Genomic DNA, 72089 nt, shown 5'->3' on the forward strand with positions numbered 1-72089 from the left:
GTCGGTCTTTTTCTTCAAGATTAATTTGCACTCGACTACCTTGCGACCAAGCACATGATCAACCAAATTCCAAACTTGGTTATTATAGATGGACTTGATCTCGTTGTCTATTGCCTCTTTCCACTTTGTAGTCTCAGGGCCTACCATTGCTTCCTTGTAGTTAGTTGGTTCTTCCAAATTTACCAGTGTATAATCACTGATAAACATATCACCATCTATAGTTATATGGAAACCATAGAACTTAGGTGGCATGCTAACTCTACTGGAACGACGAAGTGGTAATGAATTTTCAATTGGCTCAACTAGAATTTCTTCCTATGGTTGAGTGCTAGTGTCTTCTAAGGTTCCTTCGTTGTTTGACTCTTGAATTTCTTCAAGGTCAATTGTGCTCACACTGTCCTCTTTGCATATGAGATATCTCTCGTGAAAGACTCATCTTCGTGCTAGAAAGATCACGTTTTCACTAGGCTTGTAGAACAAATATTGAAAAGACTTTTGTGGGTAACCAATGAAAATACACTTCTTATTTCTGGCTGCTAGCTGGTCATGAGTCACTCGTCTAACGAAAGCTTCACAACCCCATACCTTGATATGTGCTAACGAGTGAACCTTCCTTGTCCACATGTCGTGAGGTGTTTAGGCAACCTTTTTAGTAGGGACAAGATTTAGGATATGGATGATTGTATCTAAGGTATACCCCTAGAAGGAAAATAGGAAGAGTGGCTCGACTCATCATGGAACGAACCATATCTAACAATGTCCGATTGTGCCTCTTAGCCACACCATTAAGCTGTGGTGTCCTAGGATGAGTCAATTGTGAAACTATTCCACATTCCTTGAGGTAGTCGTGGAACTCGATACTAAGATACTCTCATCTTCTATCAGATCGGAGCATCTTTACTTACGGCCTAATTTATTCTTGACTTCATGTTTAAACTCTTTGAGCTTTTCAAAGGTTTTTGATTTATGTTTGATAAAGTAGATATAACCATACTTGCTATAATCATCCGTAAATGTTACATAAAACTGATTAACATCTATTGTGGTGGGTCTGAAGGGCCTACAAACATATGTGTGTATGAGGTCCAACAAACGTTCACCTCTTTCACAAGTTCCAATGAAAGGTGATTTTGTCATCTTGCCCAAAAGACAAGATTCACATTCATCATTTGGCCTTAGGTCAAATGACTCCAACACTCAATCCTTGTAGAGTTGGGCGATGTGTTTCTTGTTAATGTTACCAAGACAACAATGCCGTAAGCATGCTTTGTCTAAACCATTAGACGAATCAATGTGAAAAACATTATTGCCTAAGCTATCAACATAAGACATTCTTTCATAGACACCATTACAAGGTAAAGCTTCAAATATAAAACACCATTTTTATAAACTAAAATTGAACCATTCAAATCATCAAGAGTACTAAAAACCTTGTTTGAACAAGCATGAAATGAAATAATGTTTCATGTCATTTCTGATGAATAGCAACAATCAATTAAACTAATCCTTGATGGGTTTTGAGCATTCTAACACTCCTATGGTGTAGATGCAACCCTAGAAACCTTGGATCTATGTTTTCTATAATATTCATGCAAATAAGAATTTTCCAAGGTTTACATCCTAACTAGCATGGCATGGGGTACATGTAATATAAAACTAGTAGAACGACATACCTTTGTAGTTGTTTGGATTCCTTAAGACTATGTGAGCCTAGCACCTCAAGTGTGATGCCTCAAATGTTTCACACAACACCACAAATCTTGGAATAACTTGAGAGAAGAACACTTTGATCAGAAAATCGGCTAGCCCTCCTTGTCTTGTCTTAGTGGCTGATTTTGCTAGCTATGGAGCTCTTTATATAGTGTGCCACATGTAGGGTTACACCATGTAAACCCTAATGTGCATGGCTTTTCATTTTCCTCCATGATCCATGGGTTATAACCTCCATGGAGCATCCATGGAGCACCCAATGGGTCCTAGCCCAATATAGTGAATCATGAACTATAAGCCCACTATATACGAATGAATGATTACAAATCAATCCCCATATATTTAATTAGTCTCTTTTTTATCACAAAATAATTCTTGATCAATACTAATTAAATAATATGATTTCATATTAATATATTAGAACTTATAATATATTAACCAATCGTAAGTGTCCTTTTTCTCATTTTGTCTATCCAACAGTTGAGATGTCGATGCAACCCAAATGGACCATGCCAAGTCGGGTCAAGTACATACTAAATATCGTTATGGACTTAGACACCTTATCCAACAGTCTCCCACTTGGATAAGTCTAATAACTATAGTTACATGTATGACTTCAAGAACCGACCAACAATCGTAGCTCATTCAAAGTCTCGCAGAACTGAGATGATGATGCGCCATTTAAGATAAGTGATCATATAATCCTCTGTTCTAGATATCAGCCGGACAAATACATGGAACAATGTCGTACTTATTGTCTAGCAGTTTGTTTCCCGATTTCCGATTTGTTTGACATAGAACTAAACTGAACACATCAATTTGGTTCTGACCGGGCCCAGTACATAGGTCAAAACAAAATCATCGAGGGGCCCATATATCGCTTCTAATCCTCCAAGGAATAGAAGGAACAAATAAACTTCGACTCATATGCTTTTTCTACTACTTGTTGAATCATACACAAATGCACGTTTTATAACATCGAGTTACCAATGAATTTTAAAAAGGGCACAAACCCTAAAAATTAGGGTTTGCCCTTGGCCAGTGTACGCCCAACGTAACCTATGTACCCGCAACTTACGTGGTTCAAACCCACGATCAAACTCCAGCTAGTACGCCAAGCGTACTAGCTATAAGGACCTCAATGCAATGTTTTACGATAAAAAGGGTTAAATGGAAACATACCACATTCAAGTGTTAAAATTATCCCCCGCTTTAATCAGACTTCGTCCTCGAAGTCTGCTGCTCCAAATAATTTCGGATAGTGCTCCCTCATCTCATCTTCCGGCTCCCAAGTCTACTCTAAACCCTTGTGATGCCGCCATTGCACTTTCACTAACCCACCAACCTTGTTCCTCAAGGTTTTCGTCTTCAGACCAAGAATCGCCACCAGTCTCTCAATATAGTTCTGGCGGTCATCCACCTGAATATCCTCCAACGGTATCACTATAAAATCATCCACTAAACAACCACAACTGAGAGATATGGAACGTGTTATGAATCTGACTGAGCTCATCTAGAAGATCAAAGCGATATGCAACCCTGCCCACTCAAGCCAAAACCCTAAAAGGACCAATACACCTGGGGCCTAGCTGGACCCTCTTCTTGAATTGGATAACACCTTTCCAAGGTGACAACTTTAGGAGAACCATATCCCCACCTGGAACTCTAAGTGTGATCGGAGCCTATCAGCATAACTCTTCTAACGACTCTGAGCTATCTGGAGCCTACTTCGAACCTGCAAAAGTAGCTTAATGGACTTGAGTACCACCTCGTTACTCCCCATAACCCATTGATCGACCTCGCCCCAACAAATTGGGGTCCTACATTTCCTCCCGTAGAGCATCTCGAAAGGAGGTCGATCAATGCTGGCGTGATAACTGTTGTTATACGAAAATTCCACTAAGGGAATATACGTATCCCAACTCCCACCAAATCCAAACACACGCCCGCATCATATCCTCTAGGGACTCAATAGTCTGCTTGCTTTGACCATCAGTCTGCAAATGGAATGTTGTGCTGAAATGGAGACGATTACCCAAATCGTCATGGAACCTCATCCAAAACCTGGAAGTGAACTGTACATCTCTGTCAGAAACCACCAAAACCGGCGCCCCATGACGTTCCACAACCTCCCTGATATAAATCTTAGATAATTTCTTTGAAGAAATACTCTCCTGAATGAAATGTGCATTCTTGGTCAACTGATCCATGATGACTCAAATCGAATTCACTCCACACGAATTCTGTGGTAACTTCGTGATGAAGTCCATGGTAATATCCTCCCATTTCCATACAGGGATCTCCAACGGCTGCATCCTTCCATGAGGTCGCTGATGCTCGACCTTCACTTTCCTGCAAGTCAAGCACCGCTCCACATACCAAGCCACATCCCCCTTCATGCAAGGCCACCAATAATCAAGACGAAGATCCCTATACATCTTCGTTGCCCCATGATGAATAGAGAACCTAGACTTTTGCGCCTCCTTTATCAGAACCTGACCCACACCTCCCTAATACGGAACCCAAACCCGCCGATGCAGGGTCAACAATCCACGACTATCATAATCGAAGGAAGCCACCTGACCCACAATATTTTCACTCTTTCGGTGCTCTTCTTTCATAACCTCGACCCGAGCCTCACGAATCCGCTCCAAAAGTGGAGTAATCACGATAATCCTCAAACATATGTCTCTAATCGGAGCCGCGATTGCCTTGCGGTTGAGAGCATCGACCACCACATTGGCCTTCCCTGGGTGATAAAGGATCTCACAATTATAATCCTTCACCACCTCCAACCATCGGCGTTGTGTCATATTCAGATTCAGCTGATCCATTAGGGGTACCGGGCTCTTGTGATCCGTATAGATGGTACAACGGACCCCATAGAGGTAATGCCGCCAAATCTTGAGGGATAAAACCATAGCCCCTAGCTCCAAGTCATGCGTCAGATAATTCGCCTCATGAGGCTTTAGCTACCTCGAAGCGTAACCGATCAATCAACCCCTCTACATTAACACTGATCCCAAACCCATGAACGACGCATCATAATAAACTACAAAATCCTGAACACCTTCCGGCAGGGTGCATCTCGCACAACGACTGTCTCAAGATCTCAAAAGTTTCCTGCTGCTTAGGCCCTCAACGAAATGTAACTTTCTTCTTTGTCAACGAGTCAAAGGAACATCTATCTTGGAGAAATCTTGGATAAATATTCGATAGTAACCTGCAAGACCAAGGAAACTCCGAATCTCAGATGGAGACCTCAGAACCTCCCACTCATCACAACCTTGACCTTGGCCGAATCGGTTAGAATATAATTCTGGTTGTCAAGGTGCCCCAGAAACCGCACCTCGTGCAACCAGAACTCACACTTGGAGAACTTTACGTAAAGTCTCTCCCTCCTCAAAGTCTCTAATACTTCCCTCAAGTGCTCCTCGTGATGCTCCCGAGTCTTGGAATAGACCAAGATATCATCAATAAATACAATCAGAGACCGATTCAGCATTGGCCTGCATACGCGTTCATGAGATCCATGAACGCGGCTGGAGCATTGTTGAGCCAAAAAGGCATCACCACAAACTAGTAATGACCATAACGAGTCTGGAAAGTTGTCTTCTGCACATCCTCCTCGCTAACCCTCTTCTGATGATAACCAGATCACAAATCAATTTTGGAAAACCAAGATGCACCCTGAAGTTGGTCGAAAAGATCATCAATCCGTGGGAGTGGATAACAGTTCTTCATCGTTACCTTATTCAACCCCCGGTAGTCAATACACATACGATGAGACCCATCGTTCTTCTTCACAAACAAGAACGGTTCTCCCAATGGCAAACTGCTCGATCGAATGAATCCCTTGTCTAACAGCTCCTACAGCTGTGTAGACAAGTCCTGCATCTCGGGAGGAGCCAATCGATACGGTGCTTTGGCTATCGGAGTCGCACCTGGAACCAGATCAATCCTGAACTCAACCTACCTCTCTGGAGGCACCCCAGGAAAATCCTCTGGAAACACATCGGTATAATCACGTACAATCGGCATATATTCCATAGTTCACTTTACCTAATCCCAGTTATCCATAACATAGGCAACAAATCCTGAACAACCTTGCTGAAAATAGCGTCTGGCCCTCGTTGCTGAACAAAACATCGGTCCACTATGAGCTTTCTCCCCTGAACCACCAACTCTCCCCCACTTGGGGTTCGAATCCGAACTAACTGCTGCTCACAATCGATCACCGCCTCATTGGGGATCATCCAATCCATACCCATAATAACCTTGTTCACACGCAAAGGAACGGGAACAAAATCAATCGAATACTCATCACTAAACAACTAAAGAGTACAACCCTGATGAACCCTCGCAACCCGAACAGATCTATCATTTGCGATCTCGACATCTAATGGACAATCTAGCTCCACCGGAGCTCCGACGAACCTCTTGCTAAGCGCAAGGGATACAAAGGATAGGGTAGCTCCCGAATCAAACAACACCAAAGCAAAAATTCCGTTCATGAGGAATGATCCTAAAATAAAACACATAAAATATAAGCAGCAATTCAATATAAATAAATAGATAAGGAGAAGATACATACCCATCACCACATCTGGTGTCATGCGAGCCTCCTCGGCCGTCAACTGGAAAGACCTGCTCCTTACCACAGGAGCAACCCACCATCACCCCCATTATAGGGTTCGACATCCCTGTCGAACACATCGACGCATGCCCCAACTCTGATACCATTTGTAACACCCCCTCTGGCACGTATCACAATATTGTCCGCTTTGGGCTCCCAACATGAAAACTTCCCAGGGGGTCACCCATCATTGGATTGCTCTCGCCCAAGCACGCTTAACTACATAGTTCTTATGGGATCTGCTGCCCTCACAACTTTAAAACGTGTTGTGACAAGGAAGGAATTCCACAACCCTTATAACGAAATGTTTCGTTCTCCTTCTAAGCTGATGTGGGATCAGGTGTGATGTAGGCTGCAATATAGGAAAAAGCAAGACACCCAAAAGAGATCGTCGTCTATTGTAATATTAATATATTCATTCCAGAAAAAGTCCCCTAAACCAATTGTTCAAACTTGTCTTATAGAAACTATCATCCCATAGAAAACTAATTCAACAAATAAGTCAAAAAGAAGATAAGGACGTAATTCAAATAATAAAATAAACGAGATAAAACTTAAAGCAAAAAACTAGATAAAATTTAAAACAATTCCAAGGAGGGGTAAAGGCTTTCGAGCTACTTCCTGCCTTTTCTGTCCCAAGTTTCCATATAAGAAAGGCCCATAAGTTCTGCATCATTCTCCCCATGGGCAGGAAAATTCGCCCTCGAATTTTGTGCCACCTCATCGTCTGAGTTATCACCAGTATATGGAATAATATGTTTAACATTAAAAACATCTGCTGTGCGGATGTGGGATGGAAGCTTGAAACGATAAGCATTGGAGTTAATTTTCTCCAAAATCTCGACAGGCCCGATTGTCTTTGGTTTAAGCTTGTTGTATTCATTGGATGAAACACGTTCTTTAGTAAGGACAGTCCAAACAAAGTCTCCAACCTCGAAGTCGACTTGTCGCCATTTCTTATCGGCAACCTCCTTGTATTTGGCAGTAGTTGCCTCGAGATGAGCAACCGTTTCACGGTGGGTCGCCTGGAGCTGATCGATAAGTGCTGCTGCATCACCATGTACGCGAGTCTGATCAGGAATTGAAGTGAGATCCAAAGGGCAACATGGTACTACTCCGTAAACTATCTGAAATGGACTGAATCCGGTGCTGTGATTAGTGGCATGGTTGTGCGCAAACTCTGCTTGGCAAAGCTTCAAATCCCATGTTTTTAGAGCCTCCCCGACAAGACATCGGAGGAGATTACCAAGCGACCGGTTCACGACCTCGGTCTGGCTGTCAGTTTGAGGCAGGTACGCGCTACTGAAGTCGAGGCGAGTGCCTACCAACCGCCACAGTGTTCACCAAAAATGACTTAGGAATCTAGTGTCACGATCGGAGACGATCGATGTTGGAAGGCCATATAGTCTGTACACTTCACGGAAAAAAAGAGATGCAATGTTTACCGTATCTGTTGTCTTCCGGCACGGAATAAAATGGACCATTTTGGAGAATCTGTCGATGACTACAAATATGGAGTCATGGTCTCGCTGTGTGCATGGAAGACCAAGCACGAAATCCATGCTAATGTCTACCCACGAATGTGTCAGAATCGGTAAGGGCATATAGAGACCAACATTTGTAGCTTTGTCCTTGGCTAAGTGACATGTTCGACAACGATCGACAAAGCGAGCAACATCTTTCCTTAAAGAAGGCCAGAAATAAGAAGCCGCCACTAGCTGATGAGTACGATCACGCCCGGTATGGCCTTCATTATGTAAGTCGCAGATGATCTTGAGGCGTAAACTACTATCGGGAATGCATAATTGTGTGTTATGAAAAAGAAAGCCATCTGACCATGAAAATTCTATGTGGTTTCCTTCCTGGAGACGTTGTATGACAGTGGGGAAGAACGGATCAAGCGCATAGAGATCAGTCAGCATATTAAAACCAGGAATCTCCACACGCATCACAGTGAGTAAAGTATGTCGTCGACTCAATGCATCGTCCACACGGTTTAAAATTCCTGCTTTATGTTTGATTGAGAAGGTAAACTGTTGGAGAAAGGTAAACAAAGAGGCGTGACGTGATGATATCTTATCTTGATTGTTGAGATGTTTGAGCGCATCATGACCCGTATAAAGAACAAACTATTTTTGAAAGAGGTAGTGTCGCCAGTGTTGGATAGCGCGCACAATCACATAGAGCTCGATGTCGTATGTATTGTAACGGGTTTTTGGGCCTGTGAGTTTCTCACTAAAATAAGCAACTGGGCGACCTGATTGGATTAGGACAACACCGATACCGACCTTCGATGCATCACAGTGGAGGAGGAACGGTTGATTGATGTCAGGGAGCACGAGGACTGGTGCACTAGTGAGCTTGGTCTTAATTAATTCGAATCACTCCGCTGCTTGAGGTGTCCAATGAAAACGGCCTGTTTTGATGCACTTGGTAATGGGAGCCATGTTGGAGCTAAAATGTGGAATAAAACGTCGATAGAATGATGCAAGTCCATGAAAACTACGTACTTCTGTCACGGTAGTCGGTTGTGGCCAAGAAACCACAGCTTGTACTTTCGTTTCGTCGACACTAAGTCCTTCTGCAGAGACAACATAACCCAAAAACAATACACGATCGTTGATGAAAACACATTTTTTGATTGTAGCATAGAAAGAATGATTACAAAACACGTTTAGAACCTCACGAAGATGACGCATGTGGGTCTCTGGATTAGTGCTATAGATCAAAATATCATCAAAATATATGACGACGAACTTACCGATGAATGGGCGTAGGGATTGGTTCATCACACGCATAAACGTACTCGGTGCGTTCGAGAGCCCAAACGGCATGACCAGCCATTCACATAGGCCCTCACGAGTTTTGAGTGCAGTTTTCCACTCGTCGCTGGGTCGAATGCGGATTTGGTGGTACCCGCTCTTGAGATCCAATTTGCTAAAAACACAAGCACCGCTTAATTGGTCTAGAAGGTCGTCGAGCCGTGGAATGGGGAAACAGTAACGAACGGTAATTTTATTAATAGCACGACTATCAATGCACATGCGCCAGGTTCCATCCTTTTTGGGGGTAAGTAAGGCAGACACCGCGCACAGGCTAAGATTTTCACGGATCAAACCTTTTTTTAGGAGTTCTTCGACCTGTCGGCGAAGTTCTTCGTGTTCGGTTGGAATCATACGGTAATGAGCACGATTAGGAAGAGCCGCTTCAGGTATGAAGTCGATGTGATGTTGAATGTCACGGAGGGGTGGGAGTTCATCTGGGAGTTCTTGTGGAAAGACGTCGGCGAACTCGACGATTAGCGGTTGAACAGAATCTGGAATCGGGGTAATGTCGGAGATGGGTTTGCCAAATAGTGCATAAATGATGCCGGTTTCAGAAACCTCAACTTCGAATTCTGACCGTGACATAAGTGTTGTAGTTGGCCGTCGAGATGGGGTTGTTGCTGGGTTGGATGGGAGTAACATAATTTTTTTACCCCCGAAAAAAACTATATGTGTTAGTGAATCCGTCGTGTGTTGAGCGTCTATCAAATTGCCACGGTCGACCCAGAAGTAAGTGACACGCATTCATTGCAACAATATCACACATAATCTTGTCCCGATATGTAGTGCCAATGGAGAAACTCACTAGGGCCTGTTGGGAGACGGTTACATTTGTGCTAGTGTTGAGCTAAGCTAACTTATATGGTTTTGGGTGTTTTTCTAGTTCAAGACCCAACTTTTTAACTACATCTTCAGCAACGACATTCTCGTAACTGCCTGAATCGATGACAAAATGACAAACTTTATTGCCGATGGTACAGGTCGATTGGAAAATATTTTTGCGTAGCCAACTGTCGTCGTGATTGGTGGGGTGAGGAAGTTCCAGCGAAGAACGAGTGTCTGACCTACGTCACCTGTGACCTCTTTAATTTCCTCCACTACTTCTGTTTCGGTGTCATAAATCGGTCCTCCGAAGGTCTCATAGGGCTCATCGGTTAATAAACTGCGACGTTGGTTACGTGGGCAGTTGTTCCGCCGATGACCTGCTTCGCCATAATTGAAGCAACGAAGGCTCCCACTAACAGTAGAGGGTGGGGTTGGGTTTGCATTAAGTGGGGTCGGGATGGCTGTCGGGTTTGTGCGCGGTACACTGGCAGAAATGGGGCATGGCTGTTGTGTAACTGTAACAGTCGGGTTGAATAAACGACGTGTTTGTTGTTTCTCGATAGCTAAGGCTCGTTGATGCGCCTCAACTACTGTTGTAGGATCGAACATGTTTAACACGACCTGAATTTGAACGCGTAGTCCCCCGATGTATCGGGAGATTGTCTATTCCATTGTTTTTGTGATTTCATTACGGGCGAGGAGCATAAAGAATTCAGCTGAGTAATCTGTGACCGATTTTGTACTTTGAGGAAGGTTTTGCAGGCTCTGGTATAACGTTCTGGTATAGTTGTAAGGGAGGAAGGCAGCTTTCATATGTTTTTTCATTTTTTCCCAAGATGTAATTTTCGTTTTTCCGCTTTGTGCTCGTTGTGTCTTTGTTTGGGACCACCACGCAGCCGCACGGCCATGAAAGCGTGTAGCTACGAGAGAGACCCGATGATCCCCGGGAACTTCCTTGAAATCCAAAACTTCTTCTACCGCAACAAGCCAGTCAAGAAATTCGTCAGTGTTGATGTTGCCATGGAACTCAGGGATTTCCATTTTGAAAGCCGATTCCCAACGTGAGTTTCTCTCCTAGTTGATGTGATCTGATGCAAATGGGTTTTCATCATCAATATAAGATCCATTTTGGGAGGTTTTTGCAGGTGGCCTTTGCTCGAGAAGCGTGGCCACAGATCGGGTTAGGGCTTCTACCTGTTGACGAAGTCTGGTGAGATCCTCACGTCTATACACATCATCTAAATCAGCATCACGATCAACAAAGCCTCCGTGTCGGCCTCTGCGCGCCATGGTGGTGGGGGCGATTGGAAATGGCTCTGATACCAACTGATGTAGGTTGCAATATAGGAAAGAGAAAGAAACCCAAAAGAGATCGTCGTCTATTGTAATATTAATATATTCATTCCAGAAAAAGTCCCCTAAACCAATTGTTCAAACTTGTCTTATAGAAACTATCGCCCCATAGAAAAATAATTCAACAGATAAGTCAAAAAGAAGATAAGGACGTAATTCAAATAATAAAATATACGAGATAAAACTTAAAGCAAAAAACTAGATAAAATTTAAAACAATTCCAGGAGGGGTAAAGGCTTTCGAGCTACTTCCTGCCTTTTCTGTCCCAAGTTTCCATATAAGAAAGGCCCATAAGTTCTGCATCAAGGTGCAACCCACCGCTACATCGATTGGGAGGGGGGAACTAAACATTCCTTATAAGGGGTTTGAATACCTTCCTTGTCACAACGCGTTTTAAAGCCGTGAGCGCAACAGATCCTATAAGAACTCTATAGTTAAGCGTGCCCGGGCGAGAGCCATCTAAGGATGGGTGACCCCCTAAGAAGTTTTCGTGCCGGGAGCCTAAAACGGACAATATTGTGAATGTATATACATCATTTTTAATACCCACATGTAAATATATTTTTACCAAAAACATGCCAAAGCCAATATCTACACAAATATTAATATTACCTAGACATAAAAACACTATTAACTAGGACTTGGAATGCCATTTTTGAAGTGGTTAGATGTTACTTTTAATCGGTTGGATTCTATTATGAATTTATTTGACCAGGTGGATGCACTAAAGTGTAGCACACATAAGAAGAATGTTATTTGACGATGTTGTTGCTACTTCGACTTGGTACATATGGAGGTTTTGTAATAACAATGTTTGTGGAGATGGTAAGATGCGAAAAGATACATTTTTTATTCTATTAGAGAGTTTTCGTTTCTTTGGGTTAGCAATACATTTCCTAAGCATACTTTTAAATGGGTTGATTGGATGTACTACCCATTACACAATTTGTAATGTTTCCTTTTTTTCCTCTAGCTCTTTGCTAGAGTCTCGTTTTAATATATGGCTACTCTTAAAAAATAATACTATTTCCCCACATATTTTTAAGACACATGTAGTGCACATCATTCAACATTTCATCCATGCAGACCACGTCAACGACCACATCAGCGGCCATGTCAGCAACCATGTCATCGACATCCCAAACAAATCAAAATATCTCTACACACATAATACTTTCAACCACGCATACATATGTAGATATAGATTACTCGTTAGCTTCACGTAGACCATGTGACGGGTAACGATATGTTTCAACAGGCATGAGACATAGTGACACTTAAATTATATGCTAAGGCCGAACCAAGTGAATTCTTGTGTAGTATATTCATGCTTTTCTTGATTACGCTTGCTTAACAATACCTAACACTTTTGTTAGGCCTACATGTCTAGAATCAGTACCTAGCTTTTACATTTACGTGCTTATTTCACATAAAGTACAAATAATCCTCCTTAATAAATGAAGGTTTTTTTGCCACGTGTCAATCTCTTATGAGTTTTGATACTTGTCATTTTGTGGTATTTTTGAAATAAATATTATCCACTTGTCAATTTTTTATTTTTTTCAATTTTTAAAATTAAAGTCATATAATTATATATGTAAAGTATTAAATATCATATATATGATATTAAATTGCAATAAATACATTTTTCCTTTCTTATTTTAAAGTTGTACATTAAAAAATATTTTATGTTTACACTTTAATTTAATGTTTATTTTTTTTAAATCAACCCGTATAATCTCACACCTAATTAATAATATATACAAAAAAATGGTATTGAATTTAGAGGATCTTTTGGTAAATTAACAATTGAGAAAAGGACAAACTTGGAAATTTTGAAAAGCAATAGCAAGTTTTTGTTGTCTTCTTCAAAATTTCTTTTATAGTAATGAAACAAAGAGTCTGTTGAATCCAATTTCTCTATCCAAACACCAAAATTATTAAGCATTTTCTTCATTTTAAACACTGGGTTTCTTCCAAAGTTCATGGATATTGATATTTCACACATTTCTTTGGTGGTGCTGTTGCTTTTTAAGCTTCAAATTTCAGCTTTAATGGCGGATGTTATTAGCAGCAACCCAAAGCTCGTTCTTTTCATTGGTGTCCTCTTTTTTTTTCCTCTGTTTTCTCATCCTCTCGAGATTCCAGCGAGACACCTGTTGGATTATTCACCACCACCTACAACCACCGTCACCACCGGTGATATTGGATGGTTTCTTGCAGCTGCACATGAAGTTCCTAGTGGTGCAAACCCAGATTCCAACAGGTGAAAGAATAAGATTTTAGTGGCTAGTGGCGGTAGTAGAGTTGCTCCGGTGATGATTAAGTAATTGATGTGGGTTTAAAGAATGTAGATTAATTATGTGTTTCCGCCATTGTCAGCCATGGATGTGTATAACTTTATGCATGTATGTGTTCTTCCAACTGTGTGATGCATGATAATGAACACTGGGGAAAATTTGGTTTACTAATTGAATGTTGGTTTTCTTTCTGAAATCAAATTACACTATTGGATTGAACGCAAACCTTGAAAAATAAACATTTTTAAATAGAAAGGTGAAATTATAATGTCCGCTTTTTGCCTTCACATTCTTATATAATACAATGAAAATTGTAACAAAAAAAAGTGATATTATGATTGAGAAAATATTTACTCGTTATAATTAAAAATCTGTCATTGGACTTATTTTACTTTATGTAATTCTTGTGTCGTGTACTACAACCAAAGGTGACCATTAAAAATTTTAAATCATTACTCAATGGTTTTGAATTAAAAATTAACCTGTATTTAAGAAACATATTTTCAAAATATTGATTGGTTTTAGTTTTTACCACGTTCCATTGGATCGTGGATTTTGATTAATTAAACATATTTCTCTACTATGAAATATATGATGTTTTTTTGCTATAAATTATGTCATTCATTTGAGACAAAAAGATTTCTATCAACCGTAAAAACGAGCAAAGGGGTATGATTGAGGAATATGATGGGATTGGGGAAGGAACAATGTTCGTCAATTGGAGGAATTATTGGTTAGAAAACCATGTACTCTAGTAATTGTCTTGGTTCTCAATACTCATGAATTGTTGGTACAACAATGATTACTTTGAATTATTATTTTTCCAAAAAGAAGTGATCTATGATCCTACTTTTTATTCGAGACATACACGTACAATATGCATAAAAATGTTCTGTATAGATAAATTCTTTTTTTTCAAATACTAACAATGAGGAATATTGATGGGTCTGATCCGAGGAACCCTCCGGCATCTTCATATACTAAAATCCTAAACAAAACTAATCAAGAATAAACTTTTCACGTCTGTGAATGATAGTGTCGTCAAATGAAACAATAGGGCACCTATTAAAACAAATGCTTTTAATTGGTGAGTAACCTTTAGTCTCATACCTATCCTCATTTCTGTATAGTATAGAGATATTGATATATCTTACACAGTAATGTGCAAGACGTCTAATGAGGATCCGAATCACCTATGTGCCACGTATCCCATTATAAAACATATATGGAACTAGATTAATGATTGTTGTAACTTGGGAATATTGAGTTTTACATAGATTAGGAGGGTGTTTGACATTTCTTTTTAATTATCTTTTGGACTTTTAATTTTTCCAAAAAATTAAAAATTACTAAAAGTTGTTTGGCAATTTAAAAATATCTTTTAAAACCAACTTTTAGTAAGAAGGAAAAGTTGGCGGGAGAAAAGATAGGAATTCCTATCTTTTTGTGACTTTTAGTTTTTATCACTTAAAAGTTATAAAAGTCAAACCAAACATATTTTCAACACTATCTTTTCCACAAAGTTCTTTTACAGAAATTCCTTTTACAAAAAGGACTTTTATGCTCAAAAAGCCATCCCAAACACACTCTAGGTTGTTACTTGAGGGGTCAAAAGCCCTTAAGTTTGTTAGATTTTATTGGTTTTGTCCCTATAACGATTTTTTGTTCGTTAATATCCAAAATTTCCCAAGTTTTTTTTTTTCACTTGCTACCTATAATAATAGGTGTCTAGGGACAAAATCGACAAAATATAACATACTTAGGATAAAAACATTTAAGATTTATAAACTTGAGTATTTTTTTTGAGAATTTGAAAAATATACTTAGGGTAAAAACATCAAAAGGTTTTAAAAAGGACAAAAGTGAAAAAAAAAAACTTGGAAAATTTTGGACATTAACAAACAAAAAATCGTCACAGGGACAAAACCAATAAAACCTGACAAACTTAAGAACTTTTATGTCAAAAACCCTTACACGAGGCATTAAACAAAACAAGAATATGGATATTTGGCAATTTAGAAGGCTAGAACCATAACTACCTTACAAAACAAGAAGCCTAGTAATACTGATCTATTGGAATAAATCAAGGTGATGTCTTTTATTTGGATAAAGACCATGGAAAAAATATTTTACTGGAGAAGGTATCTTGGTGCAACCTTCATTCTCTAAGCCACAAATCAGATGACAAAAAGTAATCTAATCGCTTTAATCAACATAAAATATTGGGTTTTATTCGTAACATTTTTCCCAAAACGCTAAAAACGGCAACGGAATCTTTAAAATTAGATTAAACTTAAAACTATTTTAACCCACCAAGGATCATTTTGCAATCATGAAGAGATTAAATCAACTATATATAGAAAGGAAATATTACAATATTTGAAGTCTTTGATTCTCATAAGAGATTTGAACTTGATCAAGTGTGACAAGAAGCTCCAAAGAAGAAGCTCTCTATAATGTATCCGCCAAGCAAGTATCAAGCACTAAAACATGTTACTCTTCACTTGTATTAAGTTGTTCTTAAGCCTTAACAGTTTATAACAGATAAACCTTAAATAGAGAAACAAATTAATCATCTAAATCATGCATAAATTGCAAGATCAAGAGAAGGGAGAAGGAACTTCAAAATCTTGAAATTGGCAACCCAAAAAGAAAAGAAAATGATAGGAAAAACTAGCTCGTTTTTCACTGTTACTCTTCCTTTTATATTTAGACATAAGTCCCAAGTCACCATACCTCCCAAACATATCAAAGCATGGCCATAAAAGAAGCATGGGATGGAAGAGGAAAGACAACACACAATCTCTTCCACTAGGAAGAGATCTTCGGCCATATGGAGAAAGAAGTAATGGTGGTATGTGTTTTACTCCAACTCATTAACTAGCTAGTTACATATCTAACTAGGTGGTTACTCAAAGTGCTCAAATAATTTGTAAATAACATTTATATTTAAACCTTATGAATATAACTAGTTATGTTTTCTTTATTATTATTCCTTAAAAACAATAATTCTAAATATGTTGGTAAAATATTATTTTCATAAAATAATGATTTTCCAATTAAAACAAGTGTTAATAATATTTATTAATAATCAAATTACTCTAATAAATAATCGGTTAGTAGTAACTTTCTATAAGATGTTACCATATATGATCATATGTCATTAGCACATACCATTTTATAATGACTCTTGGGCATAAGATCTTTCAAACTCCCACTTACACAAGACTCATCATAGATTGTTATAAATAGTGTCGAACGTCTAGCGACATTTTCTGCCCCAAATAACACACGAAGAAGAATGAAATTCATCAACATACAATTCCCAAAAACTCAAAGGGACAATTGATGTACAAGGTAAGTTTATCAGTAATCCGTTTGTTATAAACATCCTATTAAACATGAGACTTGGATCACAATCAATCAAATTTGGTGTTCAACTATGGGTAATGCACATTAGATGTCTAGCTCACAACATACAATTGACTACATAAGCCTCTTGCATAGTTCATACCACACCTGATAATAACCTTTATAACCACATATTTAAAGATCAAAAGTTGACCACATCAAAATATAATACTACCTACACTTAAGTCACACTATGTATCTCAGGTATTAAGGATACAAAGATAGTACCTTTTATCAAGTATCACTCATGATACAGGTCTATGATGTGATCTTGATGCAAGGCTATCCAGTACCAGTTCTATGACAAGTACCCATGAATCTTGGTTACAACCACTTTCCTTCTTCCATCTTATGAGAGTCAACCAATCCAATTCATATTAGTCTTACTAATATTTGTTCCAATAATTATGACCGAATATGAACTTTTAGAATAATTAAATTATTCATGGATTAACCATGTTAATATAGAACATAACAAGTATTGATGTTATGATCATATCCCAGTATATCAAAACAATATAATAGTTTTTGTCTTTATGATTTAATATCCAAATAATAAATCCAAATCAAATCCCATTTCTAGAATAATTGTAACATCCTGTTTCTAGAAGTTTCTTATTTCATGATCGTGGGCAATAAATTGATCAAGTAAACGCCTTGGGCTTCAAGGGAATAAGGTTTAGACCGTATTGGATGTTGATAATATTGGTTATGTGATCCAAGCCCTTGTGTGTGTTGGAGTCAAATGGGCAAAACGCGAAAAGTGATGTTTCAGACTTCATGCATGAAGTATGGATTTTTTTCAAGATGTTTTTAGTCTAATATGTTTAGATAATATGGTAGAGCTCTTCAATACCTTTCTGTGGATATAAAGATCGTCGAAATCAGAGTTGAAACGAAAAAGTTAAGATCGTTTGAAGTTAGGAAGGTTTTCGGCTTAGTTTAGTACGTTGGGTATACAGGATGTACGTTGGGAGTACTAGGCATACCTTGATTAAGTTGGGCGTACAGGAGGTACACTAGGCGTACTAGGGCATTCCTGGAGTATTCCGGGGATACACAATTAGTGCCCAAACCCTATTTTCATGGTTTGAGCCCTATTTAAGCTCCTTAACTTCCCCAAATCCATTTAATTCTCAGCATCCACCTCTCCAACACCCTTCCTTGTAACCCTAACCCTAGTTTGAGCCTTATGAGCAAATAGAAGGTGTTTTTAAGTGCTTTGGAGTGTTATTGGTTGTGACACCCATCAACTTTGGTCAACAGAAGTCAACCATAATTAAGGTAAAAAATATATCCCCCACAATTACTATGATATATTAGAAAATCTTTCAATGAAATTACATTTCCCTTTCAAACTTTGAATCGCATGTAGGTTGGTACATTTAACACTACAATACATGCGTGACAAAATAGATGATCGGTGAATGATAATCGGGATATGGAAATACAACATACAAATGACCTTTACATTTTAAGGTCATAATCAGTATAAATGAACTATACTAAGTTTCATATCACCCACCACTAATTATCATACCCACCACTAATAATCATATGAAAAATGATTATGGTAACCAACTTGTAAGGTGTCGAAGTGTCTTACGTCTTTTTGTTAGTATCGAAGTCAACTTTGTTTATTTGCATAAGGGTATTTTGTAATGTCGAAGTGTGAATGTTAAAACCCTTATGTATTTTTTTGTTTGCTTTTGTCATCCCTATAAATAAGGGTTACATATTAGAGTTAGAGTATCTTTCGAAGTTACAACATCTTGTACTCTATTTTTCTCTATATTTCAAAAGCAATATATTGAGCCAAACAAAAATTATTTACGATTCTGTGTTCTCGTTTGATTCATACTCTGATTTCATTTCATACATTCGAATCATAACAACTACATTTGGTATCAGAGTAGGATTCATTTAGTTGATCTCTGATTTTCACCAGTTTTCAAAAGTTTTTGAATCTCGTTCTAGATTCAAAATTTTTGCACTTTTGATTATGAAAATCTATTCAGATCATCTAATTTGATTCGATTATGTTCTTAGTTTGTTAATCGAGTATTGCGAGTTTGATTTCTGCAAAATTCATCCATCAGATCTTAATTTCTAAAGCTTTTTCCAAAACTCATCCGTACAACAATGGCAAATTTCAATATGAACATCATGACTTCCTATTCACATCTTCTTGGTTCTTCAACCAAAATTCCTATGTTGATCCCTGAGTACTACGATCAATGGGCGGATAGGATGAAAGACTATCTGAATGGAATCGACGAGGAGAGAAACAAAAGAAAAACGAAAGAAAAATGAGAAGAGATGTATATGTGAACTCTGTAGTGCTCTTCCACCAGTGGTTTATAACTATGTGTGCAGTTGTAGGACGTCAAAGGAAATTTGGGACACGTTGAAAGAGAAGTAACGAGGAAGTGAGAAGACAAAGATAAGTTCTGTTGAGTAGTGTCTACTTGAATTAGGTGAATTCAAGCAGAAAGAAGGTGAATCAATTGAGCCCTATTATGATCGTCTGAATGAATTAATCTACAAATGCAACAAATATGGAGTCAACAGGTCAACAATGGAGTTCAACCAGACTTCCATCATGGGACTTCATAAGGAGTGGCGTAATGTCAGCTTGATGATAAAAACTCAACAAAGTTTCGACTACGTTTCTATAAGTGATCTTTACAATGTGTTGAAGGCACATGAAAATGAAGTAAATGAGATTGCAGAGGAAACGAGGAACGGTTTGGGTAGTCCTCTAGCACTGATGTTGAAGGTGGCGATTAGAGAAGTTGAGAAAGAAACAGCTAAAATGAGGGCTCGGAAGATGAAGGTTTGATCGTCAATTCTATAGACGAAGCAGTGGCTTTTTACTAGAACAACAGAGTGAAGAAATTATTCAAAAAGCCATTCAATTCGAAGTCAAGAACAAATGAAATGAGAGGAAATTCTTCCGGGAAGAATGTGAATGATGAGAAGAGAATTGAGAAAAAGGAAGTGAAGACTGAGCAAGCAAAGATAAAGAAGAAACTCAATGGAGATTCAGGGTTGATTGCCATTATTACAATGGTGTGAACCACATGGCGCGTGACTGCATGCTCAAGAAGAGATATGAGAAGGAGAGTAGAGTGGAGGACGAAGCCTACTATATGGAGACGCTTGAAGAGGTGAGAGTGAAAACTAAAGGAATGTCTTTGGTTACGAAGGGAATTGATGATGAGTAAGGGACATATCAAATTTGATCTTTAGGATCAGATGATTAGGAGATGCGGAACCCAAATCATGGAGCGATGTTCGCAAGGTTTGAAGAAGAGGATGGGGAGAATGTTACAGGAAGATGCTTTGTTTCGAAAAGTGCACATAACTCTCCTATGACTTCAGGTACGTTATCTTTTCAAATCCTTTAATATTACAAATAGTGCATATAATTCGATTTTATCTGAGTTTGATGAAACCGTTACATTTGTTAATGATCTGCTTATTTCTGCTAGTAGTGATGTTGAATGGTCTAAGAAAATACTGCTAGATACTCAGAGATGTTTGGATTCCAAGAAGTCTAAATTAGATAATTTAGATTTAAATTAAACAAATGTCATGTGTAACAGAGACAGTCATCGAACACAAAATAGTATTATGCTTAAACAAATAAATATATATTGTTATTCGACTAAACGTTTGTACGGGAAATTGATTGCATTGCATCATTTGTTAGAAATTAGCCAACAACAACATAGGAAGCTATTACCCTTTTTACATCCTGAAAGGCAAAAAACTGATTTGACATCCTATGACTATGAAAAAAAATATATGTGTTTGATAAGGTCCTAAATAACACATATGCATATGGAATTGTTAAGATTAATATTTTTTTAAATGCAAATGATCTTGTTAATACTGTGAATGAGACCTTGACCAAAAACGAACAAATAAAAAATTTAAAAAGAATTGAGAATTCGACATCTAACTCTCAAAATAATTTTTTTTGATATTGAAGATGATTCTGATAATGTTAGTGAAATTGAGGCGGAGGAAGTTGTTGACTGTTCAAAGTTATGTCATTAATGTCACTTCTATGGCTAAGGGTAAAGAAATCTGTAATGATTCTTCGGTTAAAGTTCACACTTACCAACCCTTAACTTCAAAAGTTCATGATCTTAATCATGTGACTTTCAAAGATAGTCAAACAAATAGTGATGATGAGAAAGATGATGATCCCACCGAAACGACTATACTCCGGGTTATAGTAGATCAGGTTTATGAGGAAACTGAGAAGTTCGACAAAGTAATAAAGGAAAAGGTTCTCATTACCTTGAACTAAATTCTGTCATTTATCCCAACTTCAAATGTATAGATGATGTTATCTTTCCAAATCAGGTGTTTGTTACTTCAGGAAATGGTAATGAAGTAAAACCTGAAATCAACAAAATTGTTGAGGAGGATAACTAGAGAGTTTCGAAAGGTTGAACAACAAACAAATGACAAAGTTTGAACAACAAACAAATGAAAAAGTTTCTCAAGTGACAAATTTTCTCAAAAACCAAATCAAAATGCTCAAAATTTGAAGGAAAAAATTGAAAAGATTTCAAAAGAAAATGGGATTTCGATGAACAAAGCTTGAAAGAAAGTTTATTGGCAAAATTTTAAGTCCAAAAAGAAACAACATATTCTATCACCAAAAACGTCTAAAAAAGAAAAGGCTCAACATGTTCCGACCAAGTCTCAAAATAAATCTTTCGTTGAAAACAAAACCTGCTATACAACAAAAAGATTTTTCAAAGTAAATTCAAAAGAATCAAAATCACCACCAAAATCAAGTGTTAAAAAACCAATAAGTGAAAATTTTGTGAAAAATCAACGATCAAAGAATTTTGTTTCGAATCATCATAACAATACATTTTCACAAAATCGTTTTCAAAGAAATGATTTTCAATCCAATGTACAAATGAATTGTACTCAATTTTCAAGTCAAAACCAATTTTCGAAATGCACCACAAGTTTTTCATCAATCAAATCTTGGTTATCAAAAATGTTTTCAAAATCATTTTCAAACACAAGCAAAGCTAGTGTTTTCAAAACAATATTTTGAAAAGTTGAATGAAAATGTAAAGAGAAAAGCGGCATTTAAATCCAAACAATCGAATTTTCCCAATCCACCTTTGAAACAAACATCTAAAGCTTCGTTTGTTAAAGGAAATACTGATGTGAAAAAATATTGTTATATATGGTTGGAGGGTAAAGGAAAGTCCTTTCAAAATGGAATATTCTCTCAAGAAGAAATCAAGTATGCTTATGAGAACTACTTGAATGCTTCGTCAAAATGAAGCTTTTCTTCAAAGGAGTCAAATCCTTCAGTTCGACAGTGGAGAGCGGTTTCTAAAGCTAAGGTTGATGAGAAACAAATTGAGGAGAAAAAGGCGAATGTTAGTGTTGATCCTAAACCAATTAAAGATTTCATTTCAATACCCTTGTCTAACGAAGTGGACTTAATTGATAATTTGAAATCATAAGGTCGTAATTGGGTGTTAGGATCTTCTTTTCACAATGCTTTTAAATCTAATCACCAAGGACCCAAAACGCCTTGGGGACCTAAAATTTTTCACTAATTGCAGGTTTTGTGTGACGAGCAATATGATGATAAATGGTGCATTGATAATGGTTGCTCTCATCACATGACTGGTAGGAAGGAAAACTTGCAAGAATATCGAAGTCTAGATAATGTTGGTGTGGTGAAATTTAGCGACAATCACAAATGTCAAATAAATGGTTTTGGCAAATTCATGGATGGCAAGTTCACAGTTAACAAGGTTGCATACGTCGAAAGTCTTTAACACAACTTGATAAGTGTTTTGCAACTTGTTGTAGGCATTGGTAATCAAGTTGTCTTCAATGAAGAAGGAAGTGTCATTTCAGAAAAATAAACTAAAGAAGTTCTTCTCAAGTCAAAAAGAAAAGGCGATATGTTTACCCTTGACATCAAACCCATTTTAGGTGTTACCGCGGTTTGCTTACTCTCAAAAGCATCATCAGACATAAGCTGGCTATGGCATCGACGTCTTTCACACTTAAAGTTAAAGAATTTGAATAAATTAGTGGTACATGATCTTGTCCGTGGTTTACCTGTCTTAAAGTTTGATAACGATACTTTATGTGTAACTTACAAATAGGGAAAACAACATCGACAAGCTCATTCGATTGTCATTGATTCGAAGATCATTGAACCTTTAGAACTTCTTCACATTGACCTTTGTGTTCCTTCGACTGTTGAAACTCTCAACAAGAAGAGGTACATCTTGGTTATTATTGATGATTTTTCCAGGTTTACTTGGGTGTATTTTCTACGACTAAAATTAGAAACAACTCATGTAATAACCGACTTCATCAAACAAATTGAATTGAGTCTACAGAAAAAGGTTTATAAGATCAAGAGTGATAATGGCTCAAAGTTCAAGAATATGATTCTTGATTCATTTTTAACTGATAAAGGAATTTCGCATAATTTTTCCTCTCCTTACACACCTCAACAAAATAGTGTTGTCGAAAGAAGGAACTGGTCTTTTTGCGAAGAGGCAAGAACAATGCTTACATATGTGAATCTTCCACAATATCTATGGGCTGAACCAATTTCGACAGCTTGTTTTACTCAAAATCGATCCTTCATTCATCGTCAATTTAATATAACCCCTTGTGAAATCATTAACAATAGGAAACCAAATGTCAAATTTTTCCATGTTTTTGGTTGTAGACGCTTTATCATGAATCTTAAGGAAAACCTTTCGAAATTTCAGTCAAAAGCTGATGAAGGGATATTCCCGGGATATTCTCACAATTCCATTGCATATAGGGTGTTAAACATGCAAACAAGGAAAATTTAAGAAACATGTAATCTTACCTCTGATGATTACTTTGTTAAAAGAGTTGAAAAGAGTTTTGAATAGAAGCCAATCATGAATGAATCAAATGATGAATCTCAAAGGTAGAATTCTTTAGATTTTGATTATGATTTAATTTTTGGTGTTCCTGATAGGGAAATCGATGCAGAAAGACATCAGATGATAATAAGATTCTTGAAGTATCAAAGCATTTTGATGATTCGACACTTACTCAGAATGCAACTGATTTAAATTCATCAACAAATTATCCATTACATAAAGAAAGTCAGCCAGTATTAACAAATGGTCTAGTGGAGAGGGAGCCCTTGAGTTTGACTACTAATGTTGAGGGGAGCATACTTTTGAGGGGGAGCATAGTCAGATGAATGTAAATGTCGACGGGAGCATCATAATATTGATCCAATTGTTGAGTGGGAGCAAAATGGATCATCATCAAATACTTCTAATATCCAAAATGAAGTATTTCAAGATGTAACTGATAATATGTTCAATACAGGAGAAGGTTTTGAAACTGATGAAGTGTTCAAAGATGCACCATTGGAGTGTTGACTAGAGCTCAGCTTTGTGCAAAGAATGAGGTACTTAATGTTCACCAAGAATTTTGTATGTTCAATGTTTTTCTTTCGAAAATCGAACCAAAATCGGTCAAGGTTGTAGTGGAAGATCCTGATTGGATTGTTTCTATGCAATCTGAATTGGTTGAGTTCAAAAGAAATAAAGCGTGGAGACTTGTTCTGAAACCTCAAGATGTATCAGTAGTAGGCTTAAAATTCATCTTCAAAAATAAAATTGATAAAGAAGGAAACATAGTGAGAAATAAAGCTAGGCTAGTTGTTAAAGGGTATTCGCAACAAGAAGGTATAGATTATGAAGAAACCTTTGCCCCTGTCGCAAGACTCGAGGTTGTTCGAATCTTTTTAGCATATGCAGCACACAAGGACTTTGATGTATATCAAATGAATGTTAAGTGTGCATTTCTCAATGGTGTTTTGGAGGAAATGGTGTATGTTGAACAACCACTAGGGTTCGTAGGTACTCAATACCTTGATCATTGTTTTGTTTTAGATAAGGTTGTTTATGGTCTTAAACAAGTACCACGAGCATGATATGTCACTCTTACTAATTTCTTGAAATCATTGAAATTTAAACAAGGATCTATTGATCCCACTTTCTTTCGAAAGAAAGTTGGGAATCATCTCATGATTGTTCAAATTTATGTTGATGATATTATTTTTGGCTCTATTGATCCTAACTTGTCAAATGAGTTTGAAAATATGATGAAGAGTCAGTTTGAGACGAGCATGATGGGGAAAATCAACAATTTTCTAGGGTTAAATATTCGTCAAAGCAGAGAAGGAATTTTTATCAATTAGGATAAGTATTCACGAAATCTACTTGAGGAGGTTGGAATGACGAATAACTCAAATTTGTGAGTACCAATGGCGGTTGGCACACGACTTGGTCCTTCGTTGGATAAGAAGTTGTTGATCTCACGTTGTACTAAAGCATGATTGGTTTGTTACTTTACTTAACTGCCAGTAGACCTGATATTATGTTTGTTGTGTTCAATTGTGCTAGGTATCAGTCGAACCCTAGAGAACCTCATCTTACTGTTGTCAAGAATATATTTCACTATCTAAAAGGCACAGTTTCGTTAGGCTTGTGGTATCCTTCGAAAATAGGGTTTTTCATACAAGCGTTTTCCGATGCGGATCTTGGAGGCTGTCAACTAGATCGTAAAAGCACAAGTGGTGTATGTCGACTTTTGGATGGGAAGCTTGTTAGCTGGAAATCAAAGAAACAAACTTGTGTTCCGATTTCTGCAGCAGAATCATAATATGTTGTTGATGCTGCTTGCACTTCTCAAATCATATGGATTCAAAGTTAACTGTGTGATTATGAAATCAACATGAAAAAAATTCCATTGTATTATGATTCACAAAGTGCTATTCGCATCTGCCATAATCCAGTGCAACGTTAAAAAACCAAACACATTGCACTTCGCTATCACTTTATTAAAGATCATGTTGAGGATGGCAACATTGAAGTTCATTTTGCAAAGACCACTGATCAACTTGCAGATATCTTTACAAAACCTCTGGATGAAAAGTATTTTCTAAGGATTATGTCGGGCTTAGGAATGCTTGATGGGAATGCTATTCCAAATGGGACTTCATCATAAGGTTCCTTGATGTCGAAATATCGATGAATAGTTTAGCTGTTAGTGTTCACGGTTAAGCGTTCAACACACTTCGATTTTGCAATTCCTTTGACCGAATCAGACTTCACTTCGTTACTCCTAACACATCCTCAAAACAATATGTGGTACATTAAATTTCGTTTGTCCAATGCATTTTTTCTTAGATTTTGTCTTTTCAAAAATCAAAAACCCTAAAAAGACTTTCTTATTTTGTTATTTCTTTTCAAAAATCAAAAACATCAAAAAGATTTTCTTATTTTGTTATTTTAGTTTAACAATAAAAAATACCAAAAAGATTTTCTTATTTTGTTATTTCTTTTCAAAATCAAAAACATCAAAAATATTTTCTTATTTTGTTATTTCGATATAACAATAAAAAATACCAAAAAGATTTTAATATTTTTGTTCATTTCATTTCAAAAACAAAAAGCCAAAAATATTTTTTCTGTTGGGTTAACGTGTTTTTTATAGATTGCCTTCAAACGTTTATTGGTGGCACTTGTATTTGCAACTTTAGGGAAAGGTATTACTGATGGGTTTTAGTATAATACATCCTATGGTGCACATACAACTCTAAATGCTTTGGATCTATGTTTTCTCTAATTATACATGCAATATTGTTTCCAAAGCATTAAGCCTACAACTATTATACAAAATGATATACACATCATAAAACTGAGTTATGGAGTTACCTCTTGGTTGTGTCTTGTAGAACTTGTTTTGTTTGGCCTTAAGAACTTAGTGCCCCAAGTGTTGCACCCCAAATGGAATTACAACACACCTTTGGACAAATGATGACTTTTGAGAGAATATCCTAACACCAAAATCGGCTCAATGATCTCCAAGAACCACTAGTGTGTCATTTTGGATGCTAAGGGGCTTCTTATATAGTGTGGCAAGATTAGGGTTACACCATGTAAACCCTAATGTGTATGACCTTCCATATTCCTTCGTTACCACAGAGGGACTCATCAGTCAAGTCGACTTTCGAGGCAACTGGTGGTCTTGATGGCAATGTGGAAACATTTGTTATGGACACAACCATCAATCTTGGTGATCGTTCGCAATTATCCATGCCTGAGTAGACTTTGATCATACCACCGGAAGTTTCACAAGCCAAGTCTAATATGGAGGAGGTGCGAACTTCAGGCATCATTGCGAACATATCTTATATGGATGCAAATTTCACTAAGGGTGATGGGGTGTCGACTTCTCAAGCCCAAGGTGTTGGGTTTTAGTATACTACAACATCCTATGGTGCACATACAACCCTAAAAGCTTTGGATCTATGTTTTCTCTAATTATACATGCGATATTGTTTCCAAAGCTTTAAGCCTACAACTAGCATACAAATGATATAAACAACATAAAATACTAGTTAGGAGTTTACCTCTTTGTGTAGCTTGTAGAACTTGTAGTATTTGGCCTTTAAGAACTTAGCACCAATAGTAGGAATGACTCAAATGGAATCACAACACACCATGAACAAAGGATGACATTTTGAGAGAGAATCCTAGCAACTAAAATCGTCCATAATCTCTAAGAATACCTAAGTCTTGATTTTGGCTATGGAGTAACATATTTATATGTGGGATTCCAAAGGTCATGGGTTAACCCTAATCCATTCCCATGGGTTTATGATCCATGGTTCATGTGGCCCAACTCTTTATGTATCCATACATAAACTTAGTCCAACATGGACCATAAGCCCAACATATAAATATAACTAATTTACACAATTAGTCCCCATTGATTTAATTAGTCTCTTTTGATCACTAAATTAATTCCAAAATAATTCTTGATCAATACTAATTAAATCATATGATTTTATACTAATATATTAGAACTTATAATATATTAATAAACCATAAATAATCTCTTCTCAAAAGTCCATCCTAACAAATTGTCCTTATGATATGCAACCCAAATGGACCATGCTACTCTCGGATCAAGTATATACCAATTATAGTTATTGGCTTAGACACCTAATCCAACAGTCTCCCACTTGGATAAGTATAATAACTATTATTGCAAGTACGACTCCAAAATCCCGACTAGCAATCGTAGCTCTTAAAAACCATTGTCGAACTCTGACCTAGTCGATAACGCGTCCATTAGATAAGGGATCATATATTCCTCCATTCTATATATCATATGGACCGAGACATGAATTATAGTCATTCTCTTTGTCCATTTGTTTTTTCCTGATTTCTGATTTATGATGACCGACTAATTGAACAAATCAAATCAGTCCAGGCTCGGACGAACACTTATAGTTGTCATCACTAAATCATCGAGGGGCCCACATATATTGCTTTTATCCCTATAAGGGTAAAAGGAATGGATAAACTTCGACTCATATGCTTGCTCTATTTACTCATCAAATCACACACAATGATGTGTTTTATAACACCAATTTACTGGTGCGATTTCACATCATCAATGCGCAACCGACTTGTAAGGTGCAACTCATATCTCTTAGTTTCAAGAATATAAGATATTATTGTCTTATGATCACTCGTGATAAAATCCATGAGGTGATTCAAATGAGCGTGGGTTTAATCCAATACTCGAATCTTATTCCAGGAGAACTCATGAACACTGCAGCTAAGTCTAAAATACCTAGACAAACTATAAACCCATTCATGATAGTCTTGCCTCAATACCTACTTCCAAATGACTGTAGATGGTTTGAATAACCTAGTTATTCAGGAAGTCAAAACATGCAAAGTGAAACACAAGAATAATACTAATCCTATATGGCCCCAAAACATTGAATGCCATATTGATTACTCATTATTCATTGTATAATGTTTCGAATAATCAACTTAATACTTGAATTAAAACAATAGTCATGCCATGCTCCAAGCATGCACACTATGTTTGTCTATGGTCCTTACTTGTGAAATAGATCAATTGACAATATCTCAATGATGCTCATTTCTCAATCCCAAATACTTACTGTAAATGTAAGAATATCAAATTCTTGCCATTTACTATAATATGTTAGATTCTAAACTTATATGCAATGATCCTTTTGTAATGACTACGGACAAAAGTCACAGAGACTTGGCAACAGACATTAAAAAGTATTCTGATGGAGAGCAATTCCTTGGAAACGAAGTCTCACATTCAAAGTACATTCCTTTGAACATCCTTATTGCATTAAGTTTTCTAATATTACATAGATTTAAAGAATGACTTCCACTTATAGAAACATTTCCATATTCTCATTTTGACTATCACTTCTAAACAAGAGTTTCCTCTTTTCAGAATATGTCAATATGGTCCTTTCCAAAATTTACACCATATAATCGATCCTATATCTGAAGTATACGGGACACGATTCATCATGTCTCACATAAAGACATGATACTAGACCAGTCTTTTGCTATAATATTTCTATTTCTATTTGCCATGTTCTCATAATTCGAATTATGAAAAGGTATGCTATAATCATAATCGAATTTTAGAACGCAAATAATATTTTCACAAATAGAATTTCCTTATGTTGAACCATTCCAACATAAAATTCATATGTATACTTGACTAAATTTGATTATAATCTCAATCTAAGCTTTTAGAATTGAAATGAAGTATGAATTCCTTTCCCTTAATTATAGCAAAACAACTTTTCAAACCCTGCAACTTGGCGAATTGAAACCTTTGTTTTCTATAAATAACATTGCTAACTTGCAACACTTACCATAACTGATTATGCTCCCACTAGCATAATAATTACTTTACGAGCATAACACTTATGCTCCCACTAGCTTTGACATGTACCCAGAAATCAATTGGATTTCTAGAAATCAATACTTTACTGACTTTCTTACCAAATTTCAGATTTCTAATACAAGATGCTTCGATAAGAATTTATCAAAATCATACATTTTTCCTTAGATAGCTGACATGTGTATCTAAACAATTATGAAGAGGAATGTCGTAATCATAGTGTTTAGACCTTTTGACCCTTCTCACAATTCGAATTATGAAGAGGGATGCCATAATCATAATCGAATTTGAGAATGCAAATCACACAATTGCTATCTCTTTAAAATTTACGTAGTGAAAGCATTTCCTCACAATCATTTTCATGAATTGGAGAGAAACCTTATGACACTTTGATTTTATGGTGTGTATGTTCCTATCCATGGAAATTTGTCAAACAATAATCATAAGACAAGGTTAGTGACAAATTCAAACTCATATGGACTGAACTTGTTCAATCTTAATTTCTTGCCACCAGGCAACACAAGGGCCAACCATGTCTCCCAAGTTGTTATGCAAAACAATTGAGAACTCATAGTACTCACACACATAGTCAACTTTTAACTAGAATGAGCACAAAAATAAGAATATGTCAACACGATAGGTTACAAACCTCAAGTCGTGTGCTAGTGATAAACAACATGTTTATTCTTGATTATTTCGTGAGACCCTTTTCAAGATCATTAAGACTCCCACCGACTCCATGACATATGAGATTCTTATGTCAAGAACCATTCCTTGACAAACAAATATTCAAGAGTTAGTGCAGATTCTTATCAAGAAAAAACACTTCACACTATTGGTCTTAGTTGGTCTTTCTTTTATCCAAACATCACCACTTACCAATTTCAAATGTACAAGAGTAGAAAGCATTTTACTCTACATTTAACAAGTGTTATAAACCTTTGTTAAGATTATGTCAATCGAGTTACAATCTTGGAGTATGACTCGAAGACTTGTTTTGGAACGGAGTATGACTCATCTTCTTGATTTAACCATTTCAATATTTCACGATTCCTCTTCTCAGCCAAGCAAATGTACCAAGATGTCCATAGAGGATCAATTTGTGATATGGCTTTCCATAATCTTTAAGATGATCATAAAAATTGATACTAAAGTACTCTCCCATCTTTCAGATTGGAGAAACTTTTATCTTTCTGCCTAATTTGATTCTTCTTATTCGTTCTGCCATACATTGAAACTTTTCCCATGTTTCAGAATTACACTTAAACTTGTAAGCATAACCATATTTACTAAACATTAGTAAATCATGACGAATAGTCTAATCGATCTTTGTGGTGGACTTGACCAGTACAAAACCAAGTATACCCGATCCCCTAGTCCTTCACTTGATTCACATATACGTGTGAACAAGGAACTAGTCTTAATTTTTCCCAAATATGAAAATTCTCATTCATCATACAAGTTGCATGATTCCAAGTTTCTATCCAACTGAAACTTGGGTGATGAGAATCTTTCCTTATTTGGCAAATTCTCGACACTTCCACAAATGAAAGAATCAAATCCGTTTTCCAAAAATTGCTATCAATGGAATCATATAAACAACAATTTTCACAAATCCCATTGTAAGGATACTTAAAATAAATGAAATCAAAATTTTTCCTTTTATTTTAAAATTGCAGATAAACTGATCCTTACAATGCAAATACATATGAAAACTATGTTGTTATCACTTCCTAAGCAATATATCATAACTCTTTGCAGCAGCTCAAAATTCTGATCTTCAGATTATGCGATTGAAATCCCTTTCTTCACGATCAGAATTAGCTTATTCTGCCTTTAAGCTTCCTTTCTTTTCTTCGATTCAACAAAACATCAAAATGCGACCTAGTCACATCATGTAATAAGAATCTCCAAATATGAACTTTACCAGAAGCATAGTCATTTTTTTTACTTTTACCATCCGAGTGAACTTTTAGGTAAATAGGGCAGCTTTGCAACCAATGCCCCTTCTTTTGGCAATAGAAACATATGGAATCTTTAGTAATGGTACATGGGACTATCTCAGACGTAGCCTTTCTCTTTACCATTTGGTCAACCGGGTTGACAATGGCCGATCCCTTTCAATTGGGAAGAGAAGACTTTTCTGGACTTCCAATGTTTTCCATTGTCAATGTACATTTAAGTTTGGGAAGTAGATATTCCAATCAAATTTGCTTTACCAGTGCTCCAAATCATTGTTGATTCAGCAACAACAAGCAAATAGGTAAGATCATTAAGGGTCATGTCGTGGTCTGTCAGATAGTAGTCATTAATGAACTCACTATATGACTCGGAAAATGATCTAAGAACCTAGTCAACAGTTAACTTCTTTGAGACTTCGACACCCAACTCTCCCAGCCTGTCAATATGTGACTTCATCTTCAAGACATGAGTGCACACAAACTATCCATCTTTGTGTGTGCTTGCCAAAAGGGCTTGACTGACCTTAAACTTTTTCAAGTCTTTGAACTTGTGGGTTAGGGAGAATAATTGGAGGAGGTAGAGGAAGTGAAGTATGATTTCGAGTCCCATTAATCCACGACAAAGGGATTAATCTTTCACCTTGATCGCCATGTGAGATATCATCTTCATTTGGAAAGCTTTATCCAAAAGGATAAGGAAGACCATAGTTAACATAACTAGACATCTATGAGCGAGAAATTCAAGTTTAGTTGATTTAAGTCCTTAATATAACACCCAATTTGAAATATTAAGGCTAGGACCCAACACAATATATAACAAATTGGAAGAGGGATGTCGTAATCCAATTTATAAAATATTTGAAGGTAGGTAAATGACGATTTACCAATTTCCACCACGAAAAAAGAAAAAGAATTTTAGGTTTTAAGTGAACTGAAACTCCTAGATCTTTTGAGATTCATTAAACTTTTTAATGGCATGTTTAATCTCAATTGTGCCCCTCAAGGTTGTGACTAGGATGCCGAGGATCACAAACAAAGTGTGAATAACTATGCAAATTAGCTTGGTACACAAAATGTTACAACCACCTAATCAATGTACCGGTTAACCACACACGCTCCATTGATTTATGATTAACACCAAGGTACCCTTTGTCATGCATTGTCAGTCCCATATTAGTGTGTCGGTTAACCACACACGCTCCACTAATGACTTAACAAGGTGCAAAGTGCAATTTAATGGGTTAGCACCATATTCACATTTTTCCTAAAGTAACTAAGATTGGTAATTTAATAAAAGTTTAGTTAATGAAGGGAGAATTAGTGTCCTATCCTACCCGTTCGGCTAACGACCCTCCACCAGTCAAGGAAGTGGTGGGTGAGAGTGGACACCCATTAAACTGCCATTTTATAGGCAGTAACCTTATACCCCCTTATAGACTGGCTTCGTGAATGAGTCCTACCAACGGTAAGACTGACTTACTCTTATACATACATACATATATATATATATATATATATATATATATATATATATATATATATATATATATATATATATATTAACTTTTAATATTATAATAGTATAAGGGTTGGATTTTAACTTTTAAAATTCTGAGGTTTGGAATTAAAGTATTCATGGGGGGACTTTACAAATTCCAAAACTTGAGGGCAAGTTTTAAACTTTTCAAAAACTTTTGGATTCCATAACTTATGAGTTTAATAAGGTTTTTATTGAAAACTTTTCAAGTTCCATAACTTGAGGACACGTTATGGAAAACATTAACACCATTAAAAATGAGACTCTTCCATTTTTCATAACCTATGTGTTTTAATGACTCTTTTAAAAGGAAAAACTCTTCATTTTCCATAACTTGAGGACAAGTTATGGAGTTCATAAAAAGAATTAAGATCATATACTCTAATTAACACAATGTTCAAATAATTTTCTATGATCTAGATTAAACTCATAAGTAAAGATAATTCACATCAACAATTTTCAAGAAATTAGCTAATCATATAAACTAATACAAATCTTGAAACTTTTACAATTATCTTGTTTTTGGATGAGGATAATCATTACCATAGCACCAAATCAAATTTTATGAACAAAAACATTTTGTGGCAATGATCCAAATCCAAAACAGGCCAAAAAAAACAAAAATCTGCTGTCAGGGGTACTAACTCATCGAGTGCATGAACTGACTCGGCGAGTTGGTTGAATTATAAGGTGAACTCGACGAGTTCCCCAGTGTCCAGACAGCACAAAAAACGATTTTTTCACTTTGAAAACCAATAATAACATCAAGTATAATAGAAAACAACACATGTCTCTGATACCACTTTTGGGTTTTAGTATACTACAACATCCTATGGTGCACATACAATCCTAAAAGCTTTGGATCTATGTTTTCTCTAATTATACATGCTTTAAGCCTACAAATAGCATACAAATGATATAAACAACATAAAATACTAGTTAGGAATTTACCTTATTGTGTAGCTTGTAGAACTTGTAGTATTTGGCCTTTAAGAACTTAGCACCAATAGTATGAATGCCTCAAATGGAATCACAACACACCATGAACAAAGGATGACATTTTGAGAAAGAATCCTAGCCACCAAAATCGTCCATAATCTCCAATAATACCTAAGTCTAGATTTTGGCTATGGAGTAACATATTTATATGTGGGATTCCAAAGGTCATGGGTTAACCCTGTCACACCCCGCAACCGACGGCGGAAACGTTCCGGGGCGGAGGACGTCATGCGTAGTATCACAACCATTGTGCATAGTAAGCATAGTAAACACAACCATTACATTACATATGAATATTTACATTTGTTTGAAAGTGGAGAAATACATAGTTTATATATACATCAGTATAACAAAAGTATAGACGAGACTTCTATATGCATCGTCTTCTCCAAAAGTAAGCGAGATACCTGTCTAACGTGAACCTGAGAATACAAGCAGTTTCAAAAATATCAGCATAAAGCTGGTGAGTTCATAAGTAGTTGAGTTCTAGTAAAAGAAAACTTTCCTTTGGTTTCATGAAAAGTTGTTATCCAAGAAAATCCCATATTTTCTTATAAAAGAAGTTGGTTATCCATTTGTTAAACAGCCAGTTTATGAAAAGTTAAGTTATCCCAAGAAAAACCCATATTTTCCTTAAAAGTCAATGGTTGGTTATCGATCTAGAAATGAAATGTACAAGTATCTACCATACTTGTATCGTTAGGCGAAGTTTCCTTGAAAGCTAGGTTAATCTTGATAAAGTACATTAGTTTTAACACATATATAAAACTAATAAGTAGGTAGTGAACTAATTCCTAAGGGTATTGCTGATACCCTCTAGTAATCAAAACAATTATTACTTTGAGGTTAGTTCACTAGGTTCATTATTACTAAAAGTAAATCTCCATTATCTAAATTGTGAGTTCTATAACCATACAATAAACTAGATATGGCTCGTAACGGGGCCAATATCACTTTATGACTTTGTCACCCGTAGACCTATCGTTCCCACTATAGCTAGCAGCAAGGTGCAGGCTAGTCAGTCACGTATAGATCTATACACATAAGTCACCTTCTCCATTCAGGAGATTTTGGTTACAGGGTCGGTCCTCCACTCTCGTATCTATGGGGAGCGTTACCGAGGACTTGTCTCCAATATTAAGAATAATGAATTTACAAGTAATAATATGGAAAATCCCGTTTTATGATTGGTGTAAATCCTTTGTAAATTATGAAATATAACATAAAATATACCCTTTTATGATGAGATTCACAAGTTCCTTGTTTTGGTTTTGAAAACTAACTCCACAAGTTAATTTCTTAATCGGTTGGTAAAACGGTTTTCAGTGTTAAAAGCATGCTAAACATGTAAGTATTTCATATGAAATAATAGGTTTTGAGTACAAGTTCTCTTGTACTTTTGCTTGTATTCCCCCTAAAAACATGAAAAACTTGGGAAAACGTAAGGGTATGAACTCACCTGACGTGGGTGTGCCGGGTTAGGATGCTAGGTGTCAATTTAGGACTTGAACACACGCGAGGGTCCTAGGTAACATGAAGTGATACATAATTGTTTCTAAATAGTCATTAAACCACTAATTAAGAAAGTAATTACACTCTAATGCGAGGAAACACTTTATTTCAAGTGTTAGGAATGGTACGGGTTGCATCTAAGGAGTGTATGGCCTCGTTAAGGAGTTTACTCTTCAAGTGTAATCCCTTGGGGGTGTTTACGGTTTCAAGACCATATCCCCATGAGTTTACGGCCGTAAACTCATGGGAGTGGTGTTATTGAGTGCTCAAAGGTCTTATGCTTCACAAAGAAAGGTCCTAGGGTTGAATCGAAGGTCATGGAAGTGTTTGGGGCTTGAAATGGACCCTTTATGTACGGTTTCTGAACCACTCCTTGGGGGGTTTACGGTCATAAACACATGATTTTATGGCCGTAAACTCATGTTTTTCCATTTTTCATGTGTTTTGGTGGTTGTAGGTTAAGCATGCAAAGTTCTAGACCCAAATATAAGCCATACAAGGTGTTAAGGGCACTTAAATACCCTTTGGAGGTGTTTACGGTTTTGGGAGATCCCCAAACCGTAAACTCATGTTTACCCCCCTTCAATTCATGTTTTGGGGTTCTTAGATCCTTCATGCAAGTTTCTAGGTCATAAGCCAAGCATTGGAAAGGTTTTAGAGCATAAAAACCCCCCTTTTAGGGTGTTTACGGTTTTGGCATGTTCCTAAACCATAAACACATGTTCTTGAGGCTTTTGGATGATTAAATCACGAATTTGTAAGTATGTTAGGCTAAACCACAAGCTAGGAAGGTTAACTTACAATTGTGAAGCTTGAAGGGGAATTTCTAGATCGAATCCCGAGTTGTAGAGAGAGAGTAGAAAGAGAAAGCTCTAAGGTGTGTGAAAAAAGGTTCAAATGGAGACCACTCAACCCTTATATAGGGTTGAGTTCACGGCCAAGTGGGGATCCACCCAATCCCGACATCAAACGGAGTTGAAGATTGTACCCGATTAAATAGTCGTAACCCGACTTAGTCGTGAACTAGAAATTTTTCCGAAAGAATTCGAGGGTATTTCACGTGATTTTATTGCTTTCAGACGCATATGAAAAATACAACTATAATCCAAATGGATTTACTTAACTCAAAAGTTAACGGAAAATGTTTAATAAAAATAAATTTTATTAACGGAAGTGGGTTACAAATACGGAATAAATTTCAGATTGTCACAAACCCTAATCCATTCCCATGGGTTTATGATCCATGGTTCATGTGGCCCAACTCTTTATGTATCCATACATAAACTTAGTCCAACATGGACCATAAGCCCAACATATAAATATAACTAATTTACACAATTAGTCCCCATTGATTTAATTAGTCTCTTTTGATCACTAAATTAATTCCAAAATAATTCTTGATCAATACTAATTAAATCATATGATTTTATACTAATATATTAGAACTTATAATATATTAATAAACCATAAATAACCTCTTCTCAAAAGTCCATCCTAACAAATTTTCCTGATGATATACAGCCCAATGGACCATGCTAATCTCGGGTCAAGTACATACCAAGTATAGTTATGGGCTTAGACACCTAATCCAACACAAGGAACTACATAATCCATCATGGTCTCTCTATTTTCGAAACTTCTTATATTGACACGAGTACGTCGTTACCAATATTTCAATCACCTGTTTCTACTTCCTTACCACAATCCACAGTTTCACCAACCTTTCATACCATTCTAAATCAACCAATCACATCCCTATTTCCTTTGCAATCCACTGAAGGTCCAACATCTATTCCGGATACTACAACAGAGGATGATGAAGTATGCGTATTATTTTCCGATCCTTAGTTTGATCCAGAAGAAAATGATATTCCGGACCACATGCTAATATCTGGTAAACAATTTAAGATCCTCAATCGTAAACTCAATTCTTTACTTTAGCTTTAGGCTGATGTTGGCTGTTAACATAATGTCACTGGGATCAAAGTCGATGTGATGCTCATGGATCAAGAGGTTTAACTAAAAACAATGCTAGATCAGATGGACAAAAATAACGAACTTCGAGTAAAGTTTCAGTCTGACTCATTTACTCATGAGGTAAAGGATTTACGAGCTGTTGCAAAGGAACATCATTGGTTATTCGTTCAAGATGTCAAATGGATTCAAGAAGATGTAAATTTGAAAATCAAAGAGCTTCAATAGGAGATGACGTAGGAGGTTGTGAAAGTAGATAAGAACTATTCAAAACTTCATACTAATGTTGATATATTTGCTAATGCAGTCACGAAGCTAATTGAATATCACACTTCTCTAAACTCTAAGGAGTTTGTCCATTTGCATGGTGTCTAGACATAAGTGAAGGACATGATTTCGAAGATTTATGTTCCTCCTTCTTCAATAATTTCTCACGAGCCCATCTCCCAACTGTTCACTTTGTTGGAGTACAGAATTAAAGCTAATCTTGGTCCATTAATCAATTTAGTGAATTTGATGCCCACAGCTACCCCATATGTTTCCACAGGGGTGCAAGTGGGAGAGAAGGGTGTGGGTGCATCAAAAAATGTTGAACAAGTCGAAGTTGTTGGAAAGGTGTGAGGCATACAAATTCCCAATAAATTTCATGTTTCTACAATAACTACTTCCAAGACCATGAATTCAAAACCTTTAACCAAAGGTATTGTCATTGGGTCATCTGCTGGGGGGTAAAGTTCTAAGCCACTACCATCAGCAGAAGAATTGAAGAAAAAGGGAAAGGGTGTTCTGATTGAACCAACGGTTGAAGAGAAAAAGTTGGCATTGGAACAAGAAATAGAAAAACAAAGAAAAATATAGAGCATACTTCATCAAAGACAGGTTGGCCCTCATGGTCTCGACAAGGGTGATCCATCTAAACACTATAGTTACGAAACTATTGAAGCTAATGTGTTCAGTGGCATTATGCATGAGTTTGCCAAAGTTCCCAATAAGAGTTTTGATATCGAAAACTCATATTTCGATTAGCTTGACTTCCCAATCAACGAAATCATGTTCATCTCTTTGCAATATCAGATTGTTGATAAGTTTGAAGAGAAAGAGGAGTTTAAAAAGATGAAAATCAGATTCCATGTTGTTCTTGGAAAAAGGGAAGAAGAGATATGGTCACTGGTTAAAATTATTCGAGTGCTAAAATTTTCCAAGGATGTATTGTTAAAAGGTGTTTTGCAAAATTTTCGATATCATGCAGTAAGAGCAAACAATGTTGCATTCGACTTCTTAATAGTTGGCTTCCCATTGATGAATCTAAATGATCTCATTCGTGTAGCAAAGATTTTGAAAAGTGTTGATACTTCGAAGCTACAGTTGACCAACAAAGAAGATTTTCTTCTTGGTTTTGCTCACATAAAGTTGTTTATAGACAATTACTATGATTGTGTTGCAATGATTGATGTGGAACTTACTCTTACTCTGGGAAAAAAAATTACAGTTCCTCAGTCTTTGTTAAAAGGAGCAAAGAACTTGAAGAATTATGATGATGGAGAAATTTTCCTGAAGCCTTTGGGAATTGTTTTTGTTGGGAAGAACAAAAACAACAAGATTACAAAGTTTCTATTCAAGGTTGAAGATGTGGAAAGATATACGAATTCTCAGTATACAAATTTACTAGTTTGTATCAACGATTGTAAGAATAATTTGGAAGGGGATAAAGTTGAAGTTCGTAAGTCAATCTTATGGTATATGGAAATTCAGAAGGTCCTACACCAAGCTGCTCAGATGCTGATGACTTAGGATTAACCACTGCTTACAAAGGGGGAGAATGTTGGGCTTGAAATAGTAGTAAGGTTTCGACGTGTCTTACATCTTTTTGATAGTATCGATGTCATTCTTGTTTATTTACATAAGGGTATTTTGTAATGTCAAAGCGTGAATGTTAAAACCCTTATGTATTTTTTGTTTGCTTTTTTCATCCATATAAAAAGGGTTAGACATTAGAGTTAGAGTATCTTTCGAAGTTCCAGCAACTTGTACTCTATTTTTCTTTGTATCTTCAAAAGCAATATATTGAGCCAAACATAAATTATTTATGTTTCTGTGTTCTCGTTTGATTCATACTCTGATTTCATTTCATACATTTGAATCATAACAACTACACATACCAAAAATCTAGATTTGAAATATTAAAACTTTGTGATTGTACATTGGATAAAACCATTACCCCTTGGATAATACCATTATCCATTGGGTAATACTATTACACATTGGGTAACCAACACACATTTGGGACATTACTCAAAACATCGAAAAACTTTGATTTCATTTACAACCTAGAATAACATACTTTCGACGAGTTATGTGATACATTTCTTCAACCAACACATTAAGTCCCGACCTTATAATCGTTAAATCTTAAATGAGCGGGAGAGCTGTGTATAGATATATATGGGATTGATAACCCCCATCCATGGTTGCTAGCTACAACCACGACCGACAGGTCAAGGGTGATATTTGTCTTAACATTTTCACGACATACGAAGAAGAGTTGTGGCGGGCATCATTTTAATCGATAGCTCGATTATAAGGGCTCACAATAACATCGAATATTGAATTCTAATACAAGACACCATTATAAGTATGGTTATTTACTTATACACTACATTTATAAGTATGATTATTTACTTATACACTACATTTATAAGTACGGTTATTTACTTATACACTTAATTTTTGGATAATAAAATAACATGACAAGCCACTCCTTTTATAAGTTAAGAAGTTATAGGAACTTCAATTTTATAAATATTTTTGGATACATACTACACACATACCTTTTCCATTTACGTTGAAGGCATACAAATACAAAACTTTTTAAAAGGTAGAGATACGGATCTCACACAAGGAAAAACATCGTATTTTTCTACAACTAAACTCTTATGAACTCACCAAATTTATGTTTACTTTTAAAATGACATGAAATCTCAGGAAACAATTAAGCTCAGATCAGTGGAACTACTTTTAAAGTCAAGACACCAAATATCATCGCTTGTATTTTGTGGGAAACTACTTCAATTTATAATATGCAAAACTTGTAATGTGGTTTGACATTACTTAACTTGTAATGTGGTTTGACATTACTTAACACTCGGATCATGTAACTTACCTAATCATATGATATGATGGTTGTTTATGTACTTGTGTTTCAATGTATTCAATTATTGTGATGCTGCGTTCTCGCTCCACCTTCGGACGTTCCACCATCCGGTCGGGGGGTATAACAAATTGGTATCAGAACAATTGTCTATAGCGAACTAAGTATATTCTTCCATGTAATAAGTACAACTATAAATACGCATACTAATACCTCTAGCTTAAAATTCTATCTTACAATTAAACTTTAATATATAACAACAATATTATATAAAGTATACATAAACAACCAAAGGCGGTGTTGTTGGATTAGGTGTCTAATCCCATAACTATTTTGGTATGTACTTGACCCGATTATGAGCATGATCCTTTTGGGTTGCCTTCACTCATGCAACTTGATAGGATGACAAGAGGAGAGAGAGTAGAATTTATTATATGAATAATAAATTGGTACTCGAAAATGGTTTTATTAATATATTACAAGTTCAATATATTATTTGGAAATCATATCATTTAATTAGTATTGATCAAAAACTAATTTAGTATTAATTTGGTGATCAAAAGAGACTGATTAAATAAAGGGGACTGATATTGCAATTAACTGTTAGTTGCTAGTTAGGCTGATGGACTCCATAGAGTGGAATGGACGAAATTTATGGGGAAGCCCATAAGATTTCTAAGGAAGGAGTCCATGGGCTGCTTACGGCTTAAGCAGTCATATTAGGGTTTCCACCTAAAACCCTAGCGGCCACAAGTATAAATAGACCCCGTGGCTAAGGGATATTCGCCTAATGCTTCTAAGAGACCCTAAAGGTCGAAAATCTTCCCTCTCCTAAAGTCATCTTATTGCTTGAGTGTTTATGACTCCATTAGAGGTGCAACACTTGAGGCACTAAGCTTCCAAAAGTCCAGATCAAGAAGGATTGTGATTGTTATTGCTATATAACAATCAAGGTAAGATTCCAAACCCTATTTACATATGATTTTCCAAATTAATATGCTAGCTCTTATGGTTTATTGCTTTGGTATTCAATGTTGTATGTTTACTTAGAAAACCCTAGATCAAAGCAATTAGGGTTGCATGAACACCATAGGAATGATGTGATGCTCATAACCCAACAATGGTATCAGAGCCTAGGTCGTTTTTCTAGTGAATAGATGTAAAAGTAAACCACCAAAGATCAAGACAATCGAATTTTTTTGGTTTCTGTTTGCCAGACTCACCGAGTACATGTATGGACTCGACGAGTTCCATAGTGGACTCGACGAGTCCAAGGGTCTGGTGCAGGGAATTTCAATTTTCTAGCCAGATTTTGTTGAGGATAATTGCCAAAACTCATTTTTCTTACCAAAATCCAATTTTTTAAGTTTGGAATGGCTATCCTCATCAAAATTGATGGATTTGGTCAAATAAGGATAATATAAGATTATTTTTAGTCAAATATTTGACCTAGTAAGATTGAAAAGTTTCGATTTACACCCTTTAGTTTTTATAGTTTAAATTTGAACTTAAAAGTTTTAGTTTTTGAAATTTAAATAGTTAAACCTTAATGTTTTGAAAGGTTTCAAAACTTGCCCTCAAGTTTTGGAATTTAAAATTTAATTAAAAGGTATTAATTTTGAAATATTAAATTCTAAGACCCTAGTATTTTGAAAAGTTCAAATTACACCCTTATGGTTTTATTAAATTAATTAAGTGTTTAATTAAAGGAGATAATTAATAAATCCAAAATAACATGGTTTAAATTAATTAAATTAAAAGTTTAATTTATTAATAGATTAAACCACCTAGTATTTTAAAAGTGTAAAATACAGCCTTATACTATATAGAATTAAACATTTAATATTATATATGTATAAGTAAAGAGTCAGTCTTACCGTTAGTAGGCCTCATTCACGAAGCCAGTCTCTAAGGGGTGTTTAAGGAAATTGCCTATAAAAGGGCGATTGAATGGGTATTCACTCATACCCACCGCACTCTTGACTAGTGGAGAGTCGTTAGACGAATGGGTAGGATATGACACAACCTTCCATTATAGGTATAATGAAGTACGAAGTAACTAAACATTTTTACAAATTCCCACATCTTAGTTACTTTAGGAAAAATGTGGAGTTGGTGCTAATCCATGAAATTGCACATTGCGCCTTGTTGGTCGTTAGTGGAGCGTGTGTAGTTACCGGCACACTAATATGGGACCAATGATGTAACGACGTAAAATTTCCAATTTAATTTTTCATTTTTAAACCACAAAATGTATATTATATCATAATCTCAAATCCAAAACAATAGTGTTTTCAAAACAAATCCCAAGATCTCTCTAATGTGAACTCCATCGATGTGGGTGTGTACGAATCAAGCCGTCGCCTTCCCACGGTCCTCGCTGGTACCTGAGACATCAAACACAACAATTGTAAGCATAAATGCTTAGTGAGTTCCCCAAAATACCACATACCACAAATACGCCACTCGAGGCTAAACCCGACCCTCCGGTCAAGATGTCTCAGCGGGACCCTCCAGTCCCGCAGCTCGTCGGACCCTCCGGTCCAGTCATAGCTCATTGGGTCCTTTGGCCCGGTCTGAATCGTTGGACCCTTCGGTCCGGTCTATATAATCATACAACATACAAATAACACATAGCATGTAATCTCTAATATAACACATATTCTCGTACATAGCACATAAGACCCTCTGGTCAACTTAAAATACCACTCAAGGTAACGTATAGTGAGAAGACACACCTCGCGTAACTTGGTAACTCGGAAAACCTCGAACTCGGTGAATAGGAACTAGACTCCGCCTAATCATATGAAATATACACTCGTCATCAACATAATTTCCCAAGGCTAGACCATACTCTCTAAACACTCTTAGGAAGGGTAAAAGACCATTTTACCCCCCTGCTAGGCTCAAATACGCTAGAGCTGACCAAACCCTAAAAGTCAATAAAAGTCAACCCTCTCCGGGTTACGCTGCGCGTACCAACATGTACGTTGGGCGTACCCGGAGCCTCCACAGAATCAGGGTACGCGACACTCTACGCCGTGCGTACTGGGATTACGCCCAGCGTAACACCCAGTTCCCTTATCCCACTCATTCAGACCTTAATCTGTTAAGACTTTCGTCCAAACTCCAGATCTAACTCCTTTTATACGAATTAACCCATAAAGTCGAGACCTTTATGCCTTTGCATGGCTGTAGAGGTCACTTTGTGCTCAAAACACCATTTCTCTTTCCATAATGGGACTATAACTCATGCATGACACTAGATCCACGACCAAGACTTGATTTTTATGAACCCTTAACATCAAACACACTAGAAGAGGCCAGATTCATGCTCATGGAGACTATTTGCACACAAAGTCTCAAACTTTGGACCCAAAAACCCTAAAATGGTCCCAAAAAGCAAAACTTAAGAAGAACAAGGAAAGCTCAGAGCTTTTTACCTCAAAAGAGATCTCCAACCACTGTAGAGCACGGATCTACACTTGTTCTTCCACTTCTAGCACCAACAATGGCTCCTCCTTCCCTTCTTCACCTTGAAAAGTTAACTCCAAGCTCAAAACATACACACACAGGCTAAGGCACGGATCTCAGCTTCTCAAGGGACTCACTCAAGGAATATGGTGGCTAGGGCAAAGGGCCACATGTTCCTTTTATAGTGTACAAGCCAGAAATTAGGGTTTGCATCTGGGCTCACTACGCCCAGCGTACCCCTGAGTACGCCCAACGTACTCGGTCAAGTCCGCGTCCAAATTAAGCGCGTGAGCATGCACGGCGTACACCCCAGTACGCCCAACGTACTCGCCAATTCAACATACAACTCAAAGGACTAAACTTGCCAACTTTCAAAATAGAAGGACCATAAAGCTTACCTGGATTTTGGGTTGTTACAAATGAAGGATGACAATGGGTAGCTCGTAGATTATCATAAATCAATAGGGCGTGTGTGGTTAACCGGCAACATTGATTAGGTGATGACATCCTCGAGAGTACCAAGCTAATTTTTATGGTTATCCACACCTTGTTTGTGATCCTCGGCATCCCAGTCACAAACTTGAATGTCACAATCGAGATTTAAACATGCCATTTAAAAGTTCAATGAATCTTAAAGGATCTAGGAGTTTCAATTCATTTATAACCTAATTTTCAATTTTCGTTTTTCATGGTGGAAATTGGTAAATCGTCATTTACCTACCTTCAAATGTTCTGCAATTTGGATTACGTCATCCCTCTTCCAAATTGTAGAATATTGTGTTGGATCCTAGCCTTAATTTTTCTTTTGGGTGCTATATTGTGGATTTTATCAACTAACTTGACTTTCTCCCGTTTTGTAGATGTCAAAGTCAAACAACTATGGTCTTCCTGAATTTGTTGGAAAAGGTTTTCCACTTGAAGGTGATGTTCCACGATTGGATTGTGGAAATGGAAATCATGTTTCACTTCCTCCACCTCCTCCAATAATTCTACCTGACCCACGTGTTCGAAGACTTGAAAAGTTCAAGGTCACTCAAGCCCTACTAGCAAAAAGACACAAAGATGGAAAGTCTGTATGTGCTCATGCCTTGGATATGAAGTTGCATATTGATAGATTGGGAATGTTGGGTGTCGATGTCTCAAGGAAGTTGGTTGTTGACTTGGTTCTTCAGTCACGTCCCGAATCATAGAGTGAGTTCATTGGAGAGTACTATATGATGGACGACGACGTGACCCTTATTGATTTGACTTATTTGCTTATTGCTGCTGAATTAGTGATGATTTGGCGCACTGGTCAAGCAGATTTGTCTGGTAAATCAATGTCCCATCTTTCTATGGGAAATGGCAACATTGGAAGTCCAGAAAAGTTTTCTCTACGCAAGAGAAAGGTTGAGTCTGAGATAGTCTCGTGTACCATTCTAGAAGAATCCATATGTTTCTACTGCCAAAAGAAGGGGCATTCGCTACAAAGCTGCCCTGACTACATGATAGATCTAAGAGATGGGAGAGTCATAGTGTATGACTCTTCTTTAGGTAACATCCATTATCTAACTCTATTAAGTTTTCTCTTTTAGATTCTTAATACATGATGTGATAAGATTGCATTTTGATGTGTTGTAGGATCGAAGAAAGGAAAGGAAGCTCGAAGGAAGAAGTCAGTTAAGTCTGATCGTGAAGAAATGGATTTCGATCGCATGATTCAATGATCGGATTTTTGAGATGTTGCTTAAAGTTATGATAGATTGCTTAGGAATATGTAAAAGCATAGTTTTCATTCGAGTTTGCGTTGTAAGGAAAAATTTCCGCACCTTTTATAATTAAAATAAATTTGAGTTTTGTCTTATTTATATCTCCTTCCAATGTTATTTGTGAAAATTGATGCCACGTACCCAACTCATTGTGAAATTTCTTCCAGAATCTGGAAGTGAAACGCACATCTCGGTCTGACACGATCGAGATGGGTACTCCATGCCGCGATACCACCTCCCTCACATATAGCTCTGCCAATCTTTCCGCAGAAGAACTCTCACTAATAGCGAGAAAGTGGGCGCTCTTCGTCAATCGGTCCACTATCACCCAGATCGCATTGACACCCCTTGCCGTTCTCGGCAATTTGGTGATGAAATCCATGGATATCTGCTCCCACTTCCACTCCGGAATCTCAAGTGGCTGCAGCTTACCATGCGGTTTCTGGTGCTCGGCCTTAACCCTACGACAGGTTAGGCATCTCTCAACGAACCACGCCACAACCCTCTTCATACAGGGCCACCAATACTCCCTCTTCAGATCCAGATACATCTTAGTGGCCCCGGGATGGATCGAAAACTTCAATCTGTGCGCCTCCTCCATCAAGATAGTACTCGTCCCGCCCACAAACCGTACCCAAATCCGACCCTGAAAGGTCATAAGCCCTCGGCTATCGGTAACAAACCCTGACACCTTCCCGATAACTCGCTCTCTCTTACGGTTCTCTGGCCTCACTGCCTTGGCCTGGGCCCCTCTGATGGTATCCAATACCGGAGTCATCACCGTCAACCTCATACAAATATCCCTCATCGGGGCACCCTCTACCCTACGACTCAGGGCGTCGGCTACCACATTAGCCTTGCCCGGGTCGTACAGGATCTCGCAATCATAATCCTTTACCACATCCAACCATCTCCTCTGCCGCATGTTCAGATTGGTCTGATCCATCAAATACTTCAAGCTCTCGTGGTCAGTGTATATCGTACACCGAACCCCATACAGATAGTGACGCCAGATCTTGAGGGCGAACACCACAGCCCCCAACTCCAGATCGTGGGTGGGATATCTCGTCTCATGAGGCTTCAACTACCTCGATGCATACGCGATCACATGCCCTCTCTGCATCAACACTGCTCCCAACCCCGATATCGATGCATCACAGTACACCACGAAATCCTCCATCCCTTCCAGTAGTGCGAGCACGGGAGCTTCGCACAATCTCTGGCGAAGGGTCTCAAACGAGGTCTGCTGCTCTGGACCCCATGAGAAAGTAACACCCTTCCGGGTCAACTTGGTAAGTGGCACGACGATCTTGGAGAAATATCTGATAAATCTCCGATAGTAGCCTGCCAGCCCTAAGAAGCTCTTTATCTCCGTAGGTGACCTCGACACCTCCCAACTCATTACAACCTCAATTTTGGCTGGGTCAACCAATATCCCATTCTGGTTAAAGAGATGCCCTAAGAACTGGACCTCCCGTAACCAAAAATCACACTTGGAGAATTTGGCGAAAAGCCTCTCCGATCTCAGAACTCCGAGGAGCTCCCTCAAATGTTCCTCATGCTGCTCTCTGGTCCTTGAATACACCAGTATGTCATCAATGAATACAATTACCGAACGATCCAACATCGGCCTACACACCCTGTTCATGAGATCCATGAACGCCGCTGGTGCGTTGGTGAGCCCGAATGGCATCACCACGAACTCGTAATGCCCGTAACGAGTCCTAAACGCCGTCTTCTAGATATCCTCATCCCGAACTCTCATCTGGTGATATCCCGACCTCAAGTCTATCTTGGAGAACCAAGAGGCCCCCTGCAACTGATCGAATAGATCGTCGATCCTCGGTAACGGATAACGGTTCTTGACCGTCAACTTGTTCAACTCCCGGTAATCAATGCACATCCGGTGTGAACCATCCTTTTTCTTGACAAAAAGGATCGGCGCTCCCCAGGGAGAGCTACTGGGAAGGATGAACCCTTTCCCCAACAGCTCTTGCAGCTGTGAGGATAGCTCCTGCATCTCTGGCGGTGCTAGTCGATATGGTGCCTTAGCGATAGGCGCAGCCCCGAGAATCAAATCGATACGAAACTCCACCTGCCTCTCGGGAGGCACACCCGACAACTCCTCGGGGAACACGTCCGGAAACTCACGCACTATCGGCACCTCATCCATTGAACTTGGCCTTCCAGCGGCCTCTCATACATCCGTCACATAGGCTACGAACCCCTTGCAGCCCTGCTGCAAACTCCGCCTCGCTCTGGCAGCCAAACAGAATACCGAACCACCACGAGTTCCCTCGCCATAAACTGTCAGCGCTCCCCCACTAGGATCTCGGATCGTCACCAATTGACGCTCGCAATCTATGACAGCCCCGAAACGGCTCAACCAATCCATGCCTACTATAACACAAACATCCCTCATAGTAATCGGAATCAAATCAATCGGAAACTCCACCCCGAAGATCTCCAGAACGCATCCACGTATCACCTCGGTAGCACATACCTCACACTCATCTGCTATGGAAACCCGCAGAGGTCGACTGAACGCCTCTCTCGGAAGACTAATGTGTCGACTAAAAGTCACAGATATGAAAGACCGACTCGCACCCGAGTCAAACAACACTAATGCAGGTACAGAACTCACAAGAAAAGTACCTACGCATAACATATAGCAATTTCAATAGCATAAAATCAACGTAAAATAGCTAAAGATTACATACCTACCACGACGTCAGGCGCTGCGCGGACCTCCTCCGCAGTCAACTGGAAGGCTCTCCCCTAGCCTTCGGTGCTTCGGCCTTCACTAGCCAGGTCTCGGTAGCTCGAACCGCAGGTGCAGATCCCTGCGCTGACCTCTGAAGCTAGGGGCACTCGGCCTTCCGATGGCCGTTCTGGTTGCAATGAAAGCAAACCGAGAACCCCTTAGGACAATCCCTCGCGAAATGTCCTTCCTTCCCACACTTATAGCATACCCCAGTCTTGCACGACCCATCATGGCTCTTGCCGCACTTCCCACAAGTGCGGCCCCTCGAACTACCCGTCCTCGAATCAGCGGGTTTGCCCGCTTGGCGGCCGGCTGCAACTGCGCCGGTCGCCGATCACCCCTCTGAGACTCGGTCTCCTCCCTCGCCTGTGTCTCAAGCTCAATCTCCCTCTTTCGGGCATTTTCCTGGAGCTCGGCAAATGTCTGGTAAGTTGAGTTCGCCACGAACTCACGGATGTCCCTCCTTAAAATACTCAGATAACGGCTCATGCGAGCCTGCTCAGTGGACACCAGTTTCGGGCAAAACAACGCCCGCTCATGAAACATCCTCGTAATCACTATCACCGACTCAGTCCTCTGCTTGAGGGTCAAAAACCCCTGAGCTAAACGTTCCCTCTCCACCCGGGGAACATACTTGTAACGAAACATTGCAGTAAACCTCTCCCAGGTCACTACAGCCAACTCAGCTGTCGAATAGCTCACGGTGACAAACTTCCACCAGTCCTTCGCCCCCAAGCGAAGCTGGTTGAGTGTGAACCACACCCTCAAGTGCTCCGGACACGAGCACGTATAGAAACACCCCTCTATGTCTGAGATCTACCTCATGGCGGCGATCGAAACCTGTGTACCATCGAACTCTGGTGGTTTCGTGTTGCTGAACTCTCGGTACAACAACGAATCACCACCCTGGGGTCTCGCAGCAGCAACAGCTGCAACATCAGTCAAGGCAGCGTAACGCTCGTCAAACGTCTCGATCAGTGTGGTCTTAATAGACCCAAACATCTCCGGAATCTCGGCTCTGATGGCAGCAGCCACCTCCTCATGGATGATCCGACGGATCTCCTCATCACTCACCCCACTGCTCTCAGCGGTATGGCATGTCCTGACCATGATCAACCTCTGAAATACAACATAAGAAATATCAGGGACACTCTTGAGTATACTCACACTCGATAACTCAATCATCCTTAGTTCTGGTACCCCAAGGATTCTTACTTGGACTGCGCACCAATCCGGTGTTTTCAACAGTACGGGCCCAATACTATTATTCACATCGAATCAATATACAACCCAAGTCCTCCTCCTAGGATCCCAAGTCGTAAATACTCTACTCTCGCTATGCACTGGCTACCCTCAGTAGACCTCTCACATGGATAAGAGCACATACACCATAAAATCTAAGTGTCATAAGGTTTCTCTCCGTTTCAAGAAAATGATTGTGAGGAAACGCTTTCACTAAGAGATATTTTAAGGAGATAGCAATTGTGATATTTGCATTCTCAAATTCGATTATGATTACGGCATCCCTCTTCATAGTTCAAATTGTGAGATTTGGCAATTAGTCTAAACATTTAGGATTTATTGCTATAAGTTCTGAATTACTTTAAACATTCATATTAGCTATCTAAAGGAAAGGTGTATGAGTTTGGGAAGTTTAGATAAAGGCTTATCGAAGCACATCGTATTAGAAATATGAACTTTGGAAGTCAATAAGTATTGATTTCTAGAAGTCCAATTATTTTCTGAATAAATGTCAAAGCTAGTGGGAGCATAAATGTTATGCTGGTATGGATATAATTATCTTGTTAGTGGGAGCATGATTATTATTTTAAGTGTTGCAAGTTAGCAATATTAATTATAGAAAACAAAAGTTTCACTTTGCAAAGTTATAGGGGTTTAAAAGTTGTTTTGCTATAATCAAGGGAGAGAATATTATACTTCATTTCAAAGCTAAAAGCTTAGATCAAGAAATTTTAGTTGAATTTAGTCAGAAGACATATATGTTATGTTGAAAAGGTTTAACATAAGGGCATTCTATATATGGCAGTATTATAGCAAGAAACTGGTAAAGTATCACGTTTTTTACTATGAATCGTATCCCATGCGCTTCGGGTATAGGATCGATTGCATATGTTGTAATATTCGAACGTTCTAAATTTTCAAAATGCCTAGGGCGTTAAGAGGGAAAAGAACTGGAACCTGATTTGACTAAAATAATTAAACAACTATCAAGGATGATATAAGGTTCGCCGAGGATTAGTCGCTTATGGGCAGTTGGAAGTATAGTAACGAATAGACCATAATGACATTATTATAATTAGATATGATTCTATTAATAATGAGTTGTTGTATGGAAAATATGAAAATGTTTCCATACTGGGAGTTGGATATCGAGAATCTATATCTAGATTAGAAACTTTTATGCATGAAGGATGTTCAAAAGAATGTACTTAGAATGTGAGACTTCATATCTATGGAATTTCCTTGTAGCAATCTCTAATAGAGCACTTTGTAATATCATTAGCAAAGTCTTGGTGGCTTTGATGCTGTGACATTATGAAGGGATCGTTGCATAAAATGTTAGAATCTAACATATCCTAATAATGGTAAGAATTTGGTATTCTTATAAGGATTAGGAGTTGTGAAATGAGTATCATTGGAAATGTGTTCAATTGATCTATTTCACAAAGTATGGACCATAGGAAAACAGAGTGTGCATTCTTGGGGAATGGGACAAATGTTGTTATAATTCAAGTAATAAGTTGATTATCCGAAACATTATACAATAAATAATGAGTAATCAATATGGTGATTAAATAAAGGTGTTTTATTTATACTCAAAAGTTTGGGGCCGAATAGGAATAATATTATTCTTGTGTTTCACTTTGCATGTTTTGAATTCCCGAATAATAAGATTATTCAAACCGTCCACAGTCGATAAATACTTTGGAAGTAGGTATTGAATCTAGACTGTCATGCATCTGACTGTAGATTGTCTAAAACATTTTAGGCATAGTAAAAGTCTGCTGCAGTGTTCAGGAGTGCTCCTGAAATAACATTTGAGTATTGGATTAAACCCATGCTCGCTTGAATCACTTCATGGATTTTATTACGGGTGATTAGTGAGACGATAATATCTTATATTCTTGAAACCGAGACGTGTGAGTTGTAGTTTACAAGTCGGTTGCACATTGATAATATGTAAACGCACCAGTAACTTGATGTTATAAAACATATTGTTGTGTATGATTTGATGAGTAGGTACAAGAGTGCATTTGACTCAAAGTTTATTCATTCCTTTTACCCTAAGAGGGATAAAAGCTATATATGTGGGCCCCTCGATGGTTTAGTGATGACACCCTAAGCGCTTGGCCAAGTCGGGACTAAGTTGATGTGTACAATTGTAGTCTGTTGTCAGTCGTCATAAATCAGAAATCGGGAAACAATACATGAACAGAGAGTATAATTAAATTCCATGTCTTAGTTCATACGATATCTAGAATGGAGGAATATATGATCCCTTATCTAAAGGGCGCGTTACTGATAAGATCCGAGTTGACAGCGGCTATGCAAAATAGTTATTAGACTTATCCAAGTGGGAGACTGTTGGATTAGGTGTCTAACACCATAACTATTTTGGTATGTACTTGACCCAATTATGAGCATCGTCTTTTTGGGTTGCCATCACTCATGCAACTTGATAGGATGACAAGAGGAGAGAGAGTAGAATTTATTATATGAATAATAAATTGGTACTCGGAAATGGTATTATTAATATATTACAAGTTTAATATATTATTTGGAAATCATATTATTATTAGTATTGATCAGATATTAATTTAGTATTAATTTTGTGATCAAAAGAGACTAATTAAATAAAGGGGGCTGAAATTGCAATTAATTGTTAGTTGCTAGTTGGGCTGATGGACTCCATAGAGTGGAATGGACGAAATTTATGGGGAAGCCCATAAGATTTTGTCCTAAGGGCTGTAAGGAAGGAGTCCATGGGCTGCTTACGGCTTAAGCCGTCATATTAGGGTTTCCACCTAGAACCCTAGCGGTCACAAGTATAAATAGACCCCATGGCTAAAGGATTTACGACTAATGCTTCTAAGAGACCCTAAAGGTCGAAAATCTTCCCTCTCCTAAAGTCATCTTGTTGCTTAAGTGTTTGTGACTCCATTAGAGGTGCAACACTTGAGGCACTAAGCTTTCAAAAGTCTAGATCAAGAAGTATTGTGATTGTTATTGCTATATAACAATCAAGGTGAGATTCCAAACCCTATTTAAATATGATTTTCGAAATTAATATGCTAGTTCTTAGGGTTTAATGCTTTGGTATTCAATATTGTATGTTTACTTAGAAAAACCTAGATCAAAGCAATTAGGGTTGCATGAACACCATAGGAATGATGTTACGCTCATAACCCAACAGGTGTCGCAATAAAACAAACCAAGAACATCGAAGTTTGGGTTGGACATTATGAATAGACTTAGTATAACCTATTGTCAAATCATGGACAGGCATAGCTAGATCAACTACGCCTAACTAGGGTTTGACCGACACGTAACTAAGTGTGGGCCTAGTGGACATCAATATAAAAATCAAGTAATCAACATAATAATACTTAATAACCCCGTCAAGAGTGTGCATTAACAAATTAGTAATATTAGTTACTATATTAAGAATCACATAGTGCACCCACTCACTCACCCTTTCATGCTTATACATGGAAGGAATCCACCATGGAGACCCTTATTACCCCGCAATGGGAGCTAATGGCTAGATCAAGGAGGAGTCAGACGAAGAGATTCACGAGGAGGACCTTGAGGAGGATCTAGAAGACAATTCCAAAAAGGAGTCAGACGATGAGATAGACATCATGGAGATTGTCGATAGGCCTTATCCCATCAGGGGCAGAGATGAGCCCCTTCCACCTCCCTCTTACCAGGATACACCTCTACGATGAGTGACACAGCTACACTCATGGGCGAGAAAGGAAGATCTACTATTCACGTTTGGCATGAATCCATCGCACCACACCTTGGGCCCTAGAAACCATGCAGACTGAGCACTACCCATCATGGTACCATGAGTGTCCTGCATGGACACCCGAGTTCAGGCCCTCAGCTAGGAGGTGAGGCCCGGGTCATGACAGTACGACTTCGATGCATCGATGAAGAGCAGGACCACTATAGGGAGACCATACTAGCCCTATCGGATGAGCAGGTGGACACTTCGACTAACATACACTCTGTCACAACTAGGAATTATATACCATGTAACAACAACAATGATAACATTTGTGAACCAAAAATGTGAAAGAATGTATGATGCTTATTCAATAACAACAAATTTTCCATCAAACGCACTATGCAAGCGCTTCAAATAGTCAACAAATAATTAGAAACCCTAGAAATCCCGGTTTAAGTCCATTATAGACTAGGATTTCCTTATTGGGCCTAATGGGCCAATAAGCTTCCAATTTGACTATTTTGGGCTTAGAACTCTTAAATGGGCTCTAATTGGACCCACTTCCATTTATTTTAACATTTTGGGACATATTGGGCCTAGAATGAAATAAAATACCTTAATGGGCCTTATTGGGCCATAACTAACCTAATTAACTTTAATGGACTATGAATCCCATTATTTTTGACAAATTGGGCCGTAAACCATCATGGAGCGTAATGGGCCGAAAAATCATCAAATTGGGCCCACAATATGGATTTAAGCAAAAAAGGCCCAATACTCTCTTCTCTTTTCTCTAATTCTCGGCCCAAGTGTGAAAAAAAAGAGAAGGAGATTAAGAGAGTTGACTTTTATGTTGACACCTCATGATTATCCAACATATCTCTAAGTAATATCTTCCATGTATCCATGCATAGTTTCATGTATCAAGGCAAGCGCATTTCTCCCCCCTCTCTCCTTATCTACGGCCGAGAGCACCACACACCACCACCATTTTCATTTTGATCAAAATCTTACAACAAAAACTCTCAAGAACTCTTCCCTTTTCTCCAAATTTTCAAGCATTGGTGTGTGACCTCAAGGAGTTTACCAATTAATATCATTATTCTTGGTAAGTGTTTACTTGAATCCATGGCTTAACTTCTATATTTCATCAAAAATCTCATCTTAACTCATGCAAATTCATGATCTAACTCCCTAGAACCATCTAAGTTCGAAAACATCCTCAAGAAGTTGCTAGGGCCGAAATCTTCTCTCAAATCTTCATCAAAACCAAATCCAAACCTCAAGGTGAGTTCATACCCCCTCTATTTTCGGTTTTCATATGTTTTATGGGGTAGAATACAAGTAAAATGTGTAGATCTATGTGTATGTGTGTGCTATGTGTGATTTCATGTGTATATGTGGTAAATATGTGCCAAAAAAGAAAGATAGTCGAGATCTATAGTTCATAAGGGAAAAATATGTGATCTAGGGTGTATTACACATAACTAGTTAAGAAAAATCTACCATATAAGGGTTAAAATAAACATGTTACAACATAAGACTCATTATTGGGTTATTTTTGTCAAATAAGCAAAAGTTTGGGGAAAGATTGTCATTCACGGTTTCTTAAGGACTAAAAGAGTCAAATCAGTAGAAATAAATGTTTTTATGGATATCATACTCTTTTAAGGGCTAGAAGTGTAAATTGTAGCTTAATGGGCCAAATTTTGGGCTTTTCGGCCCATTAAGCCATAACTTGCGAAAATTTCAACTTTCAAGGGAGTGAAATGATAAACTTCTCAAAACAGGGGGTAAAAAGGGTAAAAAAAACTATTTCAGGTATTAGAATGATGTATTTTCCAAACAAGGATCAAAAATGTAAACTTTTTGGATTTTGGGCCAAAATTGTAAAAGTTGCAAAAGTTTGGGCTTTAACCGAAAAATACTTTTCTGGAAGAGCTGAAACTGCCAAAGAATAATTTTTGAGCTAAAAATATCACTTGAACAAGTCTTTGGGTCAAAAGTGTCAAGAAAATGGATTAAGGGCTTAAAATGTGTTTTTTTTATATAAAGGACTAAAATTGTAAATTTTACCAAAGAAGGGCTGAAAGGGGTTCAAACCAAGATTTTTGAGTCAATTATTTTATTTTTAAGATATTTGAGTTAAAATAAAAATACCAAACTACCATTCATGAAAACGGAAAGATGAAAATACGTATAATTACAAACCTCGTTAAAAATAACTGACCGGCCTTGTTCCGGTGCGAAATTAACAATCACCCAATCAAACTTTCCAACAATTAAACTACACCTAAAACAAGTAAACATTCAAATGTTTGGGCTTGAAAGTTCCAATCATGCTTGTTGGCCCTTTGTGACCCATTAACATGATTTTTGGGCCCAAGTGATAATAAAAAAATGTTATTGGGCCTTCTATGACCCAATTTCATATTTAAGGGACCCTTGATGGCTTTTAAGTGCTATTGGGCCTTAGTGGCCCATTAGCATTGCTAGTAAGGTCCAAGTGAATCAAATGCGAAATGGGTCAGCATGTCCTTCGTATATCCAATAGCCAGAAATAATACGTAGGATTAGTAGGATTTTGTAATCCTCTTCTCCTCGTTTATTAGGCCTATCGTCAATCCAAGTAAACAAATACGAGTCGATAATTAATAGTAATCAAAGTCAATTGGAATTTAGTGAGTAATAACGGGTGGAACCAACGTGTGTCGGTCGTAGTCTGTAGTTATAATCAAAGTATCCTGGAGGGAGAGCGAGAGTTTGTGTATAGATCTATATGGGGGTGATTCCCCCACACCTTAGCTGTTCGCTACAGTTAGACTCGGCTAGTCTAGGGTGACAAAATCTTAAGATCAATTCCGGCGTTCACCAGAGTGCCAAGACAGACGAACTAGTCATTATCATGCATGGTTATAATGACTCACATAAATAAATCCAATATTAATCAAGTAATCAAGGTAAATCAAAATCATTCACGTGATAGGATAACAATTCGAACAGTTATATGATATTTTTATTTTCGGAAAACATCGGGTTTTCTGGGGAAGTTCAACATTTTTCACTGGTACTTTTAATACGAAGTTTTTCAACTATACACGTCTAGAAATCATCATGCATATATTTACAGATCTTCACACTTTTATATAAACATTGGTCTTTTCAGGAAATATCGGATTTTCTAGGTTGTTTTCTTTCAAACTACACAAAACATTTTTCATATTAAACCTGCTTATGAACTCACCAACATTCCACATGTTGACCGTTTTCAAAATAACTTGTATTCTCAGGTAACAGGTAGGCTGAGGAGTAGTACCGAGTATGTTTGTGCGTTGTGCTTTTGAAAACTTGCAAACAATTTATGTTATGTATTTGTAATGTTAAAACAATGTACTTGATGTGAACAAAGTCAGTTGTAATATATTGATGCATGGTGATGTTTATGTTATGATTCATGTATATTCATTGTGATGATATTCAATTTAAGTCACGCGAGCCTTCGGACGTTTCCGCCGTCTGGTTCGGGGGCGTGACACACTCCTTAGAGGAGAGGGTGGCCACCTTGGAGCAACGAGTTCTAGTAGCTGAGACTAGGGCAGCGACCGCGGAGCAAAGGGTAGAAGAAGCTACTCGTGAGATCAGCGAGATGGTTGGGCACCCTGTACACTCTTTTGGCATCTGATAGATAGGGTCATGCCACTCAAACGAAGCTCAAGAGTCTGTACGGGACCAACACCAACACCAAAACCAACAATAACACCAATACCAACACCAACTTCAATACTGACACCTATGGACGTGGCCGCAATTGAAGAAATGATTGCACAAAGAGTAGCGATTGTGGTAGCAAACTACCATACAGATAGACAGGAAGGATTAGGACACGTTAACAACAGTTCTTACAATGAAAGCCGGGGAAATTCCTGAGTTTGCTCCTACAAAGACTTTTCCAACTACAAACCCAAGAACTTCTATGGAGATGGAGGAGTAATTAAACTAACACGCTATATTGAAAAGACTAAATCAGTATTCGAGATAAGATCATGTGCAAACGAGTGCAAAGTAAAGTTTGATGCACGCACCTTCATGGATTCCACCCTGTCACGATGGAAAGGCCATGTAAAGACTATGGGCCTCACTACTACAAATGTCATGAGTTGGGAGGAGTTAAAGGTCATGATGATGGAAGAATACTACCCAAGGAGCAAAATGCAAGGCTTGGAACAAGGACTCTAGAATCTCACCATGAAAGATTTTGAGATAGTAGCTTACACCAATTGCTTCAATGACTTGGTTGTCTTATGCCCATAATGGTTACGCCTGAGTACTAGAAGATAGAGAGGTACATCTGGGGCCTATCCCTACAGATTCAAGGGATGGTCATTTCCTCTCAAACAACCCCCTTCGACACTGTGAAATGTATTGCTCATCAACTTACTAAACAAGGCATTCGTCAAGGGACCATGGTTCAGAAAGCCGACCCTCCTTAGGAGAGGAACAACAAGAGGAAATCCTAGAATAAGAAGAAAGAAAGACCCCAACAAGTTGCCCAGAAGAAACACAGAACGGTGGCAGTCCACGCCGCTACCGCCTCTACAACCACCAACCAACCAAAGCAATATGCCAGAAATCTTCCGAGGTACGACAAGTGCACTTATCATATGTAACACCGTAAATTTCATGATAAAATTTTCATTTAAAATAATCATTTTAAAGTTAAAACACTTGTTTAAAATCTCATTCATAATTGAATTACAAAACATAGCTTCATTTTCACTTGCATAGAAAACCAGGATCCTCCAAAATATGACTCTTTCTCTGATGTGTACAATCAAGCCGGTGCCGTCCCGTGATATTGAAAGAAACCTGAAAACAACATAACACAAAACACTGTAAGCACGAAGCTTAGTGAGTTCCCCAAAATACCACACACATAACACATATAAGCCACTCGAGGCTATAACTCTATGGGTCCGTGCACCCAAACTCTGGGAACCCTCAGGTTCTAACTCTGTGAACCTTCCGGTTCTAACTCTAGGAACCCTTCGGTTCCAACTCTGCAAACATGTACAACATAAATCACATAGAAATAATGCAGTACAACACATAACATACATAGCATACAAATACTCTGTCACATAACTCTGGTTACCTACTCAAGGTAAAGTATAGTGAGAAGACTCACCTGGCAAGCAGAAAGCAGATATCTCCATACTTGAATCTCGAACTCGCCACCGCCTAATACGTAAGGCAAAACTCTCATGACTGTAACTCTCGAGACTAGAATCAATCCTCTCAATGCACCTTCTTAAGGGTAAAAGAATATTTCACCCCTCTCTTGGCCCAAAGGCCACATCGCTGACCAAACCCTAAAAGTCAACGGTCAACCCTTGGTCAAAATCAAAGTCCTCAGTCAAAGTCAACCCCTGACTGACCCTACTCGCCGAGTCAACCCTATGACTCGCCGAGTTCCTATAATCAGAACTTCACTCAATCCGCGACCTAACTCGCCGAGTCACTCCGAGACTCGCCGAGTCCAACAACTCTGAGTCCACTCGCACACAACTCACCGAGTCATCCCTTGACTCACCGATTCTCGACTCAACCAGGGAATATCGGGACTCTTCGACAAGACTCGCCGAGTCCAAGAACAGACTCGCCGAGTCTAAGACTATCATCAACTTACTCGCCGAGTTGTTCATACAACTCGCCGAGTTCCAGGCCATCTTCATCCAACTCGTCGAGTTGTTCTTCCAACTCGCCGAGCTCCAGCTCATCTTCAAGCAACTCGTCGAGTCCACTCATGTGACTCGCCGAGTACCACCGGTCTGAATCCACTTAGAAGCATTCCAGGCCATGCAAATGATCCAAAACATAGGTCTAGTCTCATACAACTCATCCATCACGTAAAGTGGCCAACTTTACGTGAATCCAAAGAGATCTAGGCCTTATTCACTTATAACTAGGGTTTGGGACATGCAAGCTTCACTAAACAGTCCAACACAGGGACTTTCATGCTCTCTGATTCTTCTCCATTTCAGATCTGAGGTAGCAACCTCAGATCTAACCTCTAGACTTCCAATTTCACCCATAGACTAGATCCCACAAACCCCAAAATGAAGAAACAACATACAATCAATCCAAGAACGAGATGTTACCTCCAATGGACGCCCCAACTGCAATGAAATTCGAATCCAAGCAAAGCCCCTTGCCCCAAGCCTTCAATCTCACAAGATTCCTTCAACAAACTCCTCCAATGCTCCAAATACACTCCAATCTTCTTCAATCACACTTTCTAGGGTTTCTGGACTTCAAGAGGGAATAAAGAGGCTGGGGGAAGGATATAATGTTCTTTAAATAGGGCTCAACCCCGAGAATTAGGGCTTTCTCCACTCAGCGCCTACTCGCCGAGTCCATCTCATCGACTCGCCGAGTCGGCTACTTAACACGCGACCAAGCCGCGACTCTACTCGCCGAGTCCATCCATGGACTCGCCGAGTCGCTCTTTCCCAAATAACACTTTTAGCCCTTCAACTCTACTCTTGCTATTCCGGGATGTTACAATTCTCCCCCACTTATATTAGGCTTCGCCCTCGAAGCCTACAGCAACTCAACTCCAAGGGTATTCCCACAACTCTCCACCGGGCCTTAACCGGCCCAGGTCTCTTAAGGCATAAATATCGAAACTCGAACATACTTTCTCCCTCCTTCACGGTGTCCTGATCACCATCTCGAACCGAGCATCGACTGAACCCCTGATCATCACTCTCAATAACCGAGAATTACCCAAGATGCAACTCTGCTCTAAATCTCAACGATCGCTCGACCCATAAGGGTTAGGAAACCATGAACCACCGGATCCCCGATACAAAACCCACTCTATCCATTCCGGAACGACTGAGAGACCCATTCTCACTCTCAGAGAAACTCTCACGAGTTCTCCTCTTGCAATCACATACACATGCTGAACTAGCCCCAACACCCACAGGTTGGAAGACCCGATACACTGATGATATCCTCAAACATCCCCCCAGGATGAACCACTGATACATACCCAATACCCTGATCAGAATCACACTGAGAGTCCAGGATTCTCTCCCTGGATCCCTTCCGAGCCTCCTGGCTCTACACCCGTGGAATCCCTTCCGCGTCCTCAGCAGACATCTCATCACTATGTCATTCCATACCACTGTAACGGACACCACGTTCAACCCTCATACTCTAAATCATCCATTCGCACTACTACCTTCACTTCCGTGAACCAACACTTCCCCCCCCCCCTCTGGGGTTACATACCTTTCTCTTCCCTTACCTAGAGAAATTCACTTGACAACCTTGTCACTACTCCATGTATTGCACATGCTCTGGATCTGCTCTCAAGGACTCTCGGGTCCATGCGTTACCTCTCCTCAGCAAATGAGGGTCCGACACCACCTCCTATACAACAGCTCAAAGGGCGGCATACCAATGCACTACTGATGGCTGTTGATATAGGACAACTCAACCAAGGATAATTACGTGCCGCAGCTTCCTCCGAAATCTAATACACATGCCCGAAGCATGACTTCGAGCGTCTGAATCGCTCACTCGCTCTGGGGTGTCCTCAGACAACCTCATGATAAGCTCTAGCTCATTTCTCATATCCCTCTTCGAGACTAAGCACCAGGTCAGCTTTTGACTCCACAGCTGAGCCTCCAAAGGTCTCCCATAACATGATCCAAACATCTCACTAACCTTTTCCCCGTGACCACTCTCCTTGCCCAGTGACACGCAAGTCACGAAATCCTCGTTTCCTCATGCGAGAAGAATACGATCCAATCAAGGATCGTCTCAGCCCTGATCTCTGGTTTCTGCTGCGCATATCCCTTGCGCATCTCACCGCATCTCCCGACAGAGACGGAGACCCCAGTCTCGCCCCCGATTCAACATCCAGGCTCCAAAGACTCAATACTAGGGCTACTCAAACCCAAAAATCTTCCACTTCATACACTGCTCGGAAAACATTCCAACATCACATTCTCTTGCCATCTAGTGAGTACTGCGACTCCACGCAGTATCACAACACCCTCTGAATAGTGAGTACTACGACTCCCCGCAGTATCACAACACTCTCTGACTAGTGAGTACTACGGCTCCCCACAGTATCACAACACCCTCTGAATAGTGAGTACTACGGCTCCCCGCAGTATCACAACACCCTCTGAATAGTGAGTACTACGGCTCCCCGCAGTATCACAACACCCTCTGAATAGTGAGTACTACGACTCGAATATCAATCACAGACTCTGGAGGCAATCAACATAACAAATGCCCACCCTTGCGAAAATCCACTCTCTCAAATAATCTCCCTGTATGCCCATACTCGAAGGGCTCCCACTAGATCCATAGATACCTGATATACCACAAGTCGATTCAATTCAAGATTCACGAGTAACTCCTGAAATAAAGATATCATACCCGGATATCTCAGAATACCCCAACAGAACATCACAAGATCCTGCCACAACCACTGATCTCCTGCCCCAAGCATCATATAGACACAATAATACATTTCCTCTGAATCCCAAAATTAGATATGCATTTTCCAAATTGCAATCTCGGTGTATCCAATTTCTCAATTGGAATACAAGAAAACGCTAACGCTACTAAATACGCTGATAATTCTCCGAACTCATTCCCACCGCTCAAAATTCAAACAAGGATACACATACCGAACCGGGAGTTGGCTGCCCAATCATTCTCTATCTACTTGCAACAACACCAAACACCTGTCGTGGAGACATTCATCCTTCTCATCAAGTACTTCCCGCATTAACTCACTCTGACCCCTTTCCTCGGTCACCGACATCTCTGGTCTCATGATTTCTTACAGAAGATCTCCATACTCCACTTATAACTACTCTTGACAAATCTCTGCTTTCTTACATACTGTACCCGGTTCTCCCCCACTTAGGGTTCAAACCATCACCAATTAGCACACAACCAACCCACAACTATTTTTCACCAGCGAAATCGCACCTGCCCCAGGAAAGTACTACACAACGCCCGATAATTCCCCCTTAAGGAAATCAATCAACCTCCTATACTCTGAACCTCTGATGAACTACTCAAGAACTTCTCATCACGACTGCCTCTAGTCGTTCCAAATCTCATACCAATCTAGCACTAACCATCTCAACTGCTCAATAACATCCCTGGCTCATAGACTGAACTGCAAAATCATTGTACCTCTCACCTCAACTCATCAAACAACGCTCCAACACCGGAATCGTCCCAAGGACAGGGACCCACTCCCAACATAGATGAAAACTCTCTGCACTGCAAAACTCGACTGAACTCCCCACTGATACCACTACAACACATCCTACTATTCTCGAATAGGTGTGGTGTGGTCCTCGACTACCTCAGTCCCAACTGACTGTCTGCTCATGATAAGTCACTGCCTCGTGGCACACATGTTGCCTGATACTCTGGGAGAAATCATCACCAATAACGACCTGCAGGGTTTACCCCCAAACCCAAAACTAAAACATCAGGCCTCTCATGTCTTGCACACAACATAAATAGCACCACCCACATAGAAGGTGACCTCTCCTCTATCGACTGATTGCTCAACTCAGACCGAAATTCTCCTCTCCCTCTAACTCCTTACCAAAATACTCTGATAGGCACTCGACTTCCCTCTCGAGGGACGCCTCTCCAAACTCAATCATGGCCTACAGGCCTAAAACCCATAGCGTCCAATCTCTACCTCATCAATCGTGACCGGATAACAAGATAATCACAAGCATCATTCACTACGAACCATGGTACTCATCCCATGACATCCCTTCTCAATATGCTCCGGTGTATGGTACTCAACCATAACATCACTCCTCAATACGCTCATTAGAATCTTCAGAATACTCCCTGTATCAAGTATGGGTCCTCTGCTTTCAGTAGTACGGGCCCATACTACCTGCCACATCTACCCATACTTTCCACACGGACTATCCCGGAGCTCCTAAGTAGCTGCTCGACCTTCTAGTTCACCAACTCCGTCGCGCACTCGCTCCCTAGCGAAATTCTCTACCCTGCCAGTGCACTCATCTGGCTAAGGTTACTCCCTAGGCTCTTCCCAGATTCCCACACTTCTCTGCCATCAGCTGCTGAAGAGCTCCTAATGATGCCAGCCATCTACCTCCTGAATATCGTCATATTCGCTTGGTAGCTGACTCCCATCATCGGGAGTTCCACAAAGCACGAAGCAAGCAGCATTCGAGCATCGAAGAATATATATAACTCACTCTGGGTGATAACTCCGCTTGCTCTGCTCCTCCTCGGAAGTACCGCCGAACTCTGCAACTCTTCCCCTCGCGGGCTCTGACTATTCTTTCTCCAAGTACCACAATACTCATCTAGGTATCTCCCCTAGATTACTCCTCTACTCAAATCCCTTAAAGGATTCCAATCAAATATTCTCACTCATCACATACTCAAGAGCACATCGCATATCACAGAAATTCCTAGGCTAAGGCATCACAAATCAGGCCACTCTAGTCCTAATATATGGAATACCTAGCCTGTCTCTAGCATGCAATAATATCTCATAAAGTGCATCATAAATATCTCATAACACAGAAGTAAGGGTATTTTGGGAAATCACCGTTTGGGCTCTGGCTGATTGTACACACTGCTCTTTCTCGTTTTCTCTTTGAACTCTTATTCGCTTTAGAAAATTATTTCTTTGAAAACCTTTCTCACTTCCTCAGTTTGAGTTCAGAATTACCCGAAGGCGCATCCGAATCCCTCAAACCAAGGCTCTGATACCAACTTGTAACACCGTAAATTTCATGATAAAATTTTCATTTAAAATAATCATTTTAAAGTTAAAACACTTGTTTAAAATCTCATTCATAATTGAATTACAAAACATAGCTTCATTTTCACTTGCATAGAAAACCAGGATCCTCCAAAATATGACTCTTTCTCTGATGTGTACAATCAAGCCGGTGCCGTCCCGTGATATTGAAAGAAACCTGAAAACAACATAACACAAAACACTGTAAGCACGAAGCTTAGTGAGTTCCCCAAAATACCACACACATAACACATATAAGCCACTCGAGGCTATAACTCTATGGGTCCGTGCACCCAAACTCTGGGAACCCTCAGGTTCTAACTCTGTGAACCTTCCGGTTCTAACTCTAGGAACCCTTCGGTTCCAACTCTGCAAACATGTACAACATAAATCACATAGAAATAATGCAGTACAACACATAACATACATAGCATACAAATACTCTGTCACATAACTCTGGTTACCTACTCAAGGTAAAGTATAGTGAGAAGACTCACCTGGCAAGCAGAAAGCAGATATCTCCATACTTGAATCTCGAACTCGCCACCGCCTAATACGTAAGGCAAAACTCTCATGACTGTAACTCTCGAGACTAGAATCAATCCTCTCAATGCACCTTCTTAAGGGTAAAAGAATATTTCACCCCTCTCTTGGCCCAAAGGCCACATCGCTGACCAAACCCTAAAAGTCAACGGTCAACCCTTGGTCAAAATCAAAGTCCTCAGTCAAAGTCAACCCCTGACTGACCCTACTCGCCGAGTCAACCCTATGACTCGCCGAGTTCCTATAATCAGAACTTCACTCAATCCGCGACCTAACTCGCCGAGTCACTCCGAGACTCGCCGAGTCCAACAACTCTGAGTCCACTCGCACACAACTCACCGAGTCATCCCTTGACTCACCGATTCTCGACTCAACCAGGGAATATCGGGACTCTTCGACAAGACTCGCCGAGTCCAAGAACAGACTCGCCGAGTCTAAGACTATCATCAACTTACTCGCCGAGTTGTTCATACAACTCGCCGAGTTCCAGGCCATCTTCATCCAACTCGTCGAGTTGTTCTTCCAACTCGCCGAGCTCCAGCTCATCTTCAAGCAACTCGTCGAGTCCACTCATGTGACTCGCCGAGTACCACCGGTCTGAATCCACTTAGAAGCATTCCAGGCCATGCAAATGATCCAAAACATAGGTCTAGTCTCATACAACTCATCCATCACGTAAAGTGGCCAACTTTACGTGAATCCAAAGAGATCTAGGCCTTATTCACTTATAACTAGGGTTTGGGACATGCAAGCTTCACTAAACAGTCCAACACAGGGACTTTCATGCTCTCTGATTCTTCTCCATTTCAGATCTGAGGTAGCAACCTCAGATCTAACCTCTAGACTTCCAATTTCACCCATAGACTAGATCCCACAAACCCCAAAATGAAGAAACAACATACAATCAATCCAAGAACGAGATGTTACCTCCAATGGACGCCCCAACTGCAATGAAATTCGAATCCAAGCAAAGCCCCTTGCCCCAAGCCTTCAATCTCACAAGATTCCTTCAACAAACTCCTCCAATGCTCCAAATACACTCCAATCTTCTTCAATCACACTTTCTAGGGTTTCTGGACTTCAAGAGGGAATAAAGAGGCTGGGGGAAGGATATAATGTTCTTTAAATAGGGCTCAACCCCGAGAATTAGGGCTTTCTCCACTCAGCGCCTACTCGCCGAGTCCATCTCATCGACTCGCCGAGTCGGCTACTTAACACGCGACCAAGCCGCGACTCTACTCGCCGAGTCCATCCATGGACTCGCCGAGTCGCTCTTTCCCAAATAACACTTTTAGCCCTTCAACTCTACTCTTGCTATTCCGGGATGTTACAATTCTCCCCCACTTATATTAGGCTTCGCCCTCGAAGCCTACAGCAACTCAACTCCAAGGGTATTCCCACAACTCTCCACCGGGCCTTAACCGGCCCAGGTCTCTTAAGGCATAAATATCGAAACTCGAACATACTTTCTCCCTCCTTCACGGTGTCCTGATCACCATCTCGAACCGAGCATCGACTGAACCCCTGATCATCACTCTCAATAACCAAGAATTACCCAAGATGCAACTCTGCTCTAAATCTCAACGATCGCTCGACCCATAAGGGTTAGGAAACCATGAACCACCGGATCCCCGATACAAAACCCACTCTATCCATTCCGGAACGACTGAGAGACCCATTCTCACTCTCAGAGAAACTCTCACGAGTTCTCCTCTTGCAATCACATACACATGCTGAACTAGCCCCAACACCCACAGGTTGGAAGACCCGATACACTGATGATATCCTCAAACATCCCCCCAGGATGAACCACTGATACATACCCAATACCCTGATCAGAATCACACTGAGAGTCCAGGATTCTCTCCCTGGATCCCTTCCGAGCCTCCTGGCTCTACACCCGTGGAATCCCTTCCGCGTCCTCAGCAGACATCTCATCACGATGTCATTCCATACCACTGTAACGGACACCACGTTCAACCCTCATACTCTAAATCATCCATTCGCACTACTACCTTCACTTCCATGAACCAACACTTCCCCCCCCTCTAGGGTTACATACCTTTCTCTTCCCTTACCTAGAGAAATTCACTTGACAACCTTGTCACTACTCCATGTATCGCACATGCTCTGGATCTTCTCGCAAGGACTCTCGGGTCCATGCGTTACCTCTCCTCAGCAAATGAGGGTCCGACACCACCTCCTATACAACAGCTCAAAGGGCGGCATACCAATGCACTACTGATGGCTGTTGATATAGGACAACTCAACCAAGGATAATTACGTGCCGCAGCTTCCTCCGAAATCTAATACACATGCCCGAAGCATGACTTCGAGCGTCTGAATCGCTCACTCGCTCTGGGGTGTCCTCAGACAACCTCATGATAAGCTCTAGCTCATTTCTCATATCCCTCTTCGAGACTAAGCACCAGGTCAGCTTTTGACTCCACAGCTGAGCCTCCAAAGGTCTCCCATAACATGATCCAAACATCTCACTAACCTTTTCCCCGTGACCACTCTCCTTGCCCAGTGACACGCAAGTCACGAAATCCTCGTTTCCTCATGCGAGAAGAATACGATCCAATCGAGGATCGTCTCAGCCCTGATCTCTGGTTTCTGCTGCGCATATCCCTTGCGCATCTCACCGCATCTCCCGACAGAGACGGAGACCCCAGTCTCGCCCCCGATTCAACATCCAGGCTCCAAAGACTCAATACTAGGGCTACTCAAACCCAAAAATCTTCCACTTCATACACTGCTCGGAAAACATTCCAACATCACATTCTCTTGCCATCTAGTGAGTACTGCGACTCCACGCAGTATCACAACACCCTCTGAATAGTGAGTACTACGGCTCCCCGCAGTATCACAACACTCTCTGACTAGTGAGTACTACGGCTCCCCGCAGTATCACAACACCCTCTGAATAGTGAGTACTACGGCTCCCCGCAGTATCACAACACCCTCTGAATAGTGAGTACTACGGCTCCCCGCAGTATCACAACACCCTCTGAATAGTGAGTACTACGACTCGAATATCAATCACAGACTCTGGAGGCAATCAACATAACAAATGCCCACCCTTGCGAAAATCCACTCTCTCAAATAATCTCCCTGGATGCCCATACTCGAAGGGCTCCCACTAGATCCATAGATACCTGATATACCACAAGTCGATTCAATTCAAGATTCACGAGTAACTCTTGAAATAAAGATATCATACCCGGATATCTCAGAATACCCCAACAGAACATCACAAGATCCTGCCACAACCACTGATCTCCTGCCCCAAGCATCATATAGACACAATAATACATTTCCTCTGAATCCCAAAATTAGATTTGCATTTTCCAAATTGCAATCTCGGTGTATCCAATTTCTCAATTGGAATACAAGAAAACGCTAACGCTACTAAATACGCTGATAATTCTCCGAACTCATTCCCACCGCTCAAAATTCAAACTAGGATACACATACCGAACCGGGAGTTGGCTGCCCAATCATTCTCTATCTACTTGCAACAACACCAAACACCTGCCGTGGAGACATTCATCCTTCTCATCAAGTACTTCCCGCATTAACTCACTCTGACCCCTTTCCTCGATCACCGACATCTCTGGTCTCATGATTTCTTACAGAAGATCTCCATACTCCACTTATAACTACTCTTGACAAATCTCTGCTTTCTTACATACTGTACCCGGTTCTCCCCCACTTAGGGTTCAAACCATCACCAATTAGCACACAACCAACCCACAACTATTTTTCACCAGCGAAATCGCACCTGCCCCAGGAAAGTACTACACAACGCCCGATAATTCCCCCTTAAGGAAATCAATCAACCTCCTATACTCTGAACCTCTGATGAACTACTCAAGAACTTCTCATCACGACTGCCTCTAGTCGTTCCAAATCTCATACCAATCTAGCACTAACCATCTCAACTGCTCAATAACATCCCTGGCTCATAGACTGAACTGCAAAATCATTGTACCTCTCACCTCAACTCATCAAACAACGCTCCAACACCGGAATCGTCCCAAGGACAGGGACCCACTCCCAACATAGATGAAAACTCTCTGCACTGCAAAACTCGACTGAACTCCCCACTGATACCACTACAACACATCCTACTATTCTCGAATAGGTGTGGTGTGGTCCTCGACTACCTCAGTCCCAACTGACTGTCTGCTCATGATAAGTCACTGCCTCGTGGCACACATGTTGCCTGATACTCTGGGAGAAATCATCACCAATAACGACCTGCAGGGTTTACCCCCAAACCCAAAACTAAAACATCAGGCCTCTCATGTCTTGCACACAACATAAATAGCACCACCCACATAGAAGGTGACCTCTCCTCTATCGACTGATTGCTCAACTCAGACCGAAATTCTCCTCTCCCTCTAACTCCTTACCAAAATACTCTGATAGGCACTCGACTTCCCTCTCGAGGGACGCCTCTCCAAACTCAATCATGGCCTACAGGCCTAAAACCCATAGCGTCCAATCTCTACCTCATCAATCGTGACCGGATAACAAGATAATCACAAGCATCATTCACTACGAACCATGGTACTCATCCCATGACATCCCTTCTCAATATGCTCCGGTGTATGGTACTCAACCATAACATCACTCCTCAATACGCTCATTAGAATCTTCAGAATACTCCCTGTATCAAGTATGGGTCCTCTGCTTTCAGTAGTACGGGCCCATACTACCTGCCACATCTACCCATACTTTCCACACGGACTATCCCGGAGCTCCTAAGTAGCTGCTCGACCTTCTAGTTCACCAACTCCGTCGCGCACTCGCTCCCTAGCGAAATTCTCTACCCTGCCAGTGCACTCATCTGGCTAAGGTTACTCCCTAGGCTCTTCCCAGATTCCCACACTTCTCTGCCATCAGCTGCTGAAGAGCTCCTAATGATGCCAGCCATCTACCTCCTGAATATCGTCATATTCGCTTGGTAGCTGACTCCCATCATCGGGAGTTCCACAAAGCACGAAGCAAGCAGCATTCGAGCATCGAAGAATATATATAACTCACTCTGGGTGATAACTCCGCTTGCTCTGCTCCTCCTCGGAAGTACCGCCGAACTCTGCAACTCTTCCCCTCGCGGGCTCTGACTATTCTTTCTCCAAGTACCACAATACTCATCTAGGTATCTCCCCTAGATTACTCCTCTACTCAAATCCCTTAAAGGATTCCAATCAAATATTCTCACTCATCACATACTCAAGAGCACATCGCATATCACAGAAATTCCTAGGCTAAGGCATCACAAATCAGGCCACTCTAGTCCTAATATATGGAATACCTAGCCTGTCTCTAGCATGCAATAATATCTCATAAAGTGCATCATAAATATCTCATAACACAGAAGTAAGGGTATTTTGGGAAATCACCGTTTGGGCTCTGGCTGATTGTACACACTGCTCTTTCTCGTTTTCTCTTTGAACTCTTATTCGCTTTAGAAAATTATTTCTTTGAAAACCTTTCTCACTTCCTCAGTTTGAGTTCAGAATTACCCGAAGGCGCATCCGAATCCCTCAAACCAAGGCTCTGATACCAACTTGTAACACCGTAAATTTCATGATAAAATTTTCATTTAAAATAATCATTTTAAAGTTAAAACACTTGTTTAAAATCTCATTCATAATTGAATTACAAAACATAGCTTCATTTTCACTTGCATAGAAAACCAGGATCCTCCAAAATATGACTCTTTCTCTGATGTGTACAATCAAGCCGGTGCCGTCCCGTGATATTGAAAGAAACCTGAAAACAACATAACACAAAACACTGTAAGCACGAAGCTTAGTGAGTTCCCCAAAATACCACACACATAACACATATAAGCCACTCGAGGCTATAACTCTATGGGTCCGTGCACCCAAACTCTGGGAACCCTCAGGTTCTAACTCTGTGAACCTTCCGGTTCTAACTCTAGGAACCCTTCGGTTCCAACTCTGTAAACATGTACAACATAAATCACATAGAAATAATGCAGTACAACACATAACATACATAGCATACAAATACTCTGTCACATAACTCTGGTTACCTACTCAAGGTAAAGTATAGTGAGAAGACTCACCTGGCAAGCAGAAAGCAGATATCTCCATACTTGAATCTCGAACTTGCCACCGCCTAATACGTAAGGCAAAACTCTCATGACTGTAACTCTCGAGACTAGAATCAATCCTCTCAATGCACCTTCTTAAGGGTAAAAGAATATTTCACCCCTCTCTTGGCCCAAAGGCCACATCGCTGACCAAACCCTAAAAGTCAACGGTCAACCCTTGGTCAAAATCAAAGTCCTCAGTTAAAGTCAACCCCTGACTGACCCTACTCGCCGAGTCAACCCTATGACTCGCCGTGTTCCTATAATCAGAACTTCACTCAATCCGCGACCTAACTCGCCGAGTCACTCCGAGACTCGCCGAGTCCAACAACTCTGAGTCCACTCGCACACAATTCACCGAGTCATCCCTTGACTCACCGATTCTCGACTCAACCAGGGAATATCGGGACTCTTCGACAAGACTCGCCGAGTCCAAGAACAGACTCGCCGAGTCTAAGACTATCATCAACTTACTCGCCGAGTTGTTCATACAACTCGCCGAGTTCCAGGCCATCTTCATCCAATTCGTCGAGTTGTTCTTCCAACTCGCCGAGCTCCAGCTCATCTTCAAGCAACTCGTCGAGTCCACTCATGTG

This window comes from Lactuca sativa, chromosome 6 (genome assembly GCF_002870075.4).
Source record: "Lactuca sativa cultivar Salinas chromosome 6, Lsat_Salinas_v11, whole genome shotgun sequence".
NCBI lineage: Eukaryota > Viridiplantae > Streptophyta > Magnoliopsida > Asterales > Asteraceae > Lactuca > Lactuca sativa.